At 36.8% G+C, this 72089-nt stretch overlaps 2 protein-coding genes and 2 non-coding genes across 22 annotated transcripts in view; 1 reads left to right on the top strand and 3 right to left on the bottom strand.

Moving 5' to 3' along the window:
- Positions 1-8879, bottom strand: part of LOC107847087 — a 9068-nt gene extending 189 nt beyond the window's left edge. Inside the window, exons 1-8 of one of the 7 annotated variants that reach the window (XR_001667301.2) lie at positions 8381-8879; positions 7029-7241; positions 6176-6254; positions 2381-5456; positions 1060-1183; positions 727-931; positions 196-243; positions 1-91 (exon numbers count right to left, since the gene is read on the bottom strand). The exon at positions 1-91 is cut by the window's left edge and continues 189 nt beyond it. Coding sequence is in view for 2 of the 7 variants with exons in the window: in XM_047399216.1 (XP_047255172.1) it covers positions 6178-6238; positions 7029-7241; positions 8381-8472 (366 nt within the window). In the remaining 5 variants the exon portion in view is untranslated. The other 6 variants (XR_007047000.1, XR_007046999.1, XR_007047001.1 and 3 more) reach the window with 6 other exon arrangements.
- A 2363-nt stretch (positions 8880-11242) lies between these two features.
- On the top strand, positions 11243-14848 carry LOC107848714. The gene is made up of 2 exons (XR_007047003.1): positions 11243-12081; positions 13929-14848. It is a non-coding gene; the product is annotated as an uncharacterized protein At2g29880 (transcript).
- Positions 14849-18355: 3507 nt separating this feature from the next.
- On the bottom strand, positions 18356-18462 carry LOC124889039. Its single transcript, XR_007047657.1, has one exon. It is a non-coding gene; the product is annotated as a small nucleolar RNA R71 (small nucleolar RNA).
- A 9620-nt stretch (positions 18463-28082) lies between these two features.
- On the bottom strand, positions 28083-43883 carry LOC107847748 (DNA repair protein RAD51 homolog 2). 13 transcript variants are annotated; one of them, XR_007046996.1, is made up of 13 exons: positions 43716-43874; positions 41982-42095; positions 41742-41894; positions 41349-41452; positions 41205-41268; positions 37878-37933; positions 32686-32766; positions 32132-32191; positions 31923-32014; positions 30371-30490; positions 28963-29106; positions 28410-28504; positions 28083-28333 (listed from the first exon to the last, which is right to left on the bottom strand). XR_007046996.1 is itself a non-coding variant. In XM_047399207.1 (13 exons), exons 1-12 carry the CDS (start codon positions 43797-43799, stop codon positions 28461-28463), a joined length of 1116 nt encoding a protein of 371 aa, XP_047255163.1. In that variant the 5' UTR covers positions 43800-43874; the 3' UTR covers positions 28083-28336; positions 28429-28460. The 13 variants fall into 13 exon arrangements, 10 of the variants coding, with proteins under 10 accessions (XP_047255163.1, XP_047255165.1, XP_047255168.1 ...); XR_007046997.1 differs by having other exon boundaries at positions 28083-28336; positions 28429-28504; positions 30371-30513; positions 43716-43873; XM_047399207.1 differs by having other exon boundaries at positions 28083-28336; positions 28429-28504.
- Positions 43884-72089: the final 28206 nt, after the last annotated feature.

Genomic DNA, 72089 nt, shown 5'->3' with positions numbered 1-72089 from the left:
GTAGTCTGACACTGTGATGTTGGTATAGCGAAGCAAAATTCGTTTGTATATGCTATAATGGTAGAGGCCACCAAAATGTAGTTGTAGTCACCTATGACAGAAAGTTAAGAGATTTGAGAACGCTACAATTACTTGAATGCGTAGAGTATATATATAGATAATCTAATAAAAGGAGAGGATGAATGTTGTACTTACCTGGTGAGATTGAGATGCTGTGAATGTTGGAAACAAAATGTCAATTTTCTGCTATTAAAGATATTTTAAAAAAATTTCACTTGCGTAGAATAGTTCAAAGTAGATCACATTTTTTGTAATGTATATGTTATAGCTGTTGAACTTACAACATTTAACTTATCTGAATACAATTCACAAGCACAAAAAAATTACCGATACACATAATTAAGCCATATAACAGCAACCTCATAGTGCGAAATCATATGAAAAATAAATTTGTAACTACAGAAACTATATACAACAATATGAGATAATGTTGTTACCTATGACTGACTGAAGGTCATAGTTTTCAAGTGCACAGTAAAAATCTTCGACAGTGAAAGTCACACCAACTAAAATCATATTTGAGGAATCCATCTTTAAGGCTAAGATTCTAAAAACATAAGTGTTAAGAAATAATGAATTCAATTAATGTCAAACGCCTTATAATTAAGCCAAAGTCGTTTAATAACTATCCCACAGTAGGAAATTCAATTTTAAAAGTATTGGTACCTTTAATTTTTTTCGCTAGGGTGGGTGGATTGATTTTCTGCCTCTTATCTGCCTCTCCGAGAGAAATTGGGATTTCAGTGAAGGAGGTGGTAGCTAGCATACCAGTTGTTTGATCAGGAAATCTGAATAATGGCTTTTGTAGTTAGAGCTTGAATAGTTTATAAGCGAGCAGCTGGTTTAGGCGGGCAATAGATAGCGATTGTTGCTAAGTGGAAAAGGAAAAAAAGACCACGGTAAATAAAAGTTTGTCTAATGTAGGGGTTTTATTTACTGAGAAAACAAAATTTTAAGGAAATGAGTTTTTTCTGTTATTAATTGTATGTATATGTATACCTGGACAGTAACACATTCGTATATTTGTTCGGCGGTTAAGGATAAGATTCTTTCACCCAACATTTCTGAGATCTTTACCATGATTGTATTACTGCCATCCGTGATGTTAACCTCGAAGTGGCACCTGTGATTAACATAGAAGCGTAAGTGAAATAAACCAGTCCGAAAATATTCAAGAGTAGTTCCGAAGATCCACTTTTTCAACAAAACAGAGAATAGAACATTTAGTATTGCTGGAAATGAAATGTAAAAGTTGTTTGTCTGTTTGGAGTTTGCATGTACTTGAGTCAGATAAACTTAAAGACATACTGTAAGTGTCGCACCCCTTTTTAACCAAAAAGATTAATTTTAAGGTTCGAAAGGGTCTTTATTATTAAAGTGACAAAATGAAGATTGAAAATTTGTTTTGAAAAAGAGATTATTTACATTATTTATTCAGAGTCGCCACTTGACATAATCTGGTTTGCCAAGTCACCTTTAAAAATCCTTTTCAAAATTGTTTGACTCTTTAAAACTGACCCACGAACAGAGATTCCGGCTAAGGAATTCTGTTAACCGAGGGGAAGGTGTTAGTCACCCCTCGATCCCGTGGTTTGACCATGGTCGCTTGGTGGAGCGTATCGGCTAATTTAACACAATGAATGTATAAACCACACAAAACACAAACAAAACTATCAATCAAACAAACAAATCCAAAACAATGTCCAGTCCAAATTATACAGTCCAAAAATAAAAAAAATGCGAAAATATAAATCCTATTCTAAATTAATCCTAGACTAATGCTCTACCCGATGCGTCGGATCTTCATCACAAGCGTCCTCCGAGTACAAGATACCTCGGGGCATTCCCTGGTGAATAAGTACATAAAACCTCGGGGCATTCCCCAGCTAAATAAATACAATTGATCCAAATTCATAAAATAAAACCATTCAACAAACATTTTCAACATTCAACAAGAAAACACTTATTTCTTAAATTTGCCTACCCGAACCTAAACTTTACCTATCCATTTCAACATATCATAAATCTATCATATTCATGCTCATTCCAAATTAAACAAAACAACAACAAACCAAAATTAATCTATATTCAACTTTTATCAATTTCTCTATTCCCGCCCCAAATCCATTCTCAACCACATGATTAACCCATTTCAATATACAATCCACTAATTGAGAATAATAAACATTCAGCGATCATGCATAGAAATATCACACACTCAAATGTCACCAACAATTCACATCAACAAACAAAACAATGGTATCAAATCACCAGTTCACAATCACACAAGAATTAAATGAAAGAGAAGAAAGAATTGGACCTTTGGAGCATTTCCAAATGAATTAGGAAAATAACAAAGCTGTCCGAAACCTCGAAGAATACCACACCCGACTGTCAAACAAACTCGAACCACGGAATATTCACGAAATACAATCCAAGAAGGAATCCTCAAGCAACCCAAAATAAATCACAAGAAAATTGAAGAATCCGAAGCTCGATTTCGGAAACGAGTCGCTAAGATAGATAAGAAAGGATCAGATTCTCTTAAAACCCAAAAAAATGAAGAAATTAGAGGATTTCGGAGTTGGGTACGTCGAATATATGGACTGGTCACCAGTTCCAGCAGAAATTTCGCCAGAAATTCTCGACAACAAATAGATTTCTCCCTCCCCGATCCCTGTTTTGCTCACTCCGACCAGCTTTTTGATTCACTATGTGCGTGTTTACGTGTAGCAGTGTGTGTTTTGATTATGTTTGTGAATTAGCTGTGGGTGAGTGTGTATTCGTGAAGAAGAAAAATAGAAGATCGTCAATAGTTGCTGTCGTGTTTATGGTGTTGAATCAGTGAGGGCATTGAGTATCTTTGTTTTACTGTGTGTTTATTGTGTATCTTGATTTGTGAGGTCAGTAAAGAAGAAAAGAAAAAAAATGGCCTCCCCCTCTTTAATAGTGTGTATATGGTCAAAAAGAATAAAAAACGTGAGGGAGGGGGTGGGCTGCCTAGGGGTGAGATCTGTTGCTCCCCCTATTTTTTGTTGTCTATGTATTGTATATATATTCTCTAAAAATGGACAATGGTTAGTGAATGAATATTGTTGTGGGGTCCTCCTAAAGAATTGTGTGCATTGTTTCCATTTTTCTCCTTTTTGGAATTGTGTATGTGTCCATATAGTGTGGGTTCCATGGTGTGAATTTGTTATGGAAAAGACAAAGAAAAATAAAAATGTGTAAGGGTGGTGACGTGGGGTAGGGATGGTTTATTTTGATTGGGTAGGTTGTTAGGATAAGATAAAATTAGTTAGAGGTTATTGTTTTGTTATTTTGTGGAGGGATTTTCGTACGGGTGAGGGTGCGTAGTAAAGTGTGAGCTAAAAATGAATAAAATTGAATTTCGGAGGGACAAAATTACGTGTCTACAGTAAGAGAATAAAACAAATCTCACATCAAATTTAGTTACTTCTCATGCATCAATACTCCAGAAGACAATTTTCTTGGTTTATTATTCATCCCTGGAAGAGCCTCTCACCAACAACCTCAAAGTTTGTCAATACAATCAAAGAATTTAGGACTGGTTCAAAGTGTAATGCATAGCGTTGATTTAAGTCGTCGAATTAGCTTCTCCAATTCAGTCTTTGTTTTCTGAAAAATTAAAAAATCCTTGTACTTCTCTCTATCCAGATAGCATGCATAATTATTGTTAGGTTAGCTTTCAAAATCACCTCTCCTGTGTGTCAATCTTTCCAGCCTGCCACAGCTATATAATATTTCAAAGTCTACCAGTCACAACACATTGAAAGAATAAATAATTTCTGGTTTCAAGATGTGTCTGGTGGAAAACACAAGCGGTATCCAAATTGATGCTCTACTGGAAAAGTTTGTCCTGAGTCTTGATCTTACCATGCATACTCACATAACATAAATACATTCTTAGGTTCTACATTATCATGGAAAATTAGTTTAGTACATGGACTATTATCAACTTTACTTTTGATTTTCTTGTAAGCTTTAGCTGTTAGGAACTTTTTTTTGATCACTATCTGAGTCATATTTCCCAACTTTTGCCAAAGCTTCCTAATTGCACCAATTTTTCTAATCATCGAGAAAGTGAATTTTAGGATAGTCATACTGAAAATGTTCTGCGTTATAATTTATGTTGCCTGGAGTCTTCAAAAAATACCAACGGATGCATGTTGGATTCATCAAAGCTAGTGTGTCTGGAGAATCCGACACGAGTGCGGTATCAAAAGTGAAGAGTCCGCGCAGCTAAAGTATTTTTCTACTAAAACAACATGGATAACACATGTCAACCAATCTCAATTAAACACAATTAAATTAACAAATTTCTCATTATCAAAATGCTAACTTTGAGTTAATACTTGACTTTTAGCCATATTAGCTTTCAAACCTGAAGCTGTAGAGAACATGCGAAATCATTTCTTTAGGCATAAGACTGAACTTAGATCACATCTAGCAAATAGTACTAAGTTATTCCAAAACATAGGTGAGTAATAATCTGTTTCTTACATATACAATGATAGGCAAAAATAGTTTGATTTTTCAATCCCTTTTGGCACCTATTAAGATACTCCATACCCAACCAGAATATGTCCGCGGACATAGGATCCCTTGTCTCAACCCCTCATTTGGCTTTTGTAGTATCCAACAATTGTCCATTGTCAAGAAAAGTATAGCTCACTGTTTGTATACACTTGATGGTGCAGTTAGACATTTTATGTGCAAAGCCTAATTCATGCGAAACTTGCTCAGTAAAACTCTACTCCAAAGAGTCATAGGACTTTTGAGATCTACTTTTATCATGCATCTGAGAGAGACTTCTATTTTGTCGAGATGAAGAGGCTATTTTTGGATACGGTTCTACTTCCATTGTTCTAGATTATCAACAAAAATATAATCAGGTCAAACTCTATCTTGTTGACATGAAAAGGTTGTTTGTGAAAACTGATCAAGTATCCTCCTTTTAGATCGACAACAACATAACTAGCTCAATCAATTTTTCCGAATTATAGAATGTACGTAAAATTTACCTCTATTGCGTCAAGATAAAGAGGCTATTCCTAAAAAAGTGCTAAGCTGCCCTTCTATGAGATCAGTAGAAACAAAATTCAAAAATGCAGAAAACAGAAAAACACACACACTTTTTCAAGTTTTACCATAGAAGGCAGGAAAAACAAAGTGCATAATAGAGTGTGTATGTAATGTCGTAGTTGCAGTGGTTACCTAGGAAATAATTACTATTCTAGTTTACAGCTGAAGCATCGAACCATTATTTTGATTTTTGGGCGCACAAAGTGACTGCAATTTGAGCATGCGAGCAGATAAAATGATTGAGGATGGTCAGGGAGTAATAATCTGGCTTCCACAGGGAAACTTTGTACCTGCAGTATTAATGTAAAAAATGTTATAAACTTCTTCGAGCTTACAACTTGTACTTTTCGATACGGGCTTAGTTGCATATGAAAATAATTAGTGCATGTATATGTTATGGGATAAACTAACCGTAGATAAAAACTCTGGAATGGTGGATATAGATAGCACCTTCAATTGGTGCAAGATTTAAAGATAATGATGATGATGAGCTTATTAAAGTGTAAGACACCAACATTCGTTCATTGTACTTCACCCTAGAAAAGGTTAGATGAAATAGTAAAAATATGTTTTAGCATAGTCCTACGAAAAGGGTGCATGTTAGTGTATACCAGTTTGCCAGTATAGTAGAATGCACGTACAGAGGATTTGTTAAGATTGTAGACTGATATCTTGTTGCTAGTCTTAGAGCTGTGTATGTGAAGGACAAGAAGCATTTTTAATTCAATATAGAGAAGGAAAAAGTAAAAAGAAGAGTCGCAGAAGATGGGCTGATGAATATACCACCACGAAATTCAGTAACCCCTATACACCTGGCAAGAATGACAGGATACTCATGTAGATGGTGTAGTAATGCAGTTCCTTCGTTGTTGGATAGATCACCCCATATAGTAAATAGGAAAGGTTTCTTGCTGGTCGAAATAGTAGATGCAAAAATTATTATAGTCTAACTATGTTTTAACAAGGAAATAAAATGCTCGATGAAGTTGTTGGTAGGCGAGTAACTCACCTCTAGTCTATAATGATGATGTCCCGGAAGTGCTTGCTTTGGTCAGTTGTATATTGTATGGCGCTACAATTAACTAAAGCTGTCAATAAGTATGGAATAATTAAGAATAACATGTTAACTGTTAATTTCATCAGTAGGGGCTAATTAGTTGATGGGAAAAGAGGCGAGAACGTAACATGGATGTTGATCTCTGTTTCATTATTGCAGGGGAAGGAGTACGTGAAACGTAGACATATCAGATAGTAAATTAATACACGAACCAATAATAAAACATTATATCAGATAGTAAATTAATAGACGAACCAATAATAAAACATTATGCCTTGTAATTACAGCAGCAACAAGCAAGAAGTCTTACTGTTCTCTTAGGAAATGATTAAGTTTTAATTTCAGTTAAAGAGAAATAAGTAGATTAGTTACAGAGAAGAACAAAAGGAAGGAAAGGTAGCAAAAACAAACCTAAAAAAGGAACAATATACTATGTATAAAGCTTACTCAAAACGATAGCTTATGTTTTTGACAATTAATCAAAAGTCAGAAGTAAAACCTACTGAAATTTCTTCACTCATACCATAGAAAATTCAAATCCAAACATGCAGCTTTGTTGGAGCATTTTAACAAACAGTTAAACAGGAAAAGTGATATAAGTAATGAATTTGCATAAGTATGATGTTGATGCAGCATCAAACCATAAAACGAAAGAGAGAATAAAAAAAATACCCCACAATTTATTTTTTCCTAAATTACTCTCACTGAATAAGTTCAAATTGAACTCAAAGAGTTTCAACTCTAAACATCTAATGTAAAAGCAAACTAATAAATACATACATAACCGAAAGATATACATGCATACCTGGAAATGGAAAAGTAGAGGCCAGAAGTTGCGAAAGAAAGCAGTTGTTGGAAACAGAGAAGAAGAGCCCAAAAGATGCCAGGAAAACAATGTAAGCTGCTGTGTATATAAAACAATGTAGGCACATATAATGTTGTCGAAATACCACGAAGACTATCCAAATTGAAAGACTCTAATATCCCTTGGATGGAGCAGGAAAAGACTAAAATGTCCCTGTGAGGAAGCACACATGACAGCCATCACCTGTGTGTTTCACTCACATTTATATATAGTAAGAATATTTATTTATTTATTTTATTCTAATAATGTAAAGAAGAATAGATCCGAGAAAAAGAGATTTTCATTTTCAATCTCCTGGTAAGCCTTAATACTAGGTTAATTATCACATGCAATGCCATGTCTTTAGAAAAGTTTGATAACCTAAGATATAAATGTTCTCTCTTATTAATGGAGTGTGGACAAAAGCATATATAGTGTAATTAACAATTGCGAGGTAACTCAAGGGTACACCAACTGCGTTGCATTCTGGAGGTTGATTCAGATATTAAAGTTTATGAGATTGAGAAGTCACCTAGTTAGAGGCGAATTCAAATTTAAATTCTATGAATTAACCTTTTAGTATATTTCTAATATTAAATTCATTGTACATTTGAAATTATGGATTCGGGTCTATTATTTTAAATGATTTTTAGATATTGTGGTTGAGTAAATTTTCATTAAGACACTTCTCTCTCCCCCATCCATGCTCTTAGTTCACAATTTTTTTTAATAAGAAAATAGCAACAACTAACATATACCCAATGTGTTATGTAAAAATAGCAATACAAGATAGCTTATTTGCACTAAATCAAGCAAGGTAAAACATAAGTCCTATGTAAAATCTTTTATCAAGTATGATGGTTTAGTGATACTATATATCATCAATCTATTTTGTGACTCATAAAAGTTTAAATTACTGGATTTGGTGGAATACTGAGTGCTGTTAAGTCATTTTCATCCAGGAAAAACTTGTATTAATACAATCAATTTGGATAAAACTATGATATTTGAGATGCTTGTATTAATACAATCAATTTGGATAAAACTATTATATTGATATTTGAGATGGGGCAGCCTGATGTACAAAACATCGGATTAGCATGGTTTGGGGATGGCTGCCCTCAAGGGGTGTGTTGTTGAAAGACTACCTAATGCAAGTATTAGTGGATGCTTCCACAGCTCAAACCCATAATATATGGATCACACGGAAACAACTTTACCGTTGCTTCAAGACTCCACTTCTTCATTGAGATAATTCATTTTTATTTTATCGAGAGTAAGCTTCAGAGTAATTTAAATTATTATCTACTAACCTGGAATTATGCTTTGATGAATGCAATTTGTATCTCTGTCTGTTTGCTAGAAGTAGGAAGGAACTTGCAGAAAAAAGTGCCATTTTCATCATAACTATAAAAGCGTGATAATCCACCAATTTAGTGGTATCTTAATTCATTGGGCACTTAATAAAGGGAACAATTAGGCCAACTTGCAATCTTTCTGCTGGCCCAAGTCAGCCCACATGTGTTTGGTATGATGGAAAATATTTTCTAGAAAATATTTTCTCATTTTCTTTTATTTAGTTGTAAAAAAGTATTTAGAAAATATTTTTCAAAGTCACTTATTTTCCTTATTTTGAGGGAAAATGACTTCCCTAATAAGTCAAGGGAAGTCATTTTCAGACAAAGAGCTTATACGCGTATACATTTCTCTTCTTCACCTCCAACAAAATCGACACATAAGCACAAATCATCGCTGTCTCCAAATTTAGGGCTTTTTCCTCTCTCTCTCTCTTCTTCCCATTGAAAGAATTTCAAAGGTATGTCCATAACTAATTTCTTTTATGGTGCTTGGTAAAAAATTTCTTCAATTTTTTCTCTTTTGCTTGTTTGAATTTTTGATTTGAGGTCAATTTTATTCAAAAATTGAAATTTGAATTTCTGATTTAAGTTCAATTTTGATTGTTTGGGTCTTATTTCTTGATAATACTTGAGTTGCTACATTAATACTACCATTATATTTACAAGTAAAAATTGAACATAATTTCACTACACAAGAAGAGGAGCTGGTTTCTATCACAAGAAGGAGGAGTTGGTTTCATCTTTCTGTTTTATGCTAACTTCGACTTCTAGGAAAAAAGCTTCAGTTTTTCTTTCATATTATTCAAAACAGTACAAACAAAAATCTATATGTTATTGGATTTGGTGGGTTAGAGTTTCTAGGAGAAAAATAAACTTATCCTTCGCGTTTCTTACATAATTTTCCTATCATGTTGAATATTTTTTTTTATTTTTATTATTATTAACCCAAATAATACTAGAAGAAAAAGATGCATTATGTAATTGTGGCATAGTGAATTTTGGTGGTATTTGGATTGGAGTTTAGTTAAAAAGTATGAGGAAAATAGGGAAAAAGGAGACAACTCTTGGCTTTTATGGATATTTGAAGTAACTCTAACTCTATCAGATCAGCAGTTGGTACTCAGTAACTCTGTAATTGGAACAAGATAGTTAAAATTCACAACAGCATGATCTTCTTTCTGCAACTTTTTTTTTCAGAATTTTTTTTGCTTGTTTGATGATCTAAGTGCTTAATTGGAGTTTTGCTTTTGCTTATCTCCCGTTAAGTACTTTTCTGAATGCGTGTTAGGTTTCTTGTGGTTCGTAATCTATGAATTGTGTTGATTTTTTGAGAGTTTAAACCAAGTGCTATGATTCAATTGTATGCTTTTTGAGAGTAAGTATAATGCTTATTGAGGGAAGTATAATGCTTCCAAGTATTTGATGTCCAGTTTTCAGATAATACATTTCCCTCTTAAATCAACTGCTATGATTTAGTTGTATGCTTTTTGATGATTTGAATTTTGAACTTAAATTGCTTTATTTTGAGTCAGTAGTCTATCGAAAACAACCTTTCTATTTCACATTTGAGGTAGTAGTATGGACTGCGTACACTTACCCTCCCTATACCCCACTTGGTGTGAATATACTGGGCATGTTGTTGTTGTTGTTATAGTAAACGAAATGTAACGAAATTACATTGGTCACTACAATAGATGGGTTCGACTAACTAAGATGAAGATGATGCAATAATTGAAGCTGCAACTACATTTATTTTTGTTGTCGGAGTTGCAATAATTATTGCCTATGAACATGAAAGTAGCATTCCTAGAGAACCATATGTTAATAAAGATCAAGAAAGAGAACTTTACATATTTGAATGGAAGTGATGTTCACTGTGTAGGTCAGATAAGAATGAGTAAGCATGCGTTTTATGAACTATGCAATGCTCTTAGAAGGAATAGTTTCTTATGTTCAACCAAAAATGTCTGTTCAAGAACAAGTGCTGATATTTTTAGAGATTGTTGGTTTTAATGAACGAAATTGGAAGATTAAATCACACTTTTATAGGTCAATCGAGTCTATTCATCGATGCTTCTACACTGCGCTTCAAGCAGTTTTGAAGCTCTATCCAATCCTTATAAAATCACCGGATGGAACCGTCCAATCGGAGATAATGAACAACCATCGGTATTATCCCTGGTTTACCGTAAGTGACATACTAAAATTTTATATTTTAAGTCATTTTGTTAAAAATACTACATATTATTAACTAAAGTTGTATGTAGGATTGTGTAGGAGCAATAGATGGAACACATGTGCTTGCATTTGTCCCTATTGAACAACAAAATAGATATCGTGGTAAAAAAGGTACAACAACACAAAATGTATTAGCCGCCATTAACTTTAATTTGAAGTTCATGTATGTGCTTGCCGGTTGGGAAGGATTTGCACATAAGCTCGCATATTAAATGATGCATTGGAGAGACCACATGGTCTCCAAATCCCACAAGGTATCTTATTCAATATAAAGTAGTTTATATGAAAAGTAGGTGAACAATGTATATTAATTAACTTTAGTTTGACTTTGTAGATAAATACTATCTTGTAGATGCGGGATATGAACTTCGTAAAGGGTTTATTCCTCCTTATCATGGAATACGCTATCACTTGCAACAGTACAGTGATTGTTCTTTCCAAAATAAAAAAAGAATTATTCAATCTTCGTCATGCATCATTGAGATCCTCGATTGAACGTGCCTTTGCTATTCTAAAGAGACGATTTCGTGTGATTGATGATGAACCTTTTTGGGACTTTAAGACGTAAGTGAATATGGTATTAGCATCGTGCATTTTACATAATCACATAGTTGATTTGGATCCAAATGACATGATAATACAAAAAGTAGATGTTGAAGCAGTAATTCAACCTTAAAATGTTCAAATTACCCAAAATCCTCAAGGAAGTCAAAGCTATCAAACACAAAAAGAAAGACGTGAAGAAGCTAGACAATGATCATAAAAAAGAGATGCAATTGCTCATGCCATGGTTATAAATTATGATAGGCGGAGGAATGAGGGCCTTTAGTGATTAAGAAACTTTGATAGCTAAATAGATAATGCTGCTTGTTTTTGCTTTTGATATTTTCTTACTTCTTCATCTTGTTGTAGTAATTGGGCAAATACTGTATGAAAGAAATACTTCTATGGCTTATTATTATTTTTCTATTAGCTTTGAGTGTTCTTTTTACTGCTCTTTTTCTTCTGTATAAGTAGAGTTTACAGGTTTCTGCTAATTTGTATTTGTGTTCTGTTGAGTGTGAATTGTTCACGTAGTTTCTTGACTTGTAATAATAAATCACGGGGAAAAAAAGGAGAGAAGCAGTTTAGGTGGTCAAAACCAATGGAATATTTGATGTTGGAAATTCTAGCTGATGAAGTAAAGCAAGGGAATAAATCGACGAATCAGTTTAAGGCCAGCTCATTTAACCGTGATTCGAATGCCATTAACAAATAACTAGGAATGAATTGTTCATCTAAGCATGTGGAGAATCATCTTAAAACAATAAGAAACACTTGGATTACAATCCAAACTCTACTAAACAAAAGTGGTCTTGGATGGGATGACAACTTGAAGATGATTACGGGTAGTCCCAAAGTCTATGCGGTCCATATTCAGCTAAGCAATAGTTTTAGACCCTGATGTTCTCCTGTTTCTTATATCCTGTGTCTTACCTGTGAGTCCCCGCTCTGACTGATTGATTGATGCCTGTTATAGTAATAAATTGGTTATTTATGCTGAAGATTTAGCAGTTATTCTTCAGATCTAGGGATCAGTACTGAGCTAAAACATGTGGATATTTTAATTAGTAACGCGATGATATACTCGTGCAGTAGTTCTTTGCTTATTGTTGAAAGTTTGAGGATGATATAAATGCCTACAAATGAATTTTAATCACAGAACATTCTTCTGGTAGGATATCTTTCTAAGTTATTATTGTTTACTCTGTGTAGGTGCTTCCGGGAATTAGGTCATGTAGGAGTTTGTAACTAGATGTAAAACTTAATAAAAACCGAAAGGCCTTTGGTAAGCTGTAACCCCACTTAAAAGCTCTGGATATGCTCATAGGTCAGTGATTTCATTGTCTTTTCTCTTCAACATCTATCTAGGCAAATACATTCTTGAAAATGTGTTTACTTCTCTGTTTTTCCCCATGCTTCTTGAAATCATGTTTTTTGTTAACTGGAGATTGGTTGGGTACGACAATAGGTTCCTGATATCCACCAAAAATGAACCATTGCAGACTGTAATGGGAAATTGTTTTCTGGCTGCTTTTTGTGTTTTTCTTTTCTAAAAAGATTGAGGCGTGACCAAAAGCACTTATAAATTCCCTTTTAGCAGTTTCTAGTTCGGTATCTAGCTTTTAAGTTGTCAATGGATCTAAAGTTCCCAAACGTCTGCTCTCCCTTGGCTGCAAGATAACTCTGGCTTGTCAACTAGAATTCAAGTTAGTATATACCAGAGTTAATTAGGGGTGTACCCAAGGGACACCTTTTTGCCAAAGTACTCGGAGTAAAGTGGATATCAATGTCAGACAAGGTGGCCCAAAAGTTCAACAGAGTCACAAATAACTGAGAAATAGATGTTAGAAAAGAACATTCTTGGTTTGGCATTGCATTCTTTCTTTGAACTAAGGTGCAGTCTGTCAGTTAACCAGGTAGATTAACTGGTCCAAATATTGCTGACTTCTAGAGAATAATATTATTCGTTTACTTCCAGTGGATCATAGTGGTGGTCCTCTTGTATTAGCAGTGTAGCTGTGATCCTCTTAAGTTGTTGCATGCATGATACTTGGATGAATGTTTCACACATTAAAACACAGTTTGGGTGAATCCATTGATCCTGGATTTTTCAGATTTTCTACGAGCTTAAAATTGGTGGAGTTTTTAGTGAAACTAGAATGAAACTCGGATATATTTATAAGGTGATTGCACAAATGTTTTAGTACCTACCATTATGTATTGTGAGGATATTTTCTAGTTAATTTATGCTCCTCGTACTTGATGATTTTGTACTCTACAGTACTTGGATAAAGGAGACTCCCTGAGTAGATCAGTTTAATTTAGCTTTTGAAATATGGTCCTTGCCACAAATGTGGCGAATATGTTGGTTTCTCTAAACATCAATTAGCATTTGAATATTTTGGAAAGTATTAAATTTATGAGGCATTTTTGCACTTAATTGTCAACAGCGATTCAGTGGAGTCTTGATGGATTTCCTAAAGCAAAGGCCAGTGGTCACAAAGGTTTCTTTATGACCATTCGTACAGTGGATATGTAGCCAAATCATATCTTTGCATGTTAATTTTACCAAACAATAGATGATAGTTAAGTAATTAGTGCAGTAAATGGCATTTTGTCCTTTGACTATGCCTTGTCTAGATTGTTTTATATCAAGCATTATTTTATTTTGAGTCGGGGGTCTTTCGAAAATAGCCTATCTCATTTGTAATCTTTATATTGTAGGCACATCCCAATCATGATAAGTTCATCAATAAAAAATTTAAAATATTTGACGAAATGTCTCTTGTGTGTGGAAATGATCGGGTTAGGGGAGATTGTATTAAATCATTTGAAGATATAGATTTTGATAGTTTTTCTGAGAAAGATAGTGATAATGACCTTAAAGGACCATCCATCGAAAAGGATGTGCAAGTAATCGAAGCTTCTCAAATCAAGGCAAGTCGCAAAAGAAAACGTTCTTTTGAGGTGCAAGATGTCGTAAGTGATATATCAATAAAGTTTGGAGAAGTAGCAATGGAAATCGGTAGAATGGTTGATAGTCATCTAGATGTGACAAAGTTGTATGAAGAAGTTATGGCAAAGGAAGGTTATAAAGAAGAGTTCCACGGTGATGCTTTTGATTATTTGGTACAAAGCGACACTCTAGCTAAGACATTCATGGTCAAAAATCAAAATCTTCGTAAGGTGTGGTTGGAACGATTAAAGCAACAACAATAGTGACACCTATTGGTTGGTTTAGCTTCATAGGATTTGGAAGCAACTATTATTCGCACGCTTTTGTTTTTTATAATATATCATATATTTGCTTTCAAACTTCTCTCCGTTCTTTTATTTTTGATAATGTATCGTGTATTTGCTTCCAAACTTCTCTCTTTTGTGCATTTGTGGGAACTGATTAGGAAGCTTGAATTATGTAAATAATAATTGCTTAAATTTTAGTTTCTTGTAATATTTTGAAACTCGATATTAGTATTATTTGCAATGCTTAAATTAGTTCCGACAGAATGTTGAGGTGTTTGATATACTAGTTAATTGTTCAGTAGTATTTTTCAAAAAATATTTTCTCCTCTCACCAATCAAACAACTAAAAATATTTTTTAGAAAAATATTTTCTATTCATCAACCAAACACCATAAAATATTTTTCAAAAAATATTTTCCACCCACCAACCAAATATGAGAAAATAAGTAGAAAATCAACTTATTTTCCATGGAAAACATTTTCCATCATACCAAACACAAAGTGAACATATGGAAAAAAGACATTTGCACCAAAAAGGAAAAGAGGGAAAAAAAAAAAAGGAAAAAATGGCAATGCCAAAGTATCTAAAGTAATTACTTAATTAATAAAAACTTACACCTATTTTAAAATATTACTATTCTTAAATATTTAGGAAAATATATTTATAAAATACCACCATGTAAGTTCATTGTATACCTTTGGGGTATTTAGGAAAATATATAATCACATGTTGTATACACTGGCGGAAACTTCAAATCTAATAAATAAAGGGTGTGCATATTGTGGTTTTAAGTCCATTGTTTGTGTTCTAATACTAATCAAAGAAAGAAAGTGAGGAGCATGGTCCTCCATGGTGGAGTCCCTGACTCTGAGTGGACAATAACACTTTAGTGACTAGGAAACTTGGTATTGTCTTATTGTTCATATTAATAGTTGTGGTATTGCTCTTATTCTTCAATTTTTGTTACTATATGTTGTTTCGTATTATTTTGTTGCAATATTTTTTACTATTATCGATTTTTTTGTTATTATTTGTTGTTTCTTGTACTTCGATTACTTTTTTTATATATTGTGTCTATCTTGAGCCGAGGAACTATTAAAAATAGCTTCTCTACCTCTGAGATAGGGGTATGGTCTGTTGGGTAAACGCAGAATAACAACGAAAGTATTTGTGGCAAAATAATAGAAACATAAAATAAAAATAATGACACTAAGGATTTTACGTAGAAACCCTTTTAAATAAGGAGAAAACTACAGGTCAAGAGGAGCAACTGATATTATTATAGTAAGGAACTTTACATCATAGTCACAAGTACAATACTCAAAGTGACTACTACACACTTAAAAGAAATAACCCTCTTTTGACTTCCATCTTACTAAAATATCCCCCACTCTAATTTTTCCTTCACATACTATTTTCTTATCACAGTTTATGAAATATCTCGCTACTCTCTCTCTGTTTGATGTGTTAAATCAGTAAGCTGATGAGCTCCTTTATAGGTAAAAAAAACTATCCATGTCGATGTCATCAATGACATCAAAATACTATTGAAAATCAGATCTCTTCTTGACTTTTCTCTAGCCAATAAATGCAAGTTTGACAAAGACATGCAATAATTTTGGACTAAGGAATTTACTGCATTATGAAGGATAGGGATGGACCCCACAAATCTCCCTCTCCAGTCACATGCATCTAAAAGAGGTATCTCTGTCTTCTTAGAAAGAGCTCATGTGATCTTGGACGTATTTCTAAGTCTAAGTATCAATATTTATCCATATTTGTACTTGTTCTATGAGCTAAAACTTGTTAATTGTATTGTGTTTGAGCTAAAATTATAATTGTGAGGTGATTGACATGGTTAGTGTTGTAGGTCTTGATCGTGATGAAATCGTATGTGCTTTGATGCATTAACATGGAGCTCTTGGATCATGGAAGAATTTAGAGATACATACTGAGATGAAGACATAGGAAAAAGATTCAGAAATCATGAAACAAAATACGGAAGCAAGAAAATATACAAGAGCTGGAAAAGGGAGAAAATGACAATCCTCCGTGCCACGGACCTTATCCTCCGCGTTAGGCTCTGTGGCACGTTGATGAGTTAAAGTTAAATGACAATTTTCAGTGAAGGTACGTGATAGCCCCATGCCACGGATCTTAGTGTCCGCAATAGCCTCCATGGCACAGAAGCTGGTAAATATTGCAAATACTTTCCAGTATGCATCCGCGATACTTGCGTGTCACGAACCTTAGTCACCAGATAAGGTCTTTCGCACAGTGAAGGCTTATTCTCGTGTATCTTGCCCTACTATAAAAGGGACACTTAATACAATTTGAGATTATTTTGGCACACAGAAAAGCAAGGTGAAAATAATTACGAGAGTATTATTAGGGTTCTTTCATTTTTCATCTTTCAACATTGATTTTGGTACGATTAATTATATTTCTTTGATGTTAATTTTGAACATGAGTGACTAAACACTCTTGTTCTAGGGTTGAGTCTAAGAACATGATTATATTTTGATATTATAAGAGTGATTGAATGTTGACTTATCGCATGGGTTGTTCTTAATCTCTTGTTTTTTACTATTCTAATGCATGACCACCCTTTAAATACACATTTAATTCTCTTGTGATCCCGAAAGGAGTAACATTAGGATAGATCGAAGGAATTAAGGAGAAAGTTCTCATTCTTCTACATAACAAAGGATTTGAAGTAGCGTTTAGGATAAAAATATACCTAGTTGCCTTTGATTTAATTACAAAAATATAACTTAAAGCATCTAAAATGGATCATCGCATCCCCGCTCAATGATGTAGTTGTGATGTCCTTTTAGGTAGAAGATTAGAGGCTCGAAAAACCATGATCGTATTCTTAACCCTGCAAATCAACAACTCGATAACCAACACAATTATGATAAGGATAAAGATTTACATGATTGTTAAGAGTATTTCAACCCTGGAATTCTCTCTCAATCCTGGAATTCTCTCTTGTATTGTTTACAACCTAGCTTACGTTGCAATTGACACACTTTATTATTTACTTACTTTTAAATTATTCATTTAATTGTTAAAATAAATTTGACCCTCTGAACACTTGAATACATTATTGTCGAAACTAAGGTTAAAGTAAATTACTAATCAAGCAGTCCTCGTGGGTTTGATATCCAATTTTTTTGAGTCACTATATTTCTTGTACGATCACGTGCTCTTGTGTGTGCAATAGACTGCAATAAGTTTTTGGCGCCGGTGCTGGAAACTCGAATAATTAGTAATTTTTAAAAATTTTCCTTTTGATAATAAATTTAAGTGTTAACAACTTGATCTTAGCGGCTAAATTTTATAGGAAAAGTGACGTATCGGACTGGAAAGAAAAAAAGAATTAATTGAGCCTTATTCGGAACCTAAACGGACATTTCATCAAAGGCGAAGAGCAGCATCACTTTAATACCCAATTCAACAAATTCAAATTGGAGATCAGGTGAATCCTAATCTTGTTGTTTCAGTGGCTCCAGCTGTTCCTGCAAATAGAGCAGAAGCTAGGCCTATTCGTGAAGTGTCAATCCCACTTACGAACAATGTTACTAATAGCATCCGCAGGACAGATGTGGGTGATTGGTTTGAATAAAAGCAGAATATGGTGCAACTCTTCCACATAAGCGGGCAGTTCAAAGGTTTATCTCACGAGGATCCATACCAATACGTACCGAACTTCCTTGAGATCAGTAATACCTATATTCCTACTGGGGTATCTACTGATTATGTCAGATTGACTCTCTTTCCCTTTTCTCTATTGGGGGAAGCGATGAGGTGGTTACATGTTGAACTACCAAACTCCATCACTTTCTGGGATAATCTTGCTTTGGAAATTCCTTATTTGATTCTTTCCATATGGGAAGACAACACATTTGAGAAGTGAGATTCTAAGCTTTAGGCAGAAAGATGGAGAGAATCTTTAAAAAGCTTGATAAAGATTTAAGGCTATGATAAAAAATTACCCTCATCATTATCAGACTAATGATGTGTTGGTATATACTTTCATTGAGGGCCTTGAGCCAAACACCAAGATTCTCTTATATTCGCAGCAGGTGGGCAGGCACTAGAGAAAATGTATGATGAATTATACACACTACTGAATCAAATTTCTCAGAGGAATCATGAGTGGCATGTTGATTCAATAAGGAGTGCTCCAAAGAAGGTTGCAGGTGTGTTGGAGGTTGATCAGTTTACTGCTATATCAACACAGATTGTTGTATTACAAAATTAGCTAACTATACAGTTCAATAATTTGAATCTAGGGATCACACAGTCCACACTAGCAACAGCAAATGTAGTTCTTCAAGCTCAGACTTGGTGCGAGGTTTGCGAAAATAGTGATCATGTAGCGGATGCTTATGCTGCTAATCTAGAGTTTGTTAATTATGTAGGAAATGCTAATAATCAAGGACATCATAACTTTGGAAATACTTACAATCCTGACTGGCGGAATCATTCTAATTTTTCATGAGGTAATCAGGCACAAAATGTGAATCAATACCGGAGGCCAGTAAATCAGAATCAGCAGTAGCATGTTCCAGGGAATCAAGCCACCACTCAATCTAGCAATATTGAAGAGATGTTGAAGCAGATTATGGATACTCAAGCACTGTTGGTAGTAGATGTGAAGAACCAGCAGATGATTACAAAAAAGTTGGAGGTTTAAATGGGTCAGATTGCAGGGGCCTAAAACAATAGGCCTTAGGAAGGTTTGCCAAGTATTACCAAGCCAAATCCAAAATAGGTGAATGCAGTCACTACTCAGAATGGGCTTCAGTTGAAGGAGTTAGAACCTAAGCAAGTGAATCACAAGGCTACTAATGATAAAAAGGCAAAGGATAATGAGAATTTTGCGGAAGATAAAGTTAAAAGAAAGGAAACCAAAGTGGAATTTTCCCACAAGGAATGAGGAAACACCAAGAGAAAGTTTGATACAAGAAGTTTATTGATGTGTTAAAACAGTTTCACATTAATCTTTCTCTCGTTGATGTTTTGTAGAGTATTTTGAAGTATGCTAAGTACATAAAGTACATCGTGGCCAACAAGAACTAGTTGACTGAATATACTGCTGTGGCACTTACTGAAGAGTGCACATCATGAATTCAAAATAGATAGGTCACCCATAAAGCTGAAAGATCCAGAGAGTGTCACCATTCAAATTACAATCGGGCAATCAATAAGCACTCGAGGTCTATGTGAACTTGGGGTGAACAAAAATCTTATGCCTACATCATTATTAAAAAAGATGGGGTTAAGCAGCCTGACACTCACCATAGTTGTGTTGCAGTTAGCTGATCATTCCCTTGCGACACCAAATGAAATTATTGAACACGTATTGGTACAAGTGAGGTCACTCATATTCCTTGTGGATTTCATTATTCTTGATTTTATTGTTGATCCAGAAGTTCCATTTGTTTTGTGACGTCCTTTTGTAGCGATCAGATATTTATTGATTGATGTAGCTGCAAGATAGTTGACCATGCGTGCTCATTTAAGGTTGGGATGTTCGATGTGTATAAGTCAATCAAATTTCCTACAGTATATGAACAACTATCCATTATCACAGTCATGGTTCTTGAGTCTGACTTTCACTGTATCACATCTAAGGATCCCTTGGAGTAAGCATTGGTGGGGTATGATCTTTTTGTGATGTTGAAGTAGATGAAATGGTATAAATTTTGGATGTGGCAAGCATTATTACTAGAAAGACCGAATTTGAGCCTTTGAATATACCTATTGGTCCATTTCCTAAGGCATCTATTGAAGAAGCACCAAAGCTAGAACTCAAGGCTCTACCCTCTCATCTGAAATATGCTTTCTTTAGTAATGATGATACTTTGCCTGTAATTCTGTCTATAGGTTTATCTGATCTGCAGGTGAAAGAGGCATTAAAAGTGCCAGAAAAAGGAAGAAAGTAATTGGATTGCAAATATCGGATATTCAAGGAATCAATCCTTCTTTCTATTTGCATAAAATATTTATAGATGAGGGATATAAAGAAAGTGTAAAACACCAACAAAGACTGAATCCTATGATGAAAGAAGTAGTCAAAAAAGAAGTCATCAAGTGGCTTAATGCTGGGATAGTTTATCACATCTATGATAGTAAATGGGTCAGTCTTGTGCAATGTGTTCCAAAGAAAGGAGGGATGACTGTTATGACTAATGAAAATAATGAGTTGATTCTAACTTGTATAGTTCCTGGGTGGAGAGTCTGTATAGATTATAGGAAACTGAATGATGCCACTCAGAAGCATCACTATCTCATTCCTTTTATTGATCAAATGCTTGACAAGCTAGCGGGATAGAACTATTACTACTTTCTGGATAGGTATTTAGGTTATAATAAGATAGCCATAGTGCCAGAAGATCAGGTGAAAACAACCTTCACTTGTCCCTATGGCACCATATATTCAGACATATGCCCTTTGGTCTATGCAATACATTAACGACTTTCCGAAGATGCATGATGGCTATCTTCTATGATATAGTGGAGGATTTTATTGAGGTATTTATGGATTTTCATTTTTGCTAACTCGTTTGATGTGTGCTTGCAGAACTTAGACAGGGCATTGGCTCAGTGTGAAGAGACTAACCTCGTATTAGACTAGGAGAAATGCCACTTTTTGGTCAAAGAGGGTATTGTCCTTGGTCATAAGGTGTCACAAAAAGGAGTAGAAGTGGATAGATCTAAAGTGGAGATCATTGAAAAGCTACTATACCCAGTATCAGTGAAAGGTGTGAGAAGCTTCCTCAGACATGGTGGGTTTTACAAACTCTTTATCAAAGACTTCTCAAATATAACAAGTTCCATGTGCAAGATGCTGGAGAAAGAGGTAAAGTTCGAATTTAGGGTCGAGTGTCAGAAAGAATTTGAAAGGAATATTGACAAAAGAACCCATCTTGATTGCAACTGATTGGGAACTACCGTTTGAGCTGATATGTGATGCAAGTGACGTGGCTGTTAGAGTAATACTAGGGTAGCGCAAAGATAAGGTATTTCACTCTATCTACTATGCAAGTAAAAAGTTAGATGCGACCCAGATCAATTACACAATCACAGAGAAAGAGATATTGGCTCTTATTTATGCATTTGACAAGTTCAAAGCATATTTGATGGGTACGAAGGTGATTGTCCTTAAGGATTATACTGCTAGCTGGTATTTGTTCAACAAGAAAGATACAAAGTTATGGTTAATCAGATGGATTCTTTTGCTCTAAGAATTCGACTTGGAGGTTCGTAATAGAAAAAAAGTTGAAAATCAAGTGGTTGACCACTTACCAAGGCTTGAAAGTCATACTTATGTTGATGATACATTATGTATTCGAGAGAAATTCTCAGATGAACCGTTGATATAGTGAATTTGTTGGTTAGTGGTATTTATCCTCCATATGCCTCAAGTCAACAAATGAAGAAGTTGTTTTGTGATTCCCGCTCATACATATGGGATGAGCCTTATCTGTTCAAATAAGGTGCTGATAGAATTATGAGAAGATGTATTTCAAAAGCTGAATCTAAATAGGTGCTGGAAAGTTTCCATTCATCACCTTATGGAGGTCATCATGGAGATGAACGGACAACAAGAAAGATATTATAATTTGGTTTCTTTTGGCCTACATTGTTCAGACATGCTATAGCTTATGTGAGATAATGTGACAATTCCAGAGAATAGGTACTATCTCGAGGCGCCATGAAATGCCCCTGAATAATATCCTTAAAGTTGAGATTTTTAATACATGGGGGATCGATTTTATAGGCCCATTTCCACCATCAAATGATAATCTATATATTTTGGTGGCTGTAGATTATGTGTCCAAGTAGGTATAGGCTGTAGCTCTCCCCACTAATGATGCTAGGGTGGTGATAAAATTTATCAAGAAGAATATATTCTCTTATTTTGGCATGCATTTTGTGAATCATTAGTTCATGAACTTGTTGGCAAAGGTGGCCACTTCATATCATCCACAGACTAGTGGCCAAGTGAAAGTATCTAACAAAGAAATCAAGCAAATTCTGCAAAAGACAGTTAATGGTCAGCGTAAGGATTGGTCGATTAAGCTGGATAATGCACTATGGACATATAGGACAACCTATAAATGCTTATTCGATTATATCTGATTGTGCTGTATAGTTTTCATCTCACTTCTGATGGTCTTTTCAGAAGGGATTGGGGATTAAGGTTAGTCTGAGTACTGTTTGCCATCCGTAGATGGATGGACAAGCAGAAAGGGCTACTCAGACATTGAAGGATATACTTCACACATGTGTGATTGATTATGGTGGCAATTGGGCTGAGCATCTACCTTTGCTAGAGTTTGCTTACAACAATAGCTATCATTCTAGTATTGAAATAACGCCTTTTGAGGTATTTTATGGTAGGAGGTGTAGATCTCCTATTGGGTGGTTCAAGGTTGGTGAGGCGGATATGTTTAGTCCAGACTTGGTTTATAAGGATACGAAAAAGGTAAAGGTGATTCGGGATAGGCTTAAGGCTGCCCAAAGTCGCCAAAAGTTCTATGCGAATGTAAGGCGTAGAGACTTGGAATTTGAGGTTGGGGATAAGGTGTTCCTAAAGGTATCTCCCATGAAGAGAGTGATGCGGTTTGGTAAAAAAAGGAAGCTCAGTCCCCAGTATATTGGTCCTTATGTAGTTTTACGGAGGGTTGGTAATATGGCGTATGAATTAGAGTTGCCTTCTAGTTTGAACTCTACTCATCTGGTATTTCATGTCTCTATGTTGAGGAAGTGTCTTGGTGATCCTTCTTCAGTGGTTCCTTTGGAAGTTTTGGGAATCTCGAATTCTCTGGCTTATAAAGAGGTCCCGGTTGAGATATTGGATCAACGGGTTCATAGGTTACAGACCAAGGATATGGCCTCGGTTAAGGTTTTATCGCAGAACCACAAGGTGGAGAAGGCTACATGGGAAGTGGAAGAGGACATGAAGTCCAAATATCCGCATTTGTTTTCTGCAGAAGGTATGTGTTCTTGAACACATCTTTATTTTCTGAGTTTGTTAAAGGAAAGGTTGATTTTCTTGCTTCTTTGTTTTCTGTCTTAAAGGTAGGAGTAGAGACATCTAAGGGTGTAAGTCGTGCATGTACTACCTTATCCGTTATTTGGGGATGAATGATCCTAGTGGGGGAGACTGATATATCCTAGGTTTTGACCCTTAGAAAATTTCCTAGATTTCTAGTTTCTGGACCAGATATGACTTGTAGGTACCAATCGTATATTGGGGTACGAGTGGTATACCTTGGTCGTATGCTGACCAGTGTTGGTTGGTGGGTTGGATTCGTTTCTAGAATGGATACGACTTAGGTAGGTGTGAGTCGAATAGTGGTTGACAAGTCATATGGTTAGGATTTTTCCTTCACTTAGCTGAGACTTAATAAAATAACTTGGATTTGAGTACGATTGGCTTACCATGGGTCGTGATCTAGGGTACGATTTATACCCTCAACTCGTACGGTGGACAATGTTTAAACTTTCCTTGATTCTATTCTGTCAAGGATATGGTTTAGGGGTACTAATCGTATGGTTGGATACGACTTGGTTTGGGTAATTCGTATGGTGGAGAGCGTTGGGTCCAAGGAAGAGGTCTAAGGTATGGGTAGTGGGTACCACTCGTATTGGAGGGTACGACTGTTATGGTGGAGTCGTATCCTCCGGCGGGATTTTATACAGTTTAAGTTAGGGGTAATCTGGACATTTTCCCTTATAACTCCTTGGGACCCCATGACTTATAACTCACTTGGGACATTATTTACCCTATTTTTCTATCATTAAACACTTAGAAACTCTCTTAAAGGAAGGCTAGGGTTTCATCTAAAGGAGCAATTTGGGGCTTGTTTGGGTAAATTCTCTCCATCACCTTCTAATCTAAGGAAAGATACTTCCCCGTCATTATTAGTTCCAACTAAAGGCATGTTTTATACAATGTTTTCATGTCATGATTATTGTATGGTTTGGGGTTTCCAAATATGTGTTGGGTTTTTTGGTATTCAATGTTTTGTTATGGTTTTTTCATGTTTTAATTATGTTTTTACATGCTTTAATGGTAGTTTGGATAATTGGTTGCATGTGAATGGTTTATGGGTAATTGGACTTGGTTTTGAAAATACTATGCCCCCAACATGTTTGATAAAATGACTTTGAGAATGCTTTTACTATCTTGTTGAACTTTTAATGGAACTATTACATGGTATGGTTTGGTAATGGAACCCTAAATGATTTAAATGGTTTTGGAATGGTTAAATGGTAAGGTTTTGGTAGTCGTGGTTGGTCTAATTAAGCTTACTTGTGGGGTACATGGGATTCCCCCAAGAAAACTTGATAATGAAACACTTGTGAGGTACACGGGATTCCACCAATTTAACTTGATAATGTTGACTAGGGGTACATGGGAATCTCTCTACATAAAAAAGTTGTCTAAGGACATTACTTCCAAGTTATAGTCTGTATGATGATACCCCTACTTATATCCTTGGTTAATAATAAAGGTCTACTGGTTTGGTTGGATGGAAATAGTTTTAATTGAGAAATAATGGCGGGGTGTGATAGCTAACCGTGAAGGTGTGAGTTCAATGGATGAACACTGAAACTCATGTTTGCCAACATGAGGGGAGGTCATAGCAACCATATATGATACTATGAGGTACATGGGAATCCTCTAAGTACACTGTACATATGTATCATGGAGAGCGAAGGGTACTTGGAAATTCCCTACAATTATGGTATTTCCGATTCATATGGCTACAGACATCGGGACTCGTTCAGGGGGTTACACTAAACCCATATAGACCATGGATGGTTTTAGAATGGTTAAGTGACACATACCCAGTTAATGATTTTAAATGCATGCTAAACCTAGGTTCCTTTCCCGGCATGGTTATATATATGTATGATTTGTATGCATATGGTCGGTTTACTTGGTTTTACTGGATGACATTATTTTATCCTTATCCTGAGTTTCTTGATAACGTTCACTCGTTAACCCGTCTTCGGGTGGTTGTATCCCCACACGATACAGGAACCAGTCATTCTACTCCTCTTGCTTAGTGTTCGGCTTCTGGATCAGCTATTGGATTGAAGTGGGAAACTTTTATATTTCGAAAGACTCATATTTCTTTCATGGATGTTTATACATACTTTGATTATTTTATGGATATTGATTTCGGCTATGGTTGGGGGCATGTCCCAATTGAATATTGATTTTCTTTTGGTTGGAGGCTTTTATGGAACTACTATGGGTTCGTATAGGCGGGATCGATAGTGGTGTCAGCCTTAACATTTGCATTGGTATTAGGGTTGATACCGATTGACTAAATTTCTCACTGTTCCATCCTTTTATGTTATGTTATGGAACTGGATTTGGTCATTGATTCGGTTTTGGTTTATGATTTTTGTTTGGTAATTGGTTATTGGTTGGGTTTCGGACAGTTGGACTCGATTGGATTGGTCTTGATTATAGACCCATCCAAAGTCTAGATTTGTACAGTTACGCAATCTTATTATATGTTCAAAATTCATCCGACTCAGGGCAGGCGGCTGGAGGTTGTGTTGGGTAATGGGGGTGGTCTCCGGTTCTGATCGAAATCGGAACGCCTATTATGACAAAATCCCAGGTCGGGTCGGGTCAGTTCATTCATGTTAATGTTGCCTAGTGGGCATGTGTTAACCTATGGTGTATTTTAATTAACTTGATCTACTGTCTTTACTTTTTTTATGATGCCAAAAGGGGGAAGATGAGTCATTGAGGTAGATTATAATAGGGAGTGCAGTTGATAAGGGGATGATTAGCTGAAAGTAAAGTGTTGGATTAGGGGAGAAAGGGAAGTGTTGGAGTAAGGGGGAATTTGAATGCTCTTTATGAATATAGTTTGTCATCATTAAAAAGAGAAAAGTTGTTGTTCTATGTTTTGATGATGACTACGTAATATCTCAGGGACCAGGTCCGTTATATGTATTACTGAGAAATGCTGAAAGATAGTTGTACATTGTCGTACTCTGCACAGTTTTGTCCTGTAGCACTACATAATTTTTTCCTATAGCATAATTATTGTGCAAGTGCACAGTGTACAATAATGGACACCTGATCCAATTAAATTTCTACTAAAATTTTCACACATCTACATAAGCAAAAGGAATTAAATTTGAGAAACAGTTTTTGCAATCTCTATCAAAAGGCAGCAAAAGCTCTTGTGCTCGAGATCTAGAAATTCTCTTGTTCTTTAGTTTTGCTTATCTTGAGTCACGTTCTAAAAACTGATTTACTCCAGTGTTTGTGAGTAAAATTTTTCTCTTTGTTTCAATTGGTTGCTTTGATAGAATTGCCTAAAAATGATTGGCTAGAGCTAGTCGACTGAGTGAAGAGTAAGACAAAGTTGTCTTGAGGAATTTGTAGCAGAGTGAGGTATTGCAAGCCTTATGATTTAAAGTTAAATCATGTTGGAGTCTGTAATCAAAGTTGTTTGATTATAGTGGATCTTGAGAAAGACTGTGAGGATAAGTCATGGTTTTCCTCCCTTGAAGAAGGAGGTCTCCATGTAAAAATCGTGTGTATTGATTTATTTAGCGTATTTACATTGTGTTTTTATTTTTATTGTTATTTATAACTCATCAGGGACCTGATTCCTTAGTGGTGGTGAACTCCTACAACTCATCACTTCATACATCGACCATAGATGCAGCCTTACTTCAGACTTGAATAATTAAGTGTGCTTCCGACCATGGACATTTTTCATCTGCTGATGTTAATGCTTTTCTATCAGTTATATTTTCTTCATTGCTGTTTTTCCTTTTCATTCTGTACTTTGATTTACTTCACTTGAGTCGAGCATCTTTCAAAAACAATCTCCCTACCTCCACGACATACGGGTAAGATACACTCTACCCTTCTTAAATTAGGAGTGTGCATCGATTGATTCGGTTTGATTTTATGTATTATCAATTTGATTTACAGTTATCGATTTTTAAATATGTTAAACCAATAATCAAACCAATAAGATTTTATCAATTTTTAGTCTTTAATGCTTCGATTTTCGATTTAACCGATAAGAAAATATGCATAAAATAGAAACAGTAGCAACTAACAAGAAAAGAAACGAAATCTTAGTTGCAGCAAAAATCCTACATGTGTTTTATTTTACAAGAATCTTCAATCTTGAATAGATTTATAGAAATAAAAGAGAAATATATAATAGGTTAGATATACATACATACATGCATGCATACATACATACATACATACATACATAGGGTTAAAATGTAATTTGAAATATTCTTATTAGGTTATCGATTTACCCAATAACCCAACAATAATAAACCAATAACATTTTTATCGATTCGATTTATTGATCGGTTCGATTTTTGCAAACCCCTATCTTAAATCCTACAATAGTGGGTATTTTGTTTGTTTCTTTTCACCAAGATGAAAATTAAAAATAGTTGTTGCCTTTGCGGAGAAGCTATTTTTCTCAGCTTATGTTACTACTTAAAAGTACTTTTTTTTAAAGCTATCAAACACCTGAATTATCAAAGTAACCACTTTTGTCATCCCAAAACTTGGCCAAACAGACTAATAGTCGAGAGAAACCATGAACCAAAGAAAAAAGTTTGCCTCATTTTTTCTGGAATATATACATGTAGATGACAAAGCAAACAACATCCCTTCAGTCACATATAAGAACTGCAATTTCTAGATACCGGTATGGCAGTTAAAAAGAACAGAGACTGCAAAATGGATCCAACGGCATTGTAAATCCACCAACTTGAACTACATATACGACCAAGTGAATCTTCGTTTACAAGTCAATCATCTTTAGTTAGTCAACTCATGGAATTTACACCTAAAAAAGATATGACCGGGGGAGTTAAGATTGAATGACAAAGGGAAGTCCGAGGGTTCAGAGAAAAAAATCTTACCAACACGCCTATAGGGCTATACATTGGACAAGGTAACTTTGCTTCTGGAGCTCAATGCATCATTTCACTAACGAAATTAATAACGTTGTTGTGACCTGCATTATGTAGAGATTGGTGAGGATTGTCAGTAATAGTAACTAGCAAGTAGCAAGCAACAGATAATCGAATGGCATTTTATGGAACGGTGGACTAAATTTGGAGACCGTGAACTTATGCAATTGAAGGATAATATAACTCTTACAGGGAGAACGGATAAAATGTGCTAGACAGGAACTTTAGAGATTCCAACTTCCAATCAATAGACAAAACATTGGGCTCTTGCTATTTGTCATCAAGATGGCATTCTTATAGTTTCTTTTCCATGTGAACTAAAATTGAATCGCATACAGTGCTTGAACTTTTTCTAGGAAATGATTTGTTTCTTCCTTTCGTCTTTTTTTTTTTTGTTTTGTTATTATGGATATCTACGTGAAATGATCCATCAAAACAGAAATAATGCTACTATCCCGAACATCACCAGCAACAAACAAAAAGGAAGTATCCCAAATCAGACCTTGCCAACTTATTGAATGTATCTCTGGCCCTGGCATTTCCACTCCATCGTCATTAAGCAATGAAATCCCAGAAGAAGTTACGTTGAAAGGGAATGCAAGAGGCGGAGATAGTGGAGATTTTGCTAATTTTATGAACCTTTGACCTGAAAGACAGGAAGAGAGCATCAGCAACTCCTTCATTCAACGATGTTAATCAGCTCTACTCAAGAATAAGAAATTTAAAGTCAAGAAAAACTGTAAGCTCTATCTAGATGCTCCAAATGTATCATTCCCAGAAGTTACGAACCACAGTAATAGTTATCAGTTCAAGCAGAGAAACCAAAGATTGAGGATCAAATTATATCTTCAGGAATAGGCTAAGTAAGAAATATAAAAATTGAGAGCATAAATGTGCATGAGGTCACTTCAAACGAAGGTGCAGAGATTCACAAGAAAGATCCTCTTATACCCAAAATTCTACTGTCGAGCAAAGTTATCACAACAACATACCAAGTGTATTCCCACAAAGTGGGGTCTGGGGAGAGTAGTGTACGCAGTCCATACCACTACCTCAGATGAAGTAGAGAGGTTGTTTCCAATAGACCCACGGCACAGGATGTCGAGCAAAGTTATCTCAACTCTAATAAATAACTTGTATAAACTGACTTGAAAACAAAAAACAAAAAGAAATGGCAATGGAAGTATTTGTCCTACATGTACAAATCCAAATGGAGCAGATCTTCATCCGGGGTATAGCATAAACCTAAGAGGATGAAACAGATCCATTCAATGCAAGATGGCACCTATCGCACGAAAAATAATAACTTTGCCAACTATCTTTGCCTCCATATCTTACATTTTCTTCCCCAAAAGTTCCACAGGTAGGAATAATGATACAAGTCACTTTTTTTTTAATTGATAGACAATGATACAAGTCACCCACTATGTACAGTTTAACTGATTAAGAAGATTCTTCCAGTTACACACCCATGGATTGTTAACTGTGTTACAAATAAATTCAGGAAAATCAGCTAACTTAGCCTAATTATCAGGTGCTGGCTTTTGGCCTATGCTCGGAGTAACAATGTCCTAGAGAATACAATGATATAAAGTCAATTGAAAAGACTGATTTTGACCACCATCCAATTGTACACCAATCACCTCCTCTTCCTCGCATAATCCTTCTGAAGTACTTTTCCAGATGCCAAAAATCTAGAAGAGCATGTATCGGTTGATGACCAACAAACAAAAATGTAATAACAGTATTTTCTTAGTCTAGCTACTTTTATGGGTTACGACATAAGCAGATTGATGACACTTCAGAACCAAAAGTGAGCTCAAATGTGAGTTTCAAGTTTTAACACCACAAAAATGCAATTTTCCTAAACAAAAATCCAGGATACCAATTCGGAGAAAAGAAGATCTAACCTGATTTTGATTCAAATATAAGACGAATACTAACAGCATGAGCCCAGTGGATCCCTAAAGCGGCAACAAGATGAGAATCAGGTTTTGTGGCAGCTTCTGGACCTTCACCTTTGTTCTTGTCTGAAGAGGAAGTCCTACATCATCTTTTGTGCAACAATACCTCATATTTCAACAAGTAATAGCATCCCATGTCCCACACACTGTTAAATTAGAGAGAAGGTATAGAATGTAATTGTAAAGCTTGCTTATTCTGAAAATTTGGTCAAATTACATATTCTACCACCCTCCCGCGTGCCTAGGGCTGGATATTTGGGGCATAGACAACATAAAATGGACGCCCAGCAGTGGGTAAACCAAGAATAAGAATAGAAATGTGTCTACATCTGATACCATATTAAGGAAATACTCAACCAGCATAAGCTAGCTCATAAGGTGATGATACCCAAGATTATATAAGGAGACAACAACTCACTTTCTCAATCAACATGAGACTAACAATGTCCAAAAGTAATACAACGGGTAGAACCAGTTGCTTATAGACTATAATTTCCCCAAAGATTCTCAGCTACAGAGGAAGCAGTGAGGGAAGATTGGAAGGTAATTAAATCTTAGTCTCCGGAGTTCCATTGAGCTAGAGTATGCTTGAGGGTCAGGCATGATTCCAAAGGCTGAAGGAATGTAATGAGCAGGGAGTAGATTTTCTAAAGGAAAACTAAATTTAAATTGGGAATTTACTAGATGACACCGTTTAGCTAAGAATATGGTAACTTCATTTTAGACGGGGCAGAATAGTAGTAGGGGTGACTTGGTGAGGTAGCGGAGATCTATGGCCAGGATGAACCGACTGAAGGCCCAGACTGTTCAGCTTATTCTATATATGCACGAACTCTCCAAAAATGTTGCCGCACCCGTGTCGGATCCTTCAAAAATACACAATTTTTTGGAGGATCTGACACGCACCCCAAGAAATTTTTGAAGAGTCCGAGCAACTTAGGACAAACAAGAGAGGAATCAACAACATACCCAGTATATTCCCACAAAGTGGGGTCTAGGGAAGTTAAGAGCTTATGAGTCCGTACCACCACCTCAAAGGTGAGGTAGAAGGTTGTTTCCCATATACCCCCCCGCTCAAGAGGAGTCAGTTACGGAATTTGGTAAATACCAAACCTGAAATTCACTATCTCCTATCTATACTACTTCTCCTTCTCTCATTCTCCTTACTTCTTCTTTACCGAGTTCTATGTGGTGGATATCGGTGGAAACTCAAGGATGGGTAGCCAATATCTAGTTTCCTAAACTCCAGTTTTTCCTAGAAATTTTGAGCTTGAGACTATTGCAATCTAGTTTCATTCTGGAGATTAATGAATCTAAATTAAAACAATTACCCATTAATTTCAGGAAGAACCCGCAAGCATGCCTTAGTGAAATGGAATCAAGCATATTATGACAGCAATGATCCTTTCTGTTGTTCAAAATGTATATCTTTGTTTTAGAAAAAAAAAAAAGCTTCCATCATTATTAATACTAGCAAAGACTGATACTACCACAATACCTTGGAAAGAATAGTGGGAAATTTCATCACGACTTTGAGATCTCACTTGGTTGGTCACCACTACAGGAATTCGTGAAAATTCTGCAACTGATCTGAAAATGGCAAAAGAAACAGCATCAGATTAGGCAAAACACTAATCACTAGCTTGGTACAGGAGAAGAAGAAAGAGATACTTCCTAGGTTCTAATTCAAAAAGACAATGTTCTCACTTAATAAATGATATATGCCAACCCAATGAATGTTGTCTCTGAGGTCCTTGTACACCTTCTCTGGAAAGAGTGAAAAGTTCATGAGTATCACAATGGTGAAAAAGATAAAATGTGGAGAACAGTATAACAGCATTGAGTTTTCAGAGGATTATTAAACCTATGCTGCACATAACATGGAATCACACCAACTGCAAAGAGCGGATTCTGAGTACTACGTGTCAAAGCTTTATTTTTGCATGATCAAAGAAATTATAAAATATACCCCCAACAGAAGCATGCTACCATGAATTCCAGACACTAATGTATAAGGACCCAAAATTTCACATTGAGAAGGATTACATAAATTTTCATTGAATCTGATACCTCACAACACATTATTCTTATATACAACCTAAAAGCACTCAGACAGCTAAAAATCAGCACGGATCAGCTCAAATGTTATCGGTACTATCAAGATTTTCACAATTTTCTCAAGTGGAAACTGGGGAAACTTTATAGTTCCAGTACAAGTACATGTCAAGCAATTACACAGGAAAAGTGAAAAAAGGAATTACCCTGAAAGAAGAGCAGCCATGCTGTCAATGATCAGCAACTTCACACTGTGTTGAAATAGTGAAACTTTGATTTTCTGCAAGCTGACAGAAACACATAGACAGTAATTCGTAAAACTAAAAACTTCAATACTTACTCAACTTCGACAAGATCAAAATGAAAGCTAGATTTTGGTTGACAGAGAAATAAGAGGCTGTTTCAGATAGCAGTTAATGCTGGCCACAATTAAGGATGTGATGTTCAGCTGGGCTTTCAAAAGAAGGAAAGGAATGCATAGAAGATGGAATGTGGCTGCTTTGGCTCTAATGTGAGTACTGGAGGGAAAGGTATAGGAGAGCTTTTGAAGGAGCAGAAAACGATTTTGTATAGATGAGGGATTGTCTTTCATTTTTAGTTAACTTTTGATGCGTCGTTGACTATGTGCCACTACAAAGAACCACACTTTTGATTACATTTTCTACTTTTTCTACACGGGGGTTTTCTTAACGCCAAAATGGATTACTCCCTCTGTATTTTCTTTTTTAGCTTATCCCAGAAAGAACGTCACCTTTCTAATTTTTATAATTCCCCTTTTGTCCTTAATGAAATGATTTACAGCCACACAAATGTCTAAGGTTTAGGCCACAAATTTTAAAAGTATTCCTTTCTTTCTTAAACTTTGTCCCTAGTCAAACGATGTCGCACAAAACGGGATGGAAGGAGTATTACTTTATAGAAAAAGAGGCTGTCTTGAACAACAGTAATATTAAACAGAGCGAGAGAGAGATTATAACATAGGAACTAAACTAAATAAGTGCATTATGAACTTAATATACATTGGTTGTTGGATGTTTGGTTGATTTTGTAAAATTGGAGACATATGGGCTTTAATACAATATTATATCTGACAATCAGATTTATTTTTTCATTCCAACCTTATTCTTTTTGAAAATTGGAGATTTATGGGCTTTAATACAATATTATATCTTACTATAAGATTTATTTTTTCATTCCAACCTTATTCTTTTTTAACTTTTTCCAACATTATCTTGGATTGAACCTCTCACATCATAAGCAAGATATCTGCTGAACTATCTCTTTATTGACAATACTATCTTCCCCCGGTATTGGATAATACTGATTTGTGGAACTGATACCGGATGCCATAAAGCGTACTAAATAGCCAACAATCCTATCTAACTCAAAGAAGGGTTTCAAAACTAAACACCAAGGACCCTTAACAAAAGATAATGTTAAATGTATCAAACAGAATCCAACTCTTTTATCTTGATCCACGTTCAAAAGATTGAACGCAGTATTAGAGGATAAAGGCGAGGACAAGAAGTTACATAGGCTAGCCAAGACTAGGGAGGGAAGGCCCATGACCTTGACCAAGTGAAGTGCGTGAAGGGTGAGGACGGCAGAGTATTGGTGGAGGATGTATTCATTAGGAGGAGATGACAGCCATACTTTCATAAACTCTTGAATGGAGTGAGGGACAAAGATATCGTGTTGGGGGACTTGGAGAACTCAGAGAGACGTCCAGATTAGGATTATTATAGGTGTATAAAAGTTGAGGAATTTAAGGATGCTATTTGTAAGATGTGTTAGGGTAGAACAACTAAGCCCGATGAGATTCCGGTAGACTTTGGATGAGCACGTGTAGAGCAAGTATGGAGTGGTTGACTGAGTTGTTTAATGTCATTTTCAGTACGTCGACGATGCCCGAAGCTTGGAGATGGAGTACGGCGATTCCTTTGTATAAGAACAAGGGTGACATTCAGCATTGCAACAACTATAGGGGAGTTAAGTTATTAAGCCACACTATGAAGATTTGGGAAAGAGTAGTGGAGTTGAGGTTGAGAAGGATCGTGACTATTTTCGAGAATCAGTTCAAATATATATCAGGTCACATGACTATAGAAGCCATTTATCTCGTAAGGAGGCTGGTGGAGCAGTATAGGAAGAGGAAAGACTTACACATAGTGTTCATCAATCTAGAGAAGGCTTACGATAAAGTTCCCATATAGGTTCTATAGAGGTACTTGGAGGCTAATGGTGACACTAGGTCGATTAGCGACATGTACAATGGAGCCAAGACTCGTGTAAAAACTGTAGGAGGAGACCCAGGGCACTTTCACGTATTGATGGGGTTGCACCAGGGTTCGACACTTAGCCCGTTTTTATTTTCCTTGATGATGGATGTATTGACATGAAGATTCAAAGTAAGGTTCCATGGTGTGCGTTATTTGCAATTACGTTGTTTTGATCGATGAGACCCGCAAAGGATTTAGTGCTAAGTTGGAGGTTTGAAGACAGACCTTAAAGTCTAAAGGGTTTAGGCTGAGCAGGATACAACAACAACAACAAACCCAGTATATTCCCACATAGTGGGGTCTGGGGAGGGTAGAGTGTACGCAGTCCATATCACTACCTCAAAAGAGGTAGAGAGGCTGTTTCCGATAGACCCTCGGCTCAAGTGGATGAACAGGATAAAACTGAATATTTGGAGTGCAAGTTCTGTGAGGTGACGCATGAGGCTGAAGCTTGATACTCAGCCCATTCAGAAAAGAGATAGTTTCAAGTATCTTGGGTCTATGATCCAAGAAAATGGATAGATTGATGAGGATGTCATTCACCGTATTGGTGCAGGGTGGATGAAATGAAGGCTCGCATCTTGTGTGATAAGAAGGTGCCTCCTAATCTACAGAGTGACAATTAGACCAGCTATGTTGTCTGGGGCAGAGTGTTGGCGAGTCAAGAACTCTCACACCTAAAAGATGAAGGTGACGGAGATGAGGATGGTACGATGGATGTATGGATTTACTAGCAGAAAGAGGATTAGAAATAAAGGAATCCGAGACAAGGTAGGAGTGACTTTAGTAAAGATACGATGCGAAAAACGAGGTTGAAATAGTTCGGGCATGTGATGAGGAGGTGCACGGATGCGCCAGGTGGAGGTGTGAAAAGTTGGCTATGGATGGATTTAGCCGAGGTAGAGGCAAATCGAAGAAGTATTGGAGGGAGGTGATTAGACATGATATGGAGCAGTTACAGCTTACCGAGGACATGACCCTAGATAGAAAGGTATGGAGGAAGAATTAGGGTAGAAGGTTAGTAAGAGGGAGTGCGTCCTTGCTAGGAGAAAGGAGTGCTTTGTTGAGTTATTTGTGCTAATAGTCGTAATGTCATGCTTGTAGTGTCTTCCTTTTAGAGTTTTGATGGTGTTTATGGATTTCCAATAAATCGATTGTCGTATTACTGTGTGATAATTTTGTTTATGTTATTACGTGAAAGTTTTTACTACCTATAGTTTCTTGTGCTTATATATGATATCTTAGAGTTTTTTTGGTCGTGAGCCGAGGTCTATCGGAAATAACCTCTCTACCTAACCTCTGAGGTAGTGGTATGGATTGCGTACACTTTACCCTCCCCACACCTCACTTTGTGAAAATATACTGGGTATGTTGTTGTAAATATATTCATCTTTCTATTTCAGAAAAAAAAATGCATCTTATTTTATTTTTTATCATCCTCTTATTTCCGTAAAAAGCAATTCTCAGTATTGAAAAACTAATATCAACGCATATCATCCATTAAATTGTTTTCTTTTGTCATTTTTTATTTCATTTTAAGAGTTGTGCATTCTGTCTTAATAAACTATGCATGTTCGCTTTCCCAGCAGCAGCTTCTTCCTTTGCTCTTTTTGTGGATATCTAGTTGCAGCTCTAATTCCCTATAAGATATATTTATGAGAATATGGACTTCTAGTTCAGGGTGAGCAGAAGCAAGACAGAGTATGTGGAATGCAAGTTTAATGACGTGAGGCGGGAGAATGAGGTAGTAGTGAAGCTGGAATCACAGGAGGTAGGTAAGAGGGAGAGTTTCAAGTATCTCGGGTCCATGATCCAGAGTAACGGTGAGATTGACGAGGATGTCTCGCACCGTATTGGGGCGGGATGGATGAAGTGGAAGCTCGCGTCGGGGGTGCTGTGTGATAAGAAGGTGCCGCCTAAGCTTAAAGGCAAATTCTACAGGGCGGTAGTCCGTCCAGCCATGTTGTATGGAGCGGAGTGTTGGCCAGTGAAGAACTCCCACATCCAAAAGATGAGGGTGGCAGAAATGCGGATGTTGCGCTGAATGTGTGGGCTGATTAGAGGGGATAGAGTTCGGAATGAGAACATCCGGGAGAAGGTTGGTGTGACACCAGTGGAGTGCAAGATGCGGGAAGCCCGATTGAGATGGTTCGGACACGTGAAGAGGAGTGGCATGGATGCCCCGGTCCATAGGTGTGAGAGGCTAGCGTTGGATGGTTTTAAGCGGGGTAGGGGTAGGCCGAAGAAGTACTGGGGTGAGGTGATTAGGCGAGACATGGACAGTTACAGCTCACCGAGGACATGACCCTAGATAGGAAGGTCTGGAGGACGCGAATCAGGGCAGAGAACTAGGGCCAGCCTGAGTCGCTAGTGTAGGGAACTAGGTGGTGGGGGTTTATTCCTGTTAGGAGTCCGTGTCCCATGTTTTATTATGAATCTGTGTGTTTTCCTTTGTTTTAGATTACTTATGGGTGCCGTATTTATGTTATGTAATCTTGTAACCTTGTGCTGTGCTTTACTATGTGTTTGTGTGGTACCGCGTGTCTTGAGCCGGGGGTCTATCGGAAACAGCCTTTCTACTTCTTCAGAGGTAGAGGTATGGACTGCGTACATCCTACCCCCCAGACCCCACCAGGTGGGAATACACTGGGCTTGTTGTTGTTGTTGTTGTTGTAGTTTTACCAGTAAGGTATACACGGTCATGAACATCATTCACCAAGCATATTATATTCCAATAGCATTTCCTCCCAACCATCTAATCGATTGTATTAAACTATGTAATTTCTTTGGACCTTTCATCCTAATTTTCAATTGAAGTGATTGAAATGGTAGAGGTCTTTCGGAAACAGCCTTTCTACTTCATCAGAGGTAGAGGTATGGACTGCGTACATCTTACCCCCCCCAGACCCCACTAAGTGGGAATACACTGGGTTTGTTGTTGTTGTTTGTTGTGATTGAAATGGTAAGGCCAATAAGGAAGAAGAAGACGAACAAAAAACTATTTCAATTCCTTCCATTAATCCATACTCCTTCCAACATTATAATCCAGAATCTAGATATTCGTGAATTCAGTATTGCATCAAGAGCAAGAACAGCACATAGTTAAAGTTGCAACAAACCTATCAGTAAATTCAGAAAGTGATGTTGGCCTTAGAACCATGATCCTTCCAGCCATCTGCAACATCAAGGAGAACATCCTCACTAAACTCTTCAACCCAACACGTTAAATAGAAAATACTAAAGGGTGCATGCATCACCATCAACATATGTCAAAAGATTTATTACACTACATGCTCTGGCATAGTTGACTTGCAAAACTAAGAAAATGCCCAACTCTTTAACTATTTTCACTTTCTTCGTCATTTTGTTTCAGACACACAGAGTGAGTTAAATCATAAGATATACTTGAACATGGAAGAAACACGTCTATAGAGATCTGCAAGCCGAACATTCAAGGAAAAAAGTCAACTTAGAAATGGTCATGGTTATCGATGCACCAACAACAAGAAGCCCAGTGTATTCCCACACAGTGGGGTCTGACGAGGGTAAAATGTACGCGGTCCATACCGCTACCCCCCGCTACCCCCGAAGAAGTAGAGAGGTTGTTTCCGATAGACCCCCGTATCAAGATTAAAAAAAAAAGTCGTACTGAAACATGAAGCAGGATAGCAGGATGGGTGGCTTAACGGAAGTAAAGAATCAGAAATAGTAAAGTAGAACTCAGAGCAATACAGGATAGGGGAACTAAGAGCCATAAGCTATAAGAAATAAGAAAAACGAAATCTGGAATAGGGTACCCGCCTAGTAGTAACCTACACTCACAGACCAAAGTCACCCACCACACCCAGTCTCTCCTCACTAGCGGCTCCTACCTATCAACACAGTCCTACAATTACTAACCCGGCTAAACAGGGACTCTCCTAATTACTTGCTACAACCCATGTACTCACCCTAGCCTTCTACCCTTATCTGCGACCTCCACGCCTTCCTATCTAGGGTCATGTCCTCGGTAAGTTGAAGCTGCTCCATGTCATGTCTAATCACTCCCATCCAGTATTTCTTCGGCCTCCCTCTACTCCTCCTGAAGCCATCCAAGGCTAACCTCTCACACCTGCGAACTGGGGCATCCGCACCCCTCCTCATCACATGCCCAAACCATCTCAGCCTTCATTCCCGCATCTTGTCCTCCACCGAAGCCACTCCCACCTTCTCCCGAACAATCTCATTCCTAACTCTATCCCCTCTTGTAAGCCCACACATCCATCACAACATTCTCATTTCCGCCACCTTCAATTTTTGAATATGGGAGTTCTTGACAGGCCAACACTCCGCTCCATACAACATGGCTGGACGGACTATCACTCTATAGAATTTGCCTTTTAAGCCTAAGGGGCACCTTCCTATCACACAACACTCCAGAGGCGAGCCTCCACTTCATCCAACCAGCACCAATACGATTAGAGACATCCTCGTCAATCTCACCATTCCCCTGAATCATAGACCCAAGATACTTAAAACTACTATCCTTCTTACATACAACTTGGGAATCCAACCTCACCACCACTTCGTCTTCCTGCCTTAAGTCACTAAACTTGCACTCCAAATACTCCGTCTTAGACCTACTCAACCTGAACCCCTTAGATTCTAGGGTTTGCCTCCATACCTCCAATTTTTCATTCACACCCCCGGCGTCTCATCAATCAACACTACATCATCTGCAAATAACATACACCAAGGCACTTCACCTTGAATACTCTGCGTCAACACGTCCATCACCAGCGCAAATAGGAACGGACTAAGAGTCGAACCTTGATGCAACCTTGTCTCGACTGAAAAGTGCGCTGAGTCTCCTCCCGCCGTTTGCACCCGAGTCTTCCCTTCATCGTACATGTCCTTAATAGCTCTAGTGTACGCCACCGGAACCCTTTTCACCTCCAAGCATCTCCAAAGAACCTCCCTAGGGACTTTGTCATAAGCCTTCTCCAGGTCGATGAACACCATGTGCAAATCCCTCTTTCTTTCCCCATATTGCTCCACTAATCTCCTCACCAGGTGGACTGCCTCTGTCATCGAGCGACTAGGCATAAAACCAAACTGATTCTCCAAAATGGACACAATCCTCCTCAATCTCCGCTCAACCACCCTCTCTTTAATCTTCATAGAATGACTCAACAACTTAATACCCCTATAGTTGTTGCAACTTTGAATATCCCTCTTGTTTTTATATAACGGAATCATCATACTCCACCTCCAGGCCTTAGGCATTCTCGCAGTCTTGAAAATATCGTTAAACAAATCAGTCAACCACCTTAAGCCTTCCCCACCCACAAACTTCCAAAAATCCACTGGAATCACGTCGGGCCCCGTCGCCCTACCCCTCCCCATCCTACGATTAGCCTCTCTGACCTCTTCCACCTTAAAATGTCTACAGTAACTGAAATCACGACTCTCCTTCGAATGCTCCAGCTCTCCTAACTCAATGCCTTTTTCCCCTTTCTCATTCAAAAGTCTATGAAAATACTCCTGTCATCTCCTCTTAATGTGAACATCCTCCACCAAAACTCTACCATCCTCCCCCTTAATGCACTTCACTTAGTCGAGGTCACAACCCTTCCGCTCCCTAGCCTTAGTAAGCCTATACAACCTCTTTTCCCCGCCTTTCTCCTCTAACCCCGCATACAAGCTCTCAAAAGTTGTTGTCTTACCATCCGTACTTGCTAACTTAGCCTACTTCTTTGCCACTTTGTAAACCTCCCTATTCACCCGCTTCTTCTCTTCATCTTTACTCTCAATCAACTTAACATACGCCCCCTTCTTAATCTCTACTTTCTTCTTAACTTCTTCATTCCACCACCAGTCCCTCTTATGCCTTCCTGCCCGCCCCCTCGAAATACCCAACACTTCTCTAGCAATCTCCGAGATGCAGCTGGTAGCCTTATCTCAGAGTGAACATTAGAGCTTCCTGTCGATGCACCAAGTTATAGAAATAAAGGAGATCTAGAACGTGCATCCTACCATGACCATTTCATGACTCACTTCCAGAATGAAGTTAGTCAAAGGGGAAAACCAAATTATTTGGGAAAGGGAATCTATTTGAATTAATTAATCATAGACTTGTTAATATATAAAACAGCTCTGGCGAGATTCACAGACTTCATTGGAACAACCAATACCACCACAAATATGCCTGAGTCTCAAACAAGTTGGAGTTGATGAATCCTCATAATATAGACTTCATTTAAAATTGATTTAAAAACTTTCTTGTTCAATGTTGTTGTTCCAGAGTACTTGGTCTGAATCCTCATAATATAGACTTCATTTAAAATTGATTTAAAAACTTTCTTGTTCAATGTTGTTGTTCCAGAGTACTTGGTCATAGGTGCAGCGGGTGATCCCTCTGCATTTAAGGAAATATGAAAGAAAGCACTAGACAATATGCTGCATACCTCCTGTGCCATCCCTTCAGTGTGAAATACTTCTGGGAAGCTATTAAATCCTATTTCTATCAACCTGGAAAGACACTTAAGAAATAGAAAGGTCACTATTTCCACTAAACATAACAACCTTAGTACCAAAAGCCTGAAACTTACCTCCTTGAACTAAATTTGGATTCTGTATCGATATAAATTACAGAACCATCTAAGCCACCATAACTCGAAGGAAGAGAAGCTAATAATGAAAGCTTCAAGCAGAACTGCAATTTAAGACAGACTAAGCTCAATTAAAAATATACAAAAGGAAAACAAGCAGTTTAAAAGCAAGGAAACACAAAGCACTATTATGGGAACATATACTAGTGGCTGATAAAAAATATTAACATGTGTCGATACATATACTCCAACTAGCATTCCTTTTCAACTTGCAATCACCACAACAAATAGAACCTGAAAAACTCCAAGCAACCCAAAGTTCCAACAAGCCACCAAATACGAAAAGAACTCCAGGAAACAAGTTTTTTTTAAGTTAGAAGCAGATAATCGTGCCTGGGTTTTACCAATGCCTGCTGGACCCACTAACTCTGTCACAACACCAAAAGGAATTCCACCACACAAAGCATTGTCAAGTCCTTTTAGAGAAGTTGGAAGATGGCCAGCCATGTTCTCATTTTGACGACGCTGTTCCAACAATGAAAGTGCCTAAAGTCACAGAAGAGCAGGGGGAGGAAGTCAATTTGCATCTCTTCTTGAAGAAATCAGCTACATATTCTACCTTTATACACCTACAGTCTGGTATGGAGGGCATGTCATTTCACTGATGTGAGCCACCGCTGATGTTACTACAGCTAAATCCACATCTAGCAATTCCATCAACTCAAATTCTGTCAATGAAAATACATCCTGAGACAATAGAACAAACATAGTCAATGTGTCATGAAGTTAATAAGGTTCAAAACGGTAACATAACGATTGATTCCCTCACTTGTTTGTTCCAGGTGGGATCTGTGCTGCAGTTAAACCAGGGTGCTAAATTATAAGGGAAAAGAAGACACATATGCACTCTTGACAGATGGTTGAAACCATCAGTAATCTATCTGAAGACTTATTTCCCGCACTCGCCCATGATCAATGTTTTTCCTCACCCTACTCTGGCACCTATTGATGTACAGAAACAAAAACTTGCAAAAAAACAGAGTAAGATAAGGTTCTCCATAAATGAACTTTTCCCTTTTTTGATATCATCCCGCGCACTCAGCATAGACAGTTCCACACATTCCTTGGGAAACTTCTCAGTGCTTATCAGGACATTGGACAGATTGTCGCGTAAAAAAATAGGAAAGCAATTTCTTGTTTTATATAGCTATTGATTGCCTTGAGAGTTAAGAGTGCATAAAATGTTTTCCGGTTGACATCTTTTAACACCTCAGCTACCATATCAACAAGAAAATAATCACTAGTTTTTCACTTCAATTACCTCTACCAATAATGAATACCATTACCCTACACACTATGTTGCTTGGACTCTCCAAAAATGCACTATGCACCTTCATCTAAAATACAATATTCCCACCTCCCCACACACACACGCACAACCCCCCTCTCAACAATTACAGTTTTATGAATTTCTAGAAACACCAAAATATTGAATTTCCATCATCTCTTCATAGTGATTTCATAGTAAAACTACTCACTGAGTGTTATAGTGGCACCTCAAGATGTGTTAATAGAGACTCTACCCTTAGTAGTCCTTTGGACATGCGATTTGAAATCATGATTAAAAATCAGTGTTTGGACATGCAATTTGAGATTATGATTTGAAATCTCAAATTCTCCAAAAAGGAGGATTTGAGATTTTAAATTGTGATTTTATGTTCTGCTAAAGAATAACTAGATACTACAATTGTTAACTAGTGGATCATTATAAATTTACGTGTATTTAAAAGTTTGTAAAAGCAAACATCTATTTATAAAATGAACCTGGGGATACGCGATTTATCAATGCAGCGCCTTAAGATATTCTGGCATCTTAATTATAAATCGTGGTTTACTAATTTGATAACATTGTATAAGAGTTGGACAAATTTATTTGTTTTCACAACTTGTGGAATTTTCATGTTTATGAGAAAAAATACAATTTAAGAATAGTTTATTTGGCTAAACTTCTAAAATTAACTTATTTTGAAAAACGTTTTTCAAAAAGTACTTGAAATGAAAAGCAGTTTGTGTTTCATAGATAAATATTAAAAATATAATTTGTGTTTAGCCAAACTTTTCCAAAGCTATTTTTTTAAGTTCTGAAATCAGTTTCTGCTACTCCTATAAGTACTTATTTTCTCTCTTCGCTAAATACCTTAATAATTTTCTAAATAAGCAGTTTTAACCTCCCAAAATCTTAATCAAATAGTTATCCAAACTGCAAGTTCAAACAAAATTTGTAACTTTAAATTAATTATCCAAAAGGGACCTTAGAAATATCAAATCTTTAAACATACATTTGAAGAACCGGAAAAAAAAAAATACCTTGGCAGTAATAAGGTTACGAGCAGCAAAAATATTGGCTATGGATTTTGGAAGACCCATTTCGCTTACCATCTTATTCGCCATTTACCATCAAATGCTTTGGTCACTCTTCTTTCCACTGCTCTATGACCTTATGTTTATTCCATTTTATTTCTCTCATAAATAATTGTTGTCTTTGCTTTTTGGCTTAATACATTATTACTCTCCGCTTTTATTTATCACATTTTAATTTGATATCGTTATTAAAAAAATCATTATTAATATAATTATTTTAGTATTGTACCCCTATTAATGAATGTTTGTCGCACTATGTTTTGAAATTAGTTTAAAGAATAAGCATTTAATGTTAAAAGATAAATATGTCAATGACAAGTAAAAATAAAAATTCAATTAGAAAATAAGTAACAAATTATTTTAAATATCTCATTTAGATATTCAAATTAATAACTTGTTTGATCAAACTTATAAAATCAGTTTATACTGAAAAATTCTTATTTCAAAATTGTTATTCGAAAAACATTTTTTATGAGAACAGTTTGTGTTTGAACAATAAATTCAAAAGGTACTTTTGAGCAGCAATTAAAGTTTGACCAGGTTTTTTAAAAGTGTATTTCAAATAAGTATCTTCGTAAGAATTATTATTTTTTAATTTTGATTAATAGCTTCTACTACACAATAGAAACACTTATTTACCTTAAAAATACGATCAAATATCTCATTTTTTTTAAAAAAACACTTTTAAGAAAACCTAAGCACTTCTGAAAAAAAAAAGGATAGGTCTAATAGGCTATAAGTCTTATTTTAATTGAATATCTTAATTTCTGAAGTGTTTCAATTAGGTATTTATTCAATTTTTGGGGAAAATGTGTGGACACAAACATGATGCACTTAACACGAAATCAACCAATTCCAGGAGTTGTACTCGAGGAACAAAGTAGCTATTCAGGGATCTAGTCCGAGAAGATAGCCAAGATAGAGAGAATTAAGAAAAGAAGAAGTGAAATGTTATTATCATGAATGAATCAATATGTGGTATTACAAGTTGGTATTTATAGTAGTTGTATCTATTCTTAGCTAACTACCAACTAATTCTGTAACTAAAAGATAGACTTTGACTGCTTTTGTGAACTTTTCACTGTGCAACTGAATTCTTACTAACTAACTAATAACAACTTGCAACTTGCCACTTGCATCAATACCCTTTCCATAAGAGCAGACTTATTTTCAAGGCTGGAAGGAGGGTAACCTATGTTGGACATCGGTGAGGAATTTCCAAGTGACCTAGTTAGCATCAATGTCAGTCTACTTGATAAGTGCCTGGGCAACAACCTCGTTGCCTCTCCTCATCATTCTTCTTTCCAGTACATCTTCAGGCAATGGATAATAAGGGTTGGAGAGATGAAAGACATGTGGATGATTGATGACTGGAGTAACCTCATGACACCTCTTTAACTGAAATGTATAAAAGGTGTGATAAATTAAGGAATCAACTAGTAACAACAACTTGTAAGCTACCACCCCTACCTTAGCAACAATGGGGTAAGGTTCATAATATTTAGCAGATAGTTTATTATAAGGTCTCACAGTAATAGAAATCTGTTTATAGGGCTGTAGTTTTAAGTAGACCTAATCTCTAACCTCAAAGCTTTTCTCCGACCTGTGCTTCTCAGCTAACGATTCCATTCTCCAGTGTTCCCTCTGTATATGAAATTTCAAAAGGCATATAATAGCCTATGTTGCAGCTAAGGACCAATCAACCATCTCCATTGATGACTCTTCTACCAAATAAGGAAGATGAATAAGAATCTTTTAACCATAAATCACTTTATATGAAGAGCATTTAATAGAAGAGTGATAAGTAGTATTATACCTTTATTCAGCTAGGGGTAAATAATGAGGTCGGTCTTTAGGAATATCAAAGCAAAGACATCTCAAGTAAGTTTCCAAGGACTATTTAATACTTCAATTTATCCATCAGTTTGAGGATGGCAACTGGTACTTCTTTGCAATTGAACTCTTTGTAACGTGAACAACTCTTGCTAGAAATTATTAAGAAATATTGGATCCCTATCACTGGTTATAGTAGTAGGCATGCCATGGAGAATGAATACATTATCCAAGAAACTTTGAGCTACTAACTGTGTAGTGTATAGGTGTTACAAACTCATATAGTTCCCATAATTACTCAACATATCCACCAACACCAAAATTACCTCTTTTCCCTGAACTTTAGGTAACCCTTCAATGAAATCTAGGCATATATTAGTCCATACACCCTCAGGAATGAGTAGTGGTTGTGAAAGACCAGGATATGCAGCAGCATCATACTTATTTCTCTAACAGACATCACATTTATTGATAAAGTCTTTAACATCCTGAGCAAGTGACTTCCAGTAGATTAAATATTTAACCTCTTAATAGTAGTGTCCACACTATAATATCCTCCTTAGCTAGAAGAATGACACAGCTCAATGATACTTTTCCTCAACTCTTGATCTGCTCCAACCACTAATCTACCTTTCCATCTGAGTTGATCATGAAACCAAGTGAAGAACTTAAAAGGTTGATTCCATGGTTTAGTAATCAATAGTTGCAATAAAATATTAGTAGATCAAAAATCCTTGATCTTGTCATATAAAAGGTCATTAGGATTGGGGATGGAGATAGCCGGTAATTCAGAAGTAGGCATTCTAGACAAGGCATCTACAACCTTGTTAACCATACCCTTTTTGTATTCAATAGAGAAATCAAAAAGACATAAGCTTGGAAATGCCAGCAATTTAAAAATTAGTGTAGATATATTCCAACAAATGCTTTAGTGCTTTCTAATCAGTTTTGATAATAATGGAATTATTCATCAGATAATATGACAACTTAGAGATAGCAAAGATAGGAGCAAGTAATTTCCCATCATACACAAATATTAATTGATGTTTTGGAGCTAATGATTTACTAATATAAGCTATAGAGTGTCCCTGTTGCATTAGAACAACCCTAATACCTATTCCACTTGCATCAGTCTCAACCACAAATGGCTTTGAGTAATCAGGCATGGCCAAGACAGGAATAGAGATCAAAGATTGCTTCAGTTTTTCAAAAGTTGTAGTACATTCTTTACTCCAACCAAATTTTTCCTTCTTAAGTAGATCATGCATGGGTCTACATATTAAGCCAAACCCCATGTAGTAGCCAGCAAGGCCTAAGAAACCCCTCAGTTGTTTGATATTTTTAGACAAATCCAATTAGGCACTGTAATGATCTTTTTGGATCAGTAGACACACCTTTTGCACTAATAAAATAGCCTATATACTCCACCTTAGGCACCCCAAATGCACATTTAGACATTTTAACATATAATTGAAGCTTCAGTATCAGATCAAATACCTCATTGACATGCTCAATGTGATCAGTCATGGATTTTATATAGATAAGGATGTCATCAAAGAAAACCAAAACTGTTTTCCTTAGTAATGGTCTAAATACTACGTTCATGAGGTTTTGGAAGGAAAGGGGGCATTGGTTAACCTAAAAGGAATTAACAGAAATTCATAGTGTCATTCATGAGTTTTAAATACAATATTGTAAGCATCCTTATCATACCTTTTTAGTCGATGATATCCATCTCTAAGATCAAATCTTCTATAATAGGTATTGGAAACTTATCCTTAATTGTTAATTGGTTACCTCTCTATAATCAATACATAGCCTTCAGCTCCCCCCTTTTCTTACCAACTAGCACCACAAAATAAGCATAAGGACTTTGTCATGTTGTATCATACCATGATCTAATATTTTTTGTACAAGCTTCTCTATAATGTCCTTTTTTACTCCTTGATATCTATAAGGTCTCTTGTTAACGGGATATACAGACTCCACTAATGAAATTCTATGATAAATTGGCCTTTATATGGTAGGTAATTAAAATATGATGTTGTACTGTTCAATTAAAATTGACAAGTCAAGTGGAATTAAATTACCTTGATCAACAAAATATTGTAACACTGACATCCTTATTCTATATCAATCAATAAGGACACCATAAAGAATTGAGATGTTTCATATTCTATTCTGTTAACTGCCTTTGTTCTTATTATTTTAAGAGGTTGACTAGCCCCCTTCAATATATGTTTCTTACCCTTATATCTGAATTCTATGGTCTTGTTCTGAAAATCAAATAAGATTCTGCCTAAAGTGTTCAACCATTGCACTCCAAAAATAATGTCTACATTCCCCATTGGTAATAATAAAAAATCAAATTTAAATGTGGTTCCTTGCAATAACCACTACAGATTCTTGCATACTAAAGCAGTTTGTACCCTTGTACCATCAGCAACACTGACTGCCTGAGCCAGAACTGTACTTTGTTTGCACCCTAATGTAAGAACCTTAAAATTTTAATCAATTTATTTTTTACCTTCCCATGTTTGAAATATCAATTTTTCACTTAAATTGTGTTTAGGGATGTTAAAAGGGTCTTAAGGAAAGTTTTAGAATTTTTGAAAAGGGTTTGAGGTCATTTTTGAACATTAAGACAGTAAGCCTCTGTGTTTTCATCGTGTCATAAAGGTTATCCTCTGCGACATTGACATGGCATGAAGGATAACCTCCGGGATATTGGCATGCCATGCCAAGGCATAATGTTTGTGCAGTTTTGTTTTATTTACTTGGGGTGAGGAGTGAGTGGTTTTGGGTCTTTTCACCCTTGTATGACTCTTAAACATAAAATAAGCTTATCTCATTCAGTTTTAAAAGATCAAATTACTCTTTTTCACTCTCAAAACCCAAAACCCAAGAACATTCAAAGGTTTCACTGTACATTGATCACCCTGCTCCAAACATCAAATTAATTACAAATTCTCATGTGTTTTAGGCATGTACCTCTTTTCCAAACTTTAATTTTACATTAAGGCAGTAATTAAATGAATTTTCATGTGATTTAAGTGGTGGATTTTAAAATTAGATTGAGGGATTTTGGTTGTTATTGATTTAATTACTTGTCCTATGCTTTGAATTAATTAATCATGTTTTAAATTGGTGTTTTTAGGACTGAATTGGTACTTTAATTAAATGGTTAGAATAGGGAACATGGGTTTCACCAAATTGGATGAATTTTGGCTTAGAATTGTATGAACCTCAACCAACTTTATGAATTTGGTTTAAATTATGAAAAATTATACGGTTTAACTTGCTTTGAACTTACGTTGCATTAATGGATAACTGGTTATTTAAATGGATTTGGATAGACTTGGTGTCCATGGATTAGATTTTAATGAAACTTGGGGAGTTAATATGTAAATTGATTTGGCTGTGTGATTTAGCTTGCAAGCATATTGGTATAACGATACCAAGTGGTTAATTCCTTAATGAATGACTCCCGGGTTAATCGTTGGAATTATATGTGTAAATAGTTTTAATTTGGGCTTAAAGGGGGTTTTCTAGCTTGTTATGGAAAGTGGAGGTCCCGGAGGGACCGATATTGGAAATCACGCTTGCCGGTGTAAGGGTCTTTGTGGCTGTTTGCATGGTTCACACATTATATAAATATTTTGGAATGGTTGAAGCCTCGGTGGCTTTAGCCCTTTCTCGATTTTTTCTGATTCGTGCGGCTAACATGCAATGGGGCCCTTCTTGTGGGAGAAGCCGGACCCATATACCCTGTGGGTATTTTTAGGACTGTTAAAGCTACACTGTCTAGGTTAATGTTTTAAATCTCATGATTAAACCTTGATTTTGATCCCATCATCTTATATATGTAAATATGAATGTGTGTATATGGTTTTTCAACGGTTTGGACTGATTTGATTATGGCATTATTTATCCTTTCCCTGAGTTACAGGCTAGCACTTACCCCGCTAACCGTCCCTGAAAACTGTATTGTTTTATAATGTAGGGCCTGAAGGCAGTTCTTTTACCTCTGTGCAGCGTTAGAGGATTAGCACGTGCGTCAAGTAGCTGTGAAATGGTGAGCCTCCATCTTTTGGAAGGCTTTATCATTTTCATATTCTTTTATTTTGACTGAGTACTTTTGGATTCTTTTAGTCATAGTCGAGGGCATGTCCCGACCTATTTGTTATTCTAGTTTAGAGGCTATTATGGATAAATATCGGTTGGTTAGTTTTTTTTTTACTCTTAGTGTTATTGAGTTACTTATTCATTTTCTTATTTTTGTTTAGTTAGCTTCTGCATTGTTATTATTACTACTATTATGCTCTTGAGGTTGGGTTAATGGGGTGGTCTCCGGTCCATGATGACTTGAGATACCCGTCACGACCAGGCACTGGTTCGGGTTATGATAATCTTGATATCAAAGAATTATTTAGAGTCGTTGGGTATCCACAGATCCGTGTTGAGTAGAGTCTTTTTTCTGGTTGTATAGCGTGCCACACTTATAAGAGGAGGCTACAAGACATTTAGGAATGTTTTTCTTTTCCCGTGTTCGCTGTAGAGTCTAGTATTATGAAACTTCTCTAACTTTTAGCTTTCTCGCATTTCAGATCATACATTTTCAAAGATCTGATGTTTATAGAAACTCTGCTAGGAGCTCTGTGTCCTACCTGAGGACAATATTGAGGGGAATCGCCCTGTGTATAGAGTGCAAACTCGGTCAAGGATCCCTACTCCTGATTCTGATACTCTATATGGAGTTCCACTATCCCTACTAGTCTTTCTCGGGCTTCTTGGGCTGGTGATATGTATGATCAGTTGCCTCAGGGGTATATCTCTAATGCAGAGTTCTGTCAATCTATTCACTTGCTTACTCAGTTGGTGAGAGCTCAATCTCATTAGCCAGATCGAGTTGCTTCTATTGCTCATTCATCTAAGTTCACTCGAGTTGGACAATTTATAAGGTTGAATTCCCCAACCTTTACAGGCTCAAAGGCTGAGGAGAGTCCTCAAGGGTTTACGGATGAGATGGAAAAGATTTTTAGAGTGATGTATGCTACTGATTCTAAAGGTGTAGAGTCTGCTGCATATCGGCTGAAAAATATAGCTTATCAGTGGTTTGGAAGTGGGAGAATTTGAAGGGTAATGATGTGGAGTCGGCATTATGGGATGAGTTTTTGGGGGCGTTTCTCGACCACTTCTTTCCTCAGGAGCTAAGGAAAGCTAAGGCAGAGGAGTTTGTTAATATGAAGTAAGGTAAGATGATGTGAAGAAATGTACATTAAAATTTCAGTATCTATCTCATTATGCTCCAGAGTTGGCGTCTAACCAGAGATCCTACATGAAAAAGTTTGATTCTGGGTTATCCTGAGACTTGGTATTAGAGTATAAGGCTGCAATATTGAACTATAATATGAATATCTCCAAACTTGTAGTTTATATGCAGCATATTAAGGATGTAAAGAAGAAATGAAGAGAGGTCGGGGAGAGGCAGAACAAGAAATTCAGGTGCTCAGAGTAGATGGGGGTCAGCAGAATAGTGGGAGCGATGATAGATAGTAGATCAAGAAGAAGATTTGGGAAGTTTGTATTCATCCGCTAGTGCCTCTTATCTTAAGCCTGTGGGCGATCGTCGTTCTTAGGCTAGCAGTTGTTCAAGGCACAGGGTGCCCAGTCTCAGGCTAGTGAAGCCAAGTCAGTCCTACCTTATCCTCATATTCATTTTTATAGGCGCTTCATCGGGGTTATTATGGGAAGGGGAGGAATTGGTGTTATAACTGTGGTTATCTTAGTTACATGCAGCGGAACTGTCCTTCAACCAAGGTTGCTATGGGAGCTAATAAAGTTCTGGTTGCCACATCTTCAGCTCTTGCGCAAAGAGTGCTACTTCTGGTACCGACACTGGTCAAAATCGCCTCTATACACTTGTTACTCACCAGGAATTTGAGGTATCTATAGATGTTTTTAAAGGTATATTACAACTTTTCTCTCATAATGTGTATCATTTGCTTTATTCGGGGTCTACCCTTTCTTATGTGACCCCTTATGTGGATGTGTATTATGGTTTTGATCCCCAAAGTATTTTCGACCTCTTTTCTGTGTCTACCTCAGTGGGTTATTTTATTATGGCTAGAAAAATTTGAAGAGTTATGTGGTGTCTATCTTTCATATGGAGACATTGATGGACTCGATAGAGTTGGATATAGTGGATTTTGAGGTTATGTTGGGGATGAATTGGCTTCATCCGTGCTTATTTCTCTAGATTGTAGGACCCGAAAGGTCAGTTTTCATTTTCCTAATGAGCCGGTATTAGAATGGGAAGAGAGTTATTCAGCGCCTAAAGGGAGGTTTATTTCCTATCTTATAGCTCATAAATTGGTTTTAAAGGAGTGTTTATATCATTTAATTTGGGTTAGGGATTCCGACTCTAAAAGTCCTTCATTGCAATCTGTCCCTATGTTTAGTAAGTTTTCTAAAGTATTTCCCGATGATCTTTCTAAAATTCCTCCCAACAGGAAAATAGACTTTGGGATTGGTCTTCTACCGGATACTCATCCTATTTCTATTCCTCCTTATAGGATGGCTCCGACTAAATTAAAGGAGCAATATAAAGATCTTCTTGATAAAGGTTTCATTCATCCTAGTATTTCTCTATGGGGTGCTCCTATGCTTTTTGTGCAAAAGAAAGATGGGTCTCTTCGGATGTGTATAGCCTACCGTCAGTTGAATAAGGTGACAGTGAAGAATAAGTACCCGTCTTCCTAGGATTGATGATCTTTTTTACCGGCTTTAGGGTGCTAGGCTTATCTACGATTAATATATGTTCGGGCTATCATTAATTGAAAATTTGAGAGGTTGATATTCCCAAGACTACTTTCTGAACCTGGTGTGGTCACTATGAGTTTCTGGTTATGTCTTTTGGGTTAACTATTGCTCAGACTGTGTTTATGGATCTTATGAACTAGTTGTTTAGACAATTTTTGGATATGTTTGTGATAGTGTTTATTGGTGATATCTTGGTATATTCTAAGAGTGAGGCAGATCATGCCAATTACCTTCGAATTGTGTTGTAGACCCTTAAGAATCAAAAGTTGTATGCTAAGTTTTCTAAGTTCGAGTTTTGGTTGGATATTGTGACTTTTCTTGGTCATGTTGTTTATAGGGAGGGGATGGTGAAGAAGTGGCCCAGACCCACGACTCCGATCGACATTAGGAGTTTTTTGGGCTTGGCTAGGTATTATGGGAGGTTTGTGGAGAGTTTCTCGGCTATTGCTACTCCATTGACTAGACTAACTCAAAAGAATGTAAAAATTTTATTGTCCAATGCTTGTGAGGGTAGTTTTGAAAAGTTGAAGGATAAGCTGACTTCTGCACCAATTTTCACCCTACACAAGGGTGCTAATGGTTTTATTGTGTTCTATGATGCATCCCATATGGGACTAGGCTATATGTTTATGAAGCATGATAAGGTTGTGGCCTACGCTTCTAGACAACTTAAGGTTCATAAAAGAAACTATCCAACTCATGATTTAGAGTTAGCGGTTGTGGTTTATGTGTTAAATTTTTGGTGCCAATATCTGTATGGGGTACATGTGGATATCTATTTTGATCACTAGAGCTTGCAGTATGTGTTCATTCAGAGTGAGTTGAATCTTAGGCAGAGGTCGTGGCTCAAATTGCTTAAAGATTACAACATGAGCTTGCACTATCATCCAGGTAAAGCTAATGTTGTTATTGATGCTCTTAGCAGGTTGTCTATGGGAAGCTTATCCCAATTTGATGATGAGAAAAGAGAATTAGTGAAGGATACTCATAGATTAGCTAACTTGGGATTTCGTCTTTGGGACTTTTAAGATGGGGGAGTTATTGTTCAGAAAGTGGTCAAGTCATCTATTGGTGTTGAGGTGAAGGATAAACAGGCTTTGGATCCCATACTTATGCAGATTAGAGATGATGTAGATCAATAAAAGGTTATGGCTTTTGAGACTGGGGGAGATAGTACTCTGAGGTACCAAGATAGGTTGTGTGTTCCTGATGTTACTGGGCTGCGAGAAAGGATTTTGATTGAGGATCATAAGTCCCGATATATAGTTTATCCGAGTATGACTAAAATGTACCACGGCTTAAAAAAGATCTATTGGTAAAACAATATGAAGAGTGATATAGCAAATTCAGTGGCTAAGTGTATGGTTTGTCAGCAAGTAAAGGTTGAGCACTTGAGGCCTGGTAGCTTATCTTAAGCAATAGAGTTACCAATGTGGAAGTGGGAGATGATTAATATAGATTTCATTATAGTTCTTTTGTGGTCTCGCAATTAATATGATTTGATTTGGGCCATTGTGGATAGAATGACTAAGTCCGCTCACTTCTTGTCTGTGAGAACCAACTACTCAGGAGAGAATTATGCTAGGTTGTTCATTCAGGAGATCGTGAAGTTGCATGGTGCACAATGTCCATTATTTCTGACTAAGGTACACAATTTTATCTCACTTTTGGCATTTATTTCAAAAAGGTTTGGGTACACAGGTGAACCTTAACACTGCTTTCCACCCTCAAATAGATGGGTAAGCGAAATAGACTATTCAGACCTTGGAGGATATATTAAGGGCTTATGTGATTGATTTTAAGGGTAGTTGGATTGATCATTTGCCTCTTACTGAGTTTGTGTATAGTAATAGTTATCATTTGAGCATTTAGATGGCTCCTTTTGAGGCTCTTTATGGTAGGAGGTGTAGGTATCCTATTGGGTGGTTTAAAGTTAGTGAGACTAGGTTGTATAGTCCTTACTTGGTTCACCAAGCCACAGAGAAGGTAAAAGTGATTAGAGAAAGACTTAAGACTGCTCAAAGTCGCCAAAAGTCTTATGCGGATATGAGGCAAAGAGAGTTGGAGTTTGAAGTAAATGATTGGGTATTCTTGAAGGTGTCTCCTCTAAAAGGATTTGTGAGATTTGGGAAGAAGGTGAAGCTCAGTCCCTATTACATTGGCCCATATCAGGTCTTAAGAAGAATTAAGAACGTTGTTTATGAGTTTTACTTGCCTGTGTGTTTGGGTTCTTTTCATCCCGTATTTCATGTATCTTTGCTAAAAAAGTGTGTGGGTGATTCTTCCTTGATAGTTCCTGCTGAGGATATTGGTGTGATGGATTTCTTGTCTTTTGAGAAAGTCCCTATAGAGATATTGGATAGGTAAGTTTATAGGTTGAGGACCAAAGATGTGGCTTCGGTAAAAGTGCCTTGAAGGAATCAAAAGGTAGAAGAGTTTACACGGGAAACTGAGGAAGATATAAAGGTCAAATACCCATTCTTGTTCTCGGGGTTGAATGAAAGTGGTTAAGATATGAGTTTCATTTTCCTCTTATCATTTTTTGAGTTTGTCATTGGATTCTGGTGTATTCTTGATATTCTCATGCTAAAAGAGTCCTAACTCATCATTCGGGAACGAATGATCCTAAGGAGTGTGTGTGTAATGTAAGACCCTTGAAATTTTGATCAATTTATTTTTGACCTTCACGTGTTTGAAATATCAATTTTTTACTTAAATTGTGTTTAAGAATGTTGAAAGAGTGTTCGGGGAAGAGTTTGGAATTTTCAAAAAGGGTTCGGGGCAATTTTGAAACATCGAGAAGTAAGCCTCCGCATTTTTGCCGTGTCATGGAGGTTACCCTCCACGATATTGTTGTGGGGCGAAGGATAACCTCCGCGATATTGGCGTGCCACACTAAGGCATAGTTTTCGTGCAATTTTATTTTATTCACTTGGGGCGAAGGATCTTTTCTCCCTTGTACGACCCTTAGACATAAAATAAGTTTATTTTCTTCAGTTTTAAAAGATTAAATTACTATTTCCTTTAGTTTTAAAAGTTCAAATTACTCTCTTTCACTCTCAAACCCAAAACCTAAGAACATTCAAAGGTTTTACTGTTCATTTATCATCTGAGCTCCAAACTTCAAATTGTTTACAAATTCCTGTGTGTTTCAGGCTCTCTACATTGTGGTATTAATCTAATGGACTTTCATGTGATTTAAGTGGTGGGTTTTGAAATTGGGTTGACGGGTTTTTGTTGTTATTGATTTAATTATTTGTCCCATACTTTGAATTGATTATTCATGTTTTAAATTGGTGTTTTTGGAACTGAATTAGTTCTTTAATTAAATGGTTGGAATGGAAAATATGTTTTCCCCAAATTGGATGTATTTTGACTTGAAATTGTATGAACTTCAACCACTTATGAATTTAATTTAAATTATGGAAAATTACATGGTTTAACTTGTTTTGAACTCAATACGTTGCATTAATGGATAAATGATTATTTAAATGGATTTGGATAGCCTTGGTGGCCATGGATTGAATTTTAATAGAACTTGGGGAGTCAATGTGGTTGTGTAAATTGATTTCACATGTTTGATTTAGCTTGAAGACGTACTGGTATGATGATACCAAGTGGTTAATCCCTTAATGAATGACTCCTAGGTTAATGGTTGGAATTATATGTGTAAATAGTTTTAATTTAGGCTTAAAAGGAGTTGTGTAGCTCAAGCTGGCGTAAGGGTCTTTATGGTCGTGTGCATAGTTCACACATTCTATATATATATATATATATATATTGAAATGGTTGGAGCCTCGGTGGATTTGGCCCTTCATCGGTTTTTTTCGGTTCATGCGGCTAACATACACTAAGGCCTTTCGGTAGGAGGAGCCGGACCTATATAGCCTCATGGGTGTTTTAAGGACTGTTAGAGCTACACAGTCTAGGTTAATGATTTTAAATCTCATTCTTAAACCTTGATCCCTATCCTGTCATCTTATATATGTATACATGAATGTGTGCATATGGTTTTTGAATGATTTTGAACTGATTTGATTATGGAATTATTTTATCCCTTCCATGAGTTACATGCTAGCGTTCATCCAGCTAACCGTCCTCGGACGCTATATTGTTTCATAATGTAGGGTCTGAAGACACATTTTTTACCTTTGTGCAGCGTTAGTAAGATTAGTACGTGCGCCGAGTAGCTATGAAATGGTGAGTCTCCATCCTTTGGAAGGCCTTATCATTTCCATATTCTTTTATTTTAACTTAGTACATTTGGATTCTTATGGTCATGGTCTGAGGCATGTTCTGACCTTCTTGGTATCCTGGTTTAAAGGCTATTGTGGACAAATATGGGTTGGTTGGTTATTGTTTTGACTCTTAGTGTCATTGAGTTACTCATTCATCTTCTTATTTTTGTTTAGTTGAATTCCACATTGTTATTATTACTATTATTGTGCTCTTGAGGTTGGGTTAAGGGGGTGGTCTCCGGTCCATGGTGGACTTGAGATATCCATCACAGCTAGGCCGTGATTTGGGTCGTGACACTTAAATTCTGAGCTATATCCTGGTCAATGAAGTTATATGTGCTACTAGTGTCACATGATACCCAGTCACTCTAATAGTCTGATAGCCAGTTACTCCTGTAAAAAATTTCACTGATATTGTCATGAGTTCATCTAACTCAACCTTATCTTCTTGATCTTCAACATTCTCAGCCTCTTCAATAAGCATTTCATCTTCTAATATGTCCACCATATAGATACCTGTTAGTCTTGCATTTGTATCCAAGCACTTATTTCTCATCACAAAAGAAGCATAGACCTTTAGCCCTTTTCCCATCCATCTCAGTTGTAGTGAGTCTTCTTCAATTACCATTGCCACTAAATCTGTTGGTTTTATCAGCCTGAGTTTCCACTAGTTTCTAGTATGTATTAGCAGAAACCAATTCCTTCTGATAGAATGAAGGTTTCGTTTGATTGGGAGTAAGCAAGATAGGTGTAGATGTGGGCTTTACAACAGATCTCAGACCCCAAGATTTAGCATGTACTTCAAATACGTCATCCTGCAATCTTGTGATGTTATAAGCCTGCATTAATATCTTTAGAGCTTGGATTCTTACAACCTTATTTAACTCTGGTTTAAGCCCCCTAAATAACAGCTAATAGAGTTTTCAAAAGATAAATTCACCCTGGTCAACTACCTATCAAATTCAGCTTGATACTCTTTATCACTACCAACTGAGTTAAATTTTTTAAGGCTTCCATAGGATCTTCAAATTCTTCCTCAAACGTCTCATTCAAAGCAATTATATACTCAGTCCAACAAGGATCTCTCAAAGAATATCTAGCTTTCATGTATGACCTATGCAAATAGTGGCCTCCCCCTCAAAATGAATAACAGTTATTTTAACCATTTGACCAAAAGAACTTTCATCCATATCAAAAAACTAATCCACTTTATACAACCAGGTCCTTAAATCTTAACCTCCAAATTTGGGAAATTCTACTTAGCGCATATAATATAAAAATTACCAGACTGATGATTATATTTGGGTCTGTATTCATGCTGAAATTTCACAGAAAAAGTTCTATCAGTTGAAGATTCTGCACTTCTAACATCTGTTAAGGCCCGAACCAAGGCCCTGGCCGTGACGAGCAATCCGAACCATGAAGGCCCGGACACCCATCTAACTTGTAATCACATACACTATTCATATACAGAAAAGAAATGCGAAAATAATGTTGAATAAGGGATCATGGTCATGCTTTGAAAAAACAACATAATATCAAAGACTACAGTTCAACAATATTTAAAATAATATCTTACTCCGTCTACGAAACCTCTACTACATATGAAGCAAAGATGTCTGAAAACTGGGACAAGGCCCTCAGTAGACCAAAACCATAAATAAATGTCTGAAAATAAACAAGCCTTCTGAAACATAGAAGGCTCACCAAATAAACTCTGTACTTCTGTCTGGAGAAATCTACTGCTTAACAGGACCCTTAGATTGAGCCTCAAAACTTGGGAGGTAGGGGAGGGGGTCAATACAAATGTACCTGTATGCAGAGCAAATCCAAAATAATCATTTATATTCAACATATATGAGAACAGTTTCAAACAGTTCATAAACATATCATATAGTAAGAAATCACATGGGCAATTTTTAAAAACTCTGTGAAATCATCTGAACTTTGTGACACTCTTTGTATTACTTTTGCGCTAAGTGGTATACCCTACAACAAAGTAATTCCACGGTCTATATGGAATCTTCCATTAACTCGGCAGCCAAGCCCCCAACCCAGGTGTGCCGCGAGGGTCGGAGTCTCTGTCTCTACTACGCCACACGGCCGTCGCCAATGTACAATAATAATCTACCCATATCGGCAAATACAGTTTCAGGCTAAGAGTTACTTGAACTTATGCCTTCTTTAGGTAACCACCTAACTCTCTTTATGCCCATTTTTAATTCTTTAAACATGCATTCTCTGAAAACATACTCTGAAATCTTTAACTCTATCATGGCATACACACATATAATATCGTCATACCATTAACTTGCAAGTCATATCTCTGAGCCACTAATAGTATATTATATTCTCTGTTTTCAAAACATATGTTTAGGACCACCATATCAATAAATCATTTCAAGAACTCTTTCTTTTAATACTCAAGTGAACACATGTATGCAAATCTCTTTGACAACATTTCAATGATACAAGATGGTCATGTCAAAGTCCTTAATCTCATGAAAATCTTTCTCTTTTAAACAAAACATATTTATATCAAGAAACTCCCTTTCATCAATCTCTAAATCATGCTCAGAATACTATGGTATTGAGTAAAATATTTTCAAGCCAAAAATCATGCATTTCAAATCATTCTCAACCGTTTCATAAACTCTAAATCACCAAAGAGAGGGATTTCAATGATAATGCTCTCAATAAAATTTTCAATATCATACATATACATATAGATGTAAATCAATTTAGGGGTAAAGGCCTCAAGATCAAATCACAATACAATTAAACATTCATCAAGCATAATAAAGTCATGTATTCCAAAACCCTTTTCTAAATTCATTCTTGATAGATATTTAAATCATACTTGAATATTTCAACAAGCCCATGTAGTTTTAGGATAAAACCCACATACCTTATATTAATTAGTTTAAAGAGAAGAACTCGAATCTCGATTCATTCCATGGAAACCTTGAACTTAAGGCTTGATTTTCTTAAATTTCTTGTTCTTGGAGAAAACCCTAGTTTTATTTTATTTTAAAAGTGAAGAGGAAGTTTTTGATGTTGTAAAACTGATAGTCATTGATTAATAACATTTAAGGGGATAATATAATTCAAGTGAAAGGTTTTTGGAGTGAGGGAAAGACCAAAATACCCCTAAGGAACCCCAAAAAATTGCATAATTGCATCAGTTGACGACCAGGGTTGACGGGCCATCACTCAGGTGATAAGTCATCACCCAAGTCATAACTTTTGGGCTGGTTTTCCCCATTCACTGCCTTAGGCTGACGACCAGGTCTGATGGGCCGTCACACAACTGATAGGTTGTCAACCTCGTTATTACATTTTGGCAGACAGATACTTTGAAGTAAAATAAGCATAACTTTCTACTACGATATTGGATTAAAGAAAAACCAATGGCGTTGGAAAGATAATTCGAAGAACTTTTATTTGATATATAGTAGGACTCGTAATTTGTTATATACAAAGAGTTATGGTCGATTAAAGTTGATCCAAGTTTTGACGCTCACTCAAACTCGAACGATAGAAAAGCTTTCAACTCGTCCTTGGGTTTGGGGACCTCTATGATCTCAATTCATGCCCAAATAGGTTCCACACTGCATAATTGTTTAACATGCCAAATTTGCATAGGTTTTATGGCTTTTGGATCATCTACGCATAAAAATCCATGATTTTCGTTCTAGCCCAAAATGTGGGGTGTTAGATTATCCCCCCATTGGGATCATTTATCCTCGAATGATGACACGGAATACAGTCAAGAGCGATCTCAAGAATACTAAGGCATAGGAAAAATAAGACAAAGATTGTACCTTCTATTTCGTCATTCGCCGGATCAAACAAGTTTGGGTATCTAGTTTGCATGTCATCCTCAGATCCCTAAGTAGCTTCTTCAATTTTCTGGTTTCTCCACAACACTTTAGCTGAGGCTATCTCTTTGCTCCTCAATTTTCCAACTTGGCGAACCAAGATTACAACAGTCTCTTCTTCATAGAATAAGGAGTCTGACACTTTGATCTCTTCTACGGGTAACACAAGAGAATGGTCTCCAATACACTTCTTCAGCGTGGATATGTGAAATAACGGATAAACAGAACCCAAACTTGTAGGAAACTCTAACTCATACGCAACTCCACCTATCCTTCTCAAAATCTGATATGGTCCTATATAGCGAGGACTCAGCTTACCTTTCTTCTCGAAATGCATGACTTCTTTCATGGGAAAAATTTTGAGAAACACCCAATCACCAGCCTCAAACTCTAAATCTTTTCTCCTAACATCGGCATAGGACTTCTGACGGCTCTAAGCTGTCTTGAGTCGTTCTCTAATAATTTTCACATCCTCCATCGCCTGATGAAAAAGATCAGGCCTAAACAACCGCGTCTCACCAACTTTGTACCACCCTATAGAAGACCTACATCTTCGTCCATACAATGCTTCAAAAGGGGCCATCTTAATACTGGCATGGTAGCTATTATTATATGCAAACTCTATTAGTGGCAAGTGATCTACCCAACTACCCTTGAAATTATTTACACAGGCTCTCAACATATCCTCAAGGGTCTGAATGGTGCGCTCAGCTTGCCAATCCATCTGAGAGTGAAACGCAGTACTTAGGTTCAATTGGGTACCTAAATCTTTCTGAAAAGACCTCCAAAACTGTGAAGAAAATTATGTACCTCGGTCAGATATGATGGATACCGGTTCTCTATGCAAATAGACTATTTCCTCAATGTACAGCTTGGCATAATCATCTCCCAAATAGTTGGTTCTAACCGGCAAAAAATGAGCAAACTTAGTCAGCCGGTACACAATTATCCAAATGGAATCACACTGGTTTCGGGACCTCGAAAGTCCCATAATGAAATCCATATTGATCATCTCCCACTTTCACAAGGGCAAGGCTATTTCTCGGGAAGTACTACCGGGCCTCATATGCTCTACTTTAACTTGTTGGTAATTCAAACACTTGGCAACAAAGTTAGCCACATCATGTTTCATATTATTCCACCATCACATAGATTTTAGATCATGATATATCTTTATAGAGCCTGGATGAACAACATACCTCGAAGTATGAGCATCGTCAAGGATTCTTCTCCACAAACCATCTACATCTGGCACACATAATCTCTCCTGATATCTCAGAATACCATCACCACCAATTTTAAACGTCATCACCTTCTGCTGACCCACATCATTCTTAATTTGCATCAAGATGGGATCTTCAGCCTGCTTTTCTTTAACTTCTGCACAAAGGGATGATTTAGCTATCTTATGAACAACCACCCCTTCATCTTCAGAATCTAAGAGTCGCACTTCAAGATTTGCAAGTCGGTGAATATCCTTCATTATCTTTCTTTTGCTTTTTCAACATGAGAAAGGTTGTCCATTGAAAACCTGCTAAGGGCGTCGGCTACTACATTCTCCTTTCCCGAATGATAGTGCAGGCTCATGTCATAATCCTTTAGTAATTCCATCCAGCGCCTTTACCTGAGGTTCAATTCTTTCTGTGAGAAAACATACTGTAAACTCTTATGGTCAGTGAAAATATCAACATGCACCCCATAAAGATAATGCCTCCAGACTTTAAGTGCAAACACCATAGCTGCTAAATCCAAGTCATGAGTAGGGTAATTTCACCCATGCATCTTCAATTGCCTAGATACATAAGCCACCACCTTACCGTGCTGCATAAGTACACACCCAAGTCCCACACGAGACATATCATAATACACAACAAACCCCTTTGTACCTTCCAAAAGAGTCAGAACAGGTGCAATAGTAAATTTGTCTTTCAACTTCTCAAAACTATTCTCACAGGAGTCAGACCACATAAAATTCACCCTTTTCTGAGTCAACTTAGTAAGTGGAGAAGATATGGAAAAAAATCTCTCTATGAATCTTCTATAATACCCTGCAAAACCCAAGAAGCTCTAAATATTGGTTGGAGTCATGGGTCTGGGCTATTTTATCACTGCCTCAATCTTTTAGGGATCTACCGTAATCCCGTAACTAGACACAATATGCCCCAAGAATACAATAGCACTTAGCCAGAATTCACATTTGGAGAATTTTGCATACAACTTATGATCTCTAAGAGTCTGAAGGATAATTTGAAGGTGATTGGCATGGTCCTCCTCACTCTTAGAATAAACCAAGATATCATCAATGAATACTATGACAAACAGATTCAGAAAATGACAGAAAACCCTATTCATTAGATCCATGAAGGCTGCAGGGGCGTTAGTCAACCCGAAGGACATAACTAAGAATTCGTAATGACTGTATCTAGTTTGGAAAACTGTTTTGGGAATATCTGACTCCCTAACCTTCAATTGATGGTATCCTAAATGAAGGTCTATCTTTGAAAAACATTTAGCACCCTGAAGTTGGTCAAATAGATCATCTATTCTAGGCAGAGGGTATTTATTTTTACCGGTGTCCTTATTTAGCTGGCGGTAATCTATGCACATACGTAGGGAACCATCTTTATTTTGCACGAAAAGTACAGGCGCACCCCAAGGAGAAACACTAGGATGGATAAAACCTTTATCTAGAAGATCTGCTAGTTGTTCTTTCAACTCTTTCAGTTCTGCAGGAGCAATTCTATATGGAAGAATAGAGATGGACGGGTATCTGGCAATAAATCAATGCCAAAATCTATCTCCCTATCGGGTAGCATTCCTGGGAGATCATTTGGAAAGACTTCTAGAAACTCATTTACCACAGAGACTGACTGAAGAGATAGACTCTCAATATTAAAATTTTTTACTCAAATCAGATGATATAGACAACCTCTGGAAATGAGCATACAAGCTCTAAGATAGAATATAAAGTTCCCTCTAGGTGCTAAAGAATGACCCTCCCAATCTATAACTGATTCATTCGGGAAAGAGAAAGTGACTCTTCGGGTCCTACAATCTAGTGTGGCATAGCACGAATGGAGCCAATCCATCCCTAAAATGGCATCAAATTAACCATCTCCAGCTCTATGAGGTCGGCCACAGTATCCCGAATATAAATAGGCACAACACAATTCCTATACACCTTCCTAGCCACAACAAAATCTCTCACTAGGGTGGAACTAGAAAAAGGCTCAGCAATCACATCGGGCTCAAACCCAAAACAAACAGCCACATAAGTGGTCACATAGGATAAGGTGGACCCGGGATCAAGCAGTACATATACATCACGAGAAAATATTTCTAACGTACCGGTAACTACATCAGGTGAGGCCTCTGCCTCCTGGCGGTTGGTCAAAGTATACAACAGGTAGCGTCTATTTCTGGCGACTGAAGTGGCACCCTTTTGAGGCTGTGGTGGTGTAGAAGAATTAGCCTTTGACTTAGCTTCTCCAACATTACCTCTTGCTGCCGAGTGTACTCCTGGACATTCATCTTTCTTTGCTTCAGGTTCATGAATTCTTCAGCTTTGGCTTCCCTCAGCTCTAGAGGGAAAAACAAATCAAGGAAGGCCTCCACGAACTCGCCCCAAACTATAGGCTCAGCACTCTCACCCTTCACATCCTCCCACTCATTATACCATTGGTTCGCTACATCCTTAAGCTGGTATGCTACCAATTCAACCTCTTTCACTTGGTCTACATGCATTACCTTGAAAATCTTCTCCATTTCATCCATAAACTCCTGTGGATCCTCTTCTACCTTAGTTCCAGAAAATTTGGACGGGTTCATTCTCATGAACTGACCCACCCTAGTAGCCTCAAAAGTAACAGATGAAGACCCAGTATCCTCCGACCTCTGAGTCTATGCGGCTACCAGTTGTGCAAGCATGTGAATGGAATGTCTTTTGCATTAGATATGTCCCTCTGAGAAGACTGGGGACGTTTAACATTTGTTCTTGGAGCTCGAGGAGGACTGGTCGGGACTGGAGGTACTCCGGGAGTTTTGGGGTGTGCGCTCTGTTATGAGTACACATCCTATGAGTGTGGCGGACTTCATCATCCTGAGTATTCTAATTGTTGGAGAGATGGGGAGGCATGGTAGCTTTTTCTAAAATACAAGAGATCACCTGATTAAGGGACTACTTAGACTCCAAAGCACGAACTAAATCACAAAGAGGGGAAACATTCCTAAACGCCTAGTAACTTCCTGCTTATAAGTGTGGAGCGCTACAAACCCATAAAAAAGACTCTACCCAACGCAATTTCACAGACACCCTGGGACCATGAACCGTGCTCTGATACCAAATTTGTTACGACCCAAACCAAGGCCTTAGCCGTGACGAGCAATCCAAACCATAAAAGCTCGGATGCCCATCTAACTTGTAATCACATACACTATTCATACATAGAAAAGAAATGCAGAAATAATGTTGAATAAGGGATCATGGTCATGCTCTGAAAATAATATAATATCAAAGACTACAATTCAACAACATTTAAAATAATATCTGACTCCGTCTATGAAACCTCTACTACATATGAAGCAAAGATGTCTGAAAATTGGGACAAGGCCCCCAGTAGACCAAAACCATAAATAAATGTCTAAAAATAAACAAGACTTCTAAAACATAGAAGGCTCACCAACTAAACTCAGCACTTCTGTCTGGAGAAATCTACTACTTATCAGGACCCCTAGTTGAGCCTCAGAACTTAGGAGGTAGGGGAGGAGGGTCAAAATAGATGTACTGGTACGCAGAGCAAATCCAAAATAATCATTTATATTCAACATATATGAGAGTAGTTTAAAATAGTTCATAAACATATCATATAGTAAGAAATCACATAGGAAATTTTAAAAGACTCTGTGAAATTATCTGAACTCTGTGACACTCTTTGCATTACTTCTGCGGTAGGTGGTATACCCTACAATAAAGTAATTCCACGGGCTATATGAAATTTATCATTAACTCGGAAGCCAAGCCCCCAACCCAAGTGTGCCGCAAGGGTCGGAGTCTCAGTTTCTACTACGCCACACGGCCATTGCCAGCGTACAATAATAATCTACCTGTATCGGCAAATACGATTTCAGTCTAAGAGTTACTTGAACTCATGCCCTCTTCGGGTAACCACCTAACTCTCTTTATGTCCATTTTTAATTCTTTAAACATGCATTCTCTGAAAACATACTCTGAAATCTTTAACTCTATCATGGCATACATATATATGGTATCGTCATACCATTGACTTACAAGTCACATATCTGAGCCACTAATAGTATATATATTCTTTGTTTTCAAAACATATGTTTAGGACCATCATATCAATAAATCATTTCAAGAACTCTTTCTTTAAATACTCAAGTGAACACATGTGTGCAAATCTCTTTGTCAATATTTCAATGATACAATATGGTCATGTCAAAGTCCTTAATCTCATGCAAATCTTTCTGTTTTAAACAAAAAATATTTATATCAAGAAATCTCTCTCGTCAATCTCTAAATCATGCTTAGAATACTATGGTATTGAGTAAAATATTTTCAAGCCAAAAATCATACATTTCAAATCATTCTCAACCATTTCATAAACTCTAAATCACCAAAGAGAGGGATTTCAATGATAATCCTCTCAATAAAATTTTCAATATCATACATATACATATAGATGTAAATCAATTTAGGGGTAAAGGCCTCAAGACCAAATAACAATACAATTAAACATTCATCAAGCATAATAAAGTCATGTATTCCAAAACCCTTTTCTAAATTCATTCTTGATAGATCTTTAAATCATACTTGAATATTTCAACAAGCTCATGTAGTTTTAGGATAAACCCCACGTACCTTATATTAATTAGTTTAAAGAGAAGAACTCAAATTTCAATTCTTTCCATGGAAATCTTGAACTTAAGGTTTGATTTTCTTGAATTTCTTGTTCTTGGAGAAAATCCTAATTTAATCTTATTTTAAAAGTGAAGAGGAAGTTTTTGATGTTGTAAAACTGATAGTCATTGATTAATAATGCTTAAGGGGGTGATTTAATTTGTGTGAAAGGTTTTTGGAGTGAGGGAAAAACCAGCATACCCCTAAGGAACCCAAAAAAATCGCATAATTTCATCAGTTGACGACCAAGGTTGATGGGCCGTCACTCAGGTGATAAGTTATCACCCAGGTCATCACTTTTGGGCTGGTTTTCACTATTCACTACCTTAGTCTAACGACCAGGTCTGATGGGCCGTCACACAGCTGATAGGTCGTCAGCCTCATCGTCACGTTTTGGTAGACAGATACTTTGAAGTAAAATAAGCATAACTTTCTACTACAATATCGGATTAAAGCAAAATCGATGGCATTGGAAAGATAATTCGAATAGATTTCATTTGATATATAGCAAGCTTCTTAATTCGTTATATACAAAGAGTTATGGCCGATTATACTTGACCCAAGTTTCGATGCTTACTCAAACTCTAATGATAGCAAAGCTCTCCACTCGTCCTTGGTTTGGGGACCTCTATGATCTCAATTCATGCTCAAATAGGTTCCACACTACATAATTGTTAAACATGCTTTTGGATCATCTACGCGTAGAAACGCACAGTTTTCGTTCTAGCATCCTTGTTTTTTGAGTGAATGCCTAACCAATTTATAACTTTCTTAATATCACCCAATTTTTTATCAGCCTAGGAATTGTGCTCGTTCATGGTAGTCATTCCTTCCATGGGTTTTTGTAACTGCTCTTGGATGTGAAGTAATTTTTCATCTATTTCTCCAGAAGCTTTCTCTTGATTCTTATTTTGAGTAACGGGCATGCTGAGGAATTTTTGGCTCTGATACCAAATGATACACTTAACACGAAATTAACCAATTTCGGGAGTTGAACTCGAGGAATAGAGTAGCTATTTCGGGATCTAAACTGAGAAGATATCCAAGATCAAGAGAATTAAGAGACGGAGAGGTGAAATGTTATTATCATGAATGAATCACGATGTAGTATTACAAATTGGTATTTATAGTACTTTGTAAGACCCCATAAAATTCTAAAGCTTAATACAGTCCTTTAAGAGTGTCAAGGAGGTCCTAGACTTAGAAAAGTTTAGCTACATTCCAGACTTAGCTTAATTTGGCCTTCAAAAGTTGGCAAATTTATTTCGGCACCTTAATGTCCTTTAATTATCCGTATTTTTATTGATTCATGATCAGGAAGCTCAATAGGTGTTTCCGAAAAAAAATTGGATTTTTTGAAAACTCATTTAGATCAAGATTGAAAGTCCAAAATAGTGGACCAACGCGATCTTGGCATACTACGTCGCCAATCGCATTGGTCACCAGTTGTGCAAACTGTTAGAACCAAAATAACTCAGGCTCGATGTGTTCATGGTGTGTCGCGTCAGGTATAGCATCGCAACCCTCAACGCGATGCGTCACTCATAGTGTCGGTGCCTAGTGATTTAGTCATTTAATGTCTGCATTTTTAAGGGAAAAGGGGTAATTTTCCCAACCTTATATAAGGCTTAAACGCGGGATTAAGCCTCATTTACACCAAAATACACCCTTTTCTCTCAAAATCCTCTCAAGAACACATTAGGATTTTCAATTGGGGATCCAAGTTCAAGCAAATTTCTTCGTGAATCTTCAAGAATCTTCCATCTAAGGTATGCATAGTGTTCATTCACGGACTCCTTGCATCAATGAAGCCCAAGAATCAAGTTTTAAATTATGATTTATGATATTGATTCTATGAACTGAATTATGTTCATGTATTGTTGTTGTATGAATTCCAAGATGGAACCTTTATTATGTCTTTATGAAATTATGCTAATATGTGGACTGAAATTATGAAATTGGGTGGAATTGCAAAGTAAGGTTGTATTAAATTTATGCTCATGCCTAAGCTTTAAATCATGCAATCTAAGTATTTGATAAAATACCTAGGAAAATAGAAATTATGTTTGATAGTTAAATTGTGACCCAAGTTATGAATGTACGTGTTCCCCTATGTTTAAAATGATTTCCATGAGGATTGTTGTGTAATACAATTGCATGATGATATAGTTATGATATTAAAATGATGAAGTTAAGACATAATCATGTGCATTCTAAGTTATATACAAGATTATGATAACCATGTTCTTCATGAAATTCCTCTACTATCGTAGTATAAACTGTTGATATTGTCCATGTATTCAAGAAAGTCATGCTTTGTCAGTTTCCTTCTATCGAGTCCTGGGGGTACTTGTACTCGAAAAATAATAGCTGTGTACCTACAGCCAGTGTCATGATTCACGACATCCTCAGTCAAGCCATGATCCATAGAACTCAGTCAGTCATGTGACTCAGGAAATCTCAGCAAAATTCAAAAATCTCAATAGTATTCCGTCAGTCAACGGAACTCCATAAAATCAGTCTACTCCAGTTCAGTTAATTATGTTCAGTGTCTATTCAGATGGGGGTAGGAATTAACACCAAGCGAACCCAAGGATGGGAACTCACCTGTTATATGAGGGTGTGATTCTTAGAAGCAATCCTTATGTTCCTGAACTACAGAGCCATCGTAGGTTGAGACATCATAGCCTATTATATGAGGGTAGATGAGGTGGCTTAAACTATTATATGAGAATTCCCACCATTCTCACTATAGTTACCTATTATATGAGGATTACTCATAGATTTTCCTTACCAGTGGCACGGTATTGACACCCTTCCAATTGAGGTTACAGGTTTGACCCCAACTCTGCTATATTGCGATTATTTAGGGCATATCGGCTAGATAACTACTTTCCACTGTTTCAGTTATAGAATCAGGACTGCCAAATACAGTCATTCAGTCTTAGTAATAGAACTTAGATAGTTCTATAGAATTCAGGACTATAAGATACAGTCAACTCAGAACAGTACGGAACTCAGCTAGTTCCATCAGAACATAGACTGCCAGATACAGTCTCTCAGTATCAGTTATACCAGTTATCTCAGTTATATCAGTTATGTCAGTTATCAGTAACTCATGTTACCAGTAATCAGTTTCAAGACTATCAGATACAGTCAATCAGATTAGTTCTTCATAATCGAAATTGTTAGAAACAATCATTCCTCTATCAATAATATACCATCAGTTCCCTGATATTCAGTAGACTCAGTTATCAGCATCATTAAACCCAGATATTAGTAAATCAATGCTCATAACTCAATACCCAGTGTCAGTATGGTCTCTCAATTACAGTTACTTGTTCATGTATGTATTCTCACGTTCATGTTATACAGTCATTTAGTATTATTTATGCATATGAACCCTTGCATTCAGCCTAACTCACATGCATACCATTACATTCAATCGTACTGACGCATTTGCGCTATGGTGTTTTACTTTACGCCATAGGTTCAGAAGCATGAGATCCAGAGCATCAGTAGCATTCCAGTATCCAGCAGTCAGAGTTAGCAGTAAGTCCTCATCCTTCGAGTACATGATCATTACTTTATCATTTCAGTACTTAGTTTATTTCAGTAGTTGGAGTTAGTTGAGGACATGTCCCATCAACTCCTTATTTAGACAATTAGAGGCTTTCAGACAATAATATATTCAGACAGTTTATTTCAATTTTTGGTATTTCTATAACCCGTTTAAACATTATTTTATCAGATTTTATGTTTCATATTTAAACCTTATGACCTTACAGCTTATTTTTTCACATATATATATATTATGCAGTGTTCAGGTACAGATATCAGTCATGGGTTAGCTTGTGGTCCTTTAGGGTTATGAGTATCGTGTAGCATTTTGGGTACTAGATTCGGGGTGTTACAAACTTGGTATCAAATCCTAAGGTTCAACAGTGTCCTAGGAAGTCTGAAAAGCCACATCTAGTAGAGTCTTGTACATGGGTGTTTTGTGCACCACACTTATGTGTAGAGGGCTATGAGATGTTTTAGGAACAATTTCCCTTCTTTAAGTATTCATGTCGTGCGAGTGAGCACTAACTCAAGTTGAACTCTCAGTCTAATTCGCTCCTTCCTTTTATTATAGAACATGTCTCCCAAAAGGACTAACAAAAGAAGGACCGAGAACTAGTCGATACTTCTGCCCATCCAAGCAGATTCCCTAGATGAGCATGCCTTTCTTTGTGAATTCAGAATCAACTCTCTTACTATATCCTATTCAGTAGTAGCTCAGAGCAATCAGTAGGCCATTGTCCTAGCCAGGCATGTGATTCACACCTAACAGACCGAGGTGGGAAAGCATAGTAAGAAAGAAAGAGAGAAAATAAGAGAGCTAGAACAGGTAGCCTCAATATTAACTAGCCTAAGTTAGAGGGTGGTAACCGCTTTTAGTTCCACCTAAATTTTTTAGTTCCAGTTCCTTCCTTGGCCAGTACTCCAGTCTCTAAATTCAGAGATAGGACGTCCGGTCCTAAACCTCAGGGCAGTGTTAGTAGTGCCTGAAACTATCCCCTTTGTCAGAATTGTGGTAAGTATCATAAGGGCATATGCAGAGCCGACAGTGATATGTGTTTCGAATGTGGTAAGTCAAGTCACAAAGTCCAATGCTGTCCTAGTCTTGGTCCTCAAAGCCAGCATAATCATTCTTCAGCTCAGTCTGGTAGCCTGAATCAGCAGGGCGCCTCCTCCATCTCCATCAGTGGGCAATGCCCACACAGATTCCATGCTCTTCAACCCCGACAGAATCACGAAAGTCCATCTAATACGTTCACTGTCAATGTTGAGATCAGACCAAATGTTAACAGGACCTTTTTTAGTCTCCGCCCTAGTGGGTCAGTTTATCATAGCCCGACGGATATACAGGCACTGTTTGGTTATGAAAGCTCAGAAAGAGTCAGGCTTTCAGATTCCAGTAGTAGTGCTGGCATGTATAGGAAAGTGGTAAGGGAAAGATGATTCCCGACCCATCCTTATCTCAGTGTAAAGTTTTGTACTTCAGTTAGCATGATGCCATCGCATGTTTTACATCTTTGTTCCATGAGCCCAGCTTATATTCACACATTTTCCATGGAATCATGTATGATTCTAGTTCCCAGTATAAGGAGTTCAGTTTTACTCCCCTCAGTAATCCAAGACATGACCCACGAATGTAGAAAACTCCAAACTCCAGTCATGCAGCTCATGACGCATGTACATATATCATGCTTTATAGTATACTTAACTTCCATGACTCAAAATTAAATGCAAATCAGTGGGTCAATAGAAAGGTACAAAGCACGATTGGTGGCAAAAGGTTTTACTCAAGAAGCTGGAATAGATTATGAGAAAACTTTTTCACCAGTTATGAAATTTACCTCAATTCGATTGCTTTTGGCTATAGTTGCACGTTTAGATTTAGAATTACACCAAATGTACGTGAAGACCATTTTTCTCAATGGAGAACTAAAAGAGAAAATCCACATGGAAAAACCTGTAGGTTTTGTTGTTAAAGGCCAAGAAAAGAAGGTTTGTAAATTAAACATATCAATATATTTCCTTAAGCAGTCTTCAAAGCAGTGGTACCTGATATTTCATAAGGAAG

The sequence above is a fragment of the Capsicum annuum genome, chromosome 11, assembly GCF_002878395.1.
Source record: "Capsicum annuum cultivar UCD-10X-F1 chromosome 11, UCD10Xv1.1, whole genome shotgun sequence".
NCBI classification, from domain to species: Eukaryota; Viridiplantae; Streptophyta; class Magnoliopsida; order Solanales; family Solanaceae; genus Capsicum; species Capsicum annuum.
Note: the sequence above shows the minus strand (reverse complement) of the source record. Positions and strands in the feature narration are given on the sequence as shown.

Bases quoted from the DNA above. Each gene is read 5' to 3' on its own strand.
- LOC107847748 (XM_047399206.1), bottom strand. From the start codon at position 43,799: ATGGCGAATAAGATGGTAAGCGAAATGGGTCTTCCAAAATCCATAGCC. The intron at 41,453-41,741 runs GCACGATTATCT...CTTAAATTGCAG, and splicing joins CAGGCATTGGTAAAACCCAG to TTCTGCTTGAAGCTTTCATT. The intron at 37,934-41,204 runs GTATGCAGCATA...TTGATGTTGCAG, and splicing joins CTGAAGGGATGGCACAGGAG to ATGGCTGGAAGGATCATGGT.